Source organism: Delphinapterus leucas, chromosome 16 (genome assembly GCF_059928025.1).
Source record: "Delphinapterus leucas isolate spDelLeu-1000000601 "Yukka" chromosome 16, BTC_Dleu_Yukka2, whole genome shotgun sequence".
NCBI classification, from domain to species: domain Eukaryota; kingdom Metazoa; phylum Chordata; class Mammalia; order Artiodactyla; family Monodontidae; genus Delphinapterus; species Delphinapterus leucas.
This window is the reverse complement of record NC_143144.1, coordinates 39,476,963-39,543,120: the sequence shown is the minus strand read 5'-3', so window position 1 is coordinate 39,543,120 and position 66,158 is coordinate 39,476,963. Positions and strand designations below refer to the sequence as shown.

Below are 66,158 nucleotides of genomic sequence, written 5' to 3'. Positions count from 1 at the left end.
TGTAAGGCCAGAAACTATCAAACTCTTAGAGGAAAACATAGGCAGAACACTCTGTAACATAAGTCACAGCAAGATCCTTTTTGACCCACCTCCTAGAGAAATGGAAATAAAAACAAAAATAAACAAATGGGACCTAATGAAACTTCAAAGCTTTTGCACAGCAAAGGAAACCATAAACAAGACAAAAAGACAATCCTCAGAATGGAAGAAAATATTTGCAAATGAAGCAACTGACAAAAGATTAATCTCCAAAATTTACAAGTAGCTCATTCAGCTTAGTATCAAAAAAAAAAAAAACAACTCAATCCAAAAATGGGCAGAAGAGCTACACAGACATTTCTCCAAAGAAGATATACAGATCACCAGCAAACAAACACATGAAAAGATGCTCAACATCACTAATCATTAGAGAAATGCAAATCAAAACCACAATGAGGTACACACCTGTCAGAATGGCCATCATCAAAAAATCTACAAACAGGGACTTCCCTGGTGGCACAGTGGTTAAGAACCCGCCTGCCAATGCAGGGGACATGGGTTCGAGCCCTGATTAGGGAAGATCCCACATGCCACAGAGCCACTAAGTCCATGTGCCACAACTACTGAGCCTGTGCTCTAGAGCCCATGAGCCACAACTACTGAGCCTGCATGCCACAACTACTGCAGCCCACATGCCTAGAGGCTGTGCTCCGCAACAAAGAGAAGTCACCACAATGAGAAGCCCGCACACCACAACAAAGAGTAGCCACCACTCACTGCAACTAGAGAAAGCCCACGCACAGCAATGAAGACCGAATGCGGCCAAATAATTATTTATTTATTTATTTATTTATTTTCAAAGTCTACAAATAATAAATGCTGGAGAGGGTGTGGAGAAAAGGGAACCCTCTTGCACTGTTGGTGGGAATGTAAATTGATACAGCTACTATGTAGAATAGTATGGAGGTTCCTTAAAAAACTAAAAATAGAACTACCATACAACCCAGCAACCTCACTACTGGGCATATGAGAAAACCATAATTCAAAAAGAGTCATGTACCACAATGTTCACTGCAGCACTATTTACAATAGCCAAGACATGGAAGCAACCTAAGTGTCCATCGACAGATGAATGGATACAGAAGATGTGGCACATATATACAATGGAATATTACTCAGCCATAAAAAGAAATGCAATTGAGCTATTTGTAGTGAGGTGGATGGACCTAGAGACTGTCATACAGATTGAAGTAAATCAGAAAGAGAAAAACAAATACCATATGCTAACACATATATATGGAACCTAAAAAAAAAAAAAGGTTCTGATGTAGCTAGGGGCAGGACAGAAATAAAGATGCAGATGTAGAGAATGCACTTGAGGACCCAGGGAGGGGAAAGGGTAGGCTAGGACAAAGTGAGAGAGTGGCATGGACATATAAACACTACCAAATGTAAAATAGATAGCTAGTGGGAAGCAGCCGCATAGCACAGGGAGATCAGCTCGGTGCTTTGTGACCACCTGGAGGGGTGGGATAGAGAGGGTGGGAGGCAGACGCAAGAGGGAGGGGATACGGGGATATATGTATACATATAGCTGATTCACTTTGTTATACAGCAGAAACTAACACATAATTGTAAAGCAATTATACGCCTATAAAGATGTTAAAAAAAAAAAAAACGGTTAGAAAATGGGCAGAAGACCTAAATAGACATTTTTCCATAGAAGACAGCCAACAGGCACATAAAAAGATGCTCAACTTCACTAATCCTGCAAATCAAAAGCACAGTGAGATATCACATCACACCTGTCAAACTATTATCAAATGTTGGCCAGGATGTGGAGAAAAGGGAACCCTAGTACACTCTTGGTGAAAATGTAAATTGGTGCAGCCACTAGGGAAAACAGTGTGAAGATTCCTCAAAAATGTAAAAATGGAATTACCATATGATGCAGCAACTTCACTATTGGATACATAACTGAAGAAAATAAAAACGGTGATCTGAAAAGATACACGTACCCCAATGTTCACAGCAGCATTATTTATAGTAGACAAGATATGGAAGCAACCTGTGTCCATCAACAGATGAATAGATAAAAAAGATGTGGTATGTATCTATATATACAAGGAAATATTACTCAATCATAAAGAAAATGAAATCCTACAATTTGCAACAAGGATGGACCTGGAGGATATTATGCTAAGTGAAATAAGTCAGACAAAGAAAGAAAAATACTGTGCATTATCGCTTACACGTGGAATCTGAAGAATAAAACAAATGATTGAATATAACAAAACAGAAACAGACTCACAGATGTAGAGAGCAAACCAGTATTTGCCAGCGGTAAGAGGGAAGCAGGGAGGAGCAAGATCCAGGGGTAGGAGATTGAGAGGTGCAAATTGCTATGTATAAAATAAATAAGCTACAGGTTATATGGCACAGCACAAGGAATAGAGCCAATATTTTGTAATAACTTCAAGTGCAGTACAATCTATTAAAAATTTTGAATCACTATATTATACCCCTGGAACTAGTATAATATTGTAAAAATAAACTATACTTCAATAACAACAACAAAAAAGCTCCTCTGCAGCCAACCATGCCTTTCTTGGCCCTCAGTATACGAGGTGCCTGCATCACCTCACTCTCCCTGCTCTGTGAACACTACGGAGATTACACCACACTTCTTCGTGATTTTTTCACACTAATCCCGATCACCCTAACCCTCAGGCACAAATCCTTCCCCCTAAACATAACTGGTGATTAGTTTCTATAACAGCACCAATGAAGGGGAGCACAGTTCAGAAGTTCACAGCTAATCTGAAAATGAGTTATAGCCAAAAGCTGGTCACCTGGAAGGGGACCATCTGTGCGCAACAGGCCTGACCTGTGGCCACTGTCAGGGTGTGAAAAGATTTAGGGCTCAGGAGAGGAGAAGGTTCCACAGCTACTAGTTATAGACTGAGCCTCCAGAGTGCCACCTCCCAGCTCCCATAAAGTTACAGAACAAGCACGAACACAGAAGCCCTGTTCCCCTCAGGCTTCCCTGTGTCCATAAATGTCACCACCACCCACCCAGGCGCTCTGCTCACTAACTAGCACATCGTCCTTGACTCCTCTTTGCTCTCATCCCACATCCAGTCCACCTGCAGGCCCTGCTACCTCTGTGTCCAAACTTACCCGAACCTGGCCAGCCACGCAACAGGCTCACTGCACTTAGAATAAAGCCCAAACCCCTTCTCAGGGCCCACGAGGCCCCGCCCCCTCTCCTCACTCACCTCTTTCCCACAACAAGCTCAGCTAGTTATGCCTCAGGCCTCGGAACAGGTGCCTACAGCCCGGACCCTCTTCCCCAGACCTTTCCCTGCCTTTCCCCTCGTCTGGTTTCACTCCGGCGCTTATTTTGTTCATTGCTTGTTACTTTATTGTCTGTCTCCCTCTCCAGTCCCACAGATGTCAGGTCCTTGAGAGCAGGGCCTCTGCCTGCCTTGTTCCCACTAGACGCCAGAGCCCTGACAGTGCCTGGTGCACAGTAGGTGTCAGAAGAAGGCAGAGAAGAGAAGCTGCATCTGCCAAAGTGGTAGCTCTGCTTCCAAGGGCAGGCAGAAGGGGAGGGGCGGATGGGTGGACAAGTCCACTGACATTCTTCTCATGTGATTGTCTTTCAGCTAAACCACCTGACTCAGTGACTGGAGAAAAAATAATACGCCCAGGACATATTTTTCTTAAGGCTGGACAGTAAGTGTTTAGGTTAGGGGGCCATTTGGGCAGGTGTCGCTACCATGAGTACAGAATGTGGACTGCCCCCTTTACTGGGGCAGCACATGTCTGTCTCTGGGAGGGCTCAGGGCATTCTCCGCACCTGCCCTGGTTGACAATCCCCCGAGGAGCTCAGGGATCCGCGGTGGCCCAGGCTCTGCTGAGGAGGGCAGGATGTGGGAGATGGTGTGCCCCAGGGCTGGTACCTTTGCTCCAGGCAGCTTTTCCGAGTGAAGCCAACATACCGTGTACATACAGAGGAATCGGGATGGTGCCACCATACAGCCACCCCTGGTCACTTCGCTCCTGGTCTTGAGGGCATCTGACCCCATATAGGGCTCCTCACTGCCTGGTCAGCCCTCATTGCAGAGGTCAATCTCATGGTGCCTGGGGATGGGCTCCCCTTACTCCTGCTGCCTGCATTTGAGGAGCCCCAAATGCCTAAAGTGCAAAGCCATTACCGTGAGGAGAGCTAGGGCTACAGATTGAGCCAAGTGCAGGAACTGTGTCTATCCTGTCTCTTGGGTCACCAAGAGATTACAGTTATCCCAGATAAGGAGACCACAGAGCCTGAGGAGCTCTCAGAGGAGGAGACCACAGTGCCCACGGTTGTCATCCAGAGCCCGGTTCCCAGTAATCCTCTCTGGTTCCCTGTGCTTATCTCTCTGGTGCCCTGTGCTTATCTCGGCCCTGTTCCTGTTCCTGTTCCTGTTGCTGCCTGTCTGCATCTGCTGCTACAAGAGGGTGAGTGTCCAGCACAGCCTGCACAGCCTGGTCCAGCCCTCACCAACCCCGAGTGACTGGGCACACACCTGCCCCCCATGATCCTGCCTGTGGTCAGGTTCCATCAGCTCCAAGGACCTCTCACCAGCAAACAAGGCACAGACTCTGTCCTCCCATCCTGAGCAAAGACACAGCCTGGGCTTCTAGGGGGCCGCCTGCTTCATGCTTTCACCTTCACAGGGAGGTGGCCTATGGGCTGTCCTAGCCCCTGGGGAAAAGGGACCCCAGACCTCCTGAGACCAGAGCTGCCTCACAGCAGTCAGGCTTCCAAAGGACTCAGGTGGACCAAGGCCCCAGGAGTCTCCTCTGTTGGGGGACGAAGAGGGGTCTGCAAGGGCATTGATGGTCCAAAGGGAGAAGGATGCTGGCTGGGAGGATGCTAACCTCGGGAGCAGCTGTGCCTTTGAAAACAGCATAGATCCCTGCCCATCTCTGGTGCCTTCCGTCATTCCTTCATCAGTCATCACTAAGTCACCAGGATGTGCAGGGCCCCGTGCTGGGCACAGAGGGGCAGAAATGAAGCAGCCACCGCCCTTGCCCACAGGAGCTCACCATCTGATGTCTGGTCTGGTATTGGTTCCTGGGGAGCATTAAGGGTAAATGTCACCTTCAGAGGGTGTGGCAGGTGTCCTTATAATGAAAAGGACAGAAGCTGGCCCTGGGTGGGAGGGGAGGAGGGGTGTGGGGAGTGTTCTCTTATCTTCATATGATGTCAGGGCTGCTGCTGAAAACTCCCAGGTGGGACCTCTACCAGGGACCAGGGGCCTTAGTCTGCCTGTCTCCCTGTTGACCCTACATTGAGGTATCGATTACCCTTTGAAAACTGAGGAACCCTGAGGCCCAGAGAGGTGGAACTTGTTGCCCACAGACCACCAGGTTTCAGGGACCTGGTCGCCCTCCCCGGGCTCTGATGTATACTGGGCTCCATTTCCTTGGTCTTCATCCCTGGCTCATGTCAGGATGAGGGTCGTGACAGGGTTGGCCTTTAGGGACTGGGGAGCTGAGGAGGGAGGAGGGACTCTTACCGGGCATTGAGCTTTGAGGGAGGCACAGCTCAGGTGAGCACAGGGACCAAGGGTCAGGTAAGGAGGCTGGCGCTGACCCGGGGTAGGGGCCCAACCCAGGGCCCATAAGAAGTAGTTAGAGTAGGGATGCCACGTCGAGGCAGGAGGACCTGGGTCTGAGATCTGGTGGGAAACAGGGTCACTGCCCAGGCTGACGTCTACACTGGCTGCAGTGTGGCCTGGGGAGGCTGGATCTGCCAGAGTCGGGTGAATACAGCCCTGTCACCTGCTAATGCCCGCACCCCTGCCAGCCTCCGTCACATGGCACAGCCTCACGCCCAGCTTATCCTGCAAGGGTGGCTGCCAGGAACCAAGGGGACAGGATAGAGTTTGCTGATGTTTGGAGAAGAGCCATCTTTGTAAACCAATAGGAGTTGGTGTGTTTTTCACATGGAGGCCACTCTCTTATGTGCCGGGTGCTGCTCATTTGTCCTTGATTCTCCAACAAACATTTGCTGAGAGGCCAGTACTTGACAGGAGCCCAGGCAACAGATGTCATTTGTCTGCACCCAGGAGCTGCCAGACAAGGACTCAGACAATTATTTTCTCTCTAGAAGCCATGCCCCGTGCAGGGATATACCGCAGTGATTATCCCTTTCTGTGGGTGCCAAGAAGACAGGATAAGACTGCTGAAGGTGAGAAGTGCCCTTAGGAAGGGAGACAGAATGCCCTTCAAGCCGCGGGGTGGGAGGAAGCCTGCAGGCCTCCTGCAGCAGAGGCCTGGACCTCAAAGTCCTGGCTGGGTGGAGATGAATTTATGGGTGCTAGACTTTGACCATGTGGGTCCCAGCACCAGGGTCTCCCCCTTGGAACAGACCCAAGATTCTTGATATTGGGGGCTGGCTCACAGCCGGCCAGTCGCTAGCTCTCACAGAGGTTGTCATCAGCTTCAGCAGTGGCCTGGATTTCACTGGCCAGTGACTGGATGAGTGAAAACAAACCAAATTACAAATAACCTCATGCAGGTCAGTAACAAATATTTCTGAGCCAAGATCTTACCAGCATTAAACTACCCGGGAGTGCCTATGGCTCCTGTCTGCTCAGTGAGGGAGGGAGAGAGCTCACTGCATTGTCCTTGAGGCCTCTGAGATGGGGTGACAAGGGCCACATGGAGGAGGGGGAGTCACTTCCCTCCCCCAGGTGACTGAGAGCCCAGCTGGCAGGGGGCTGAGAGATGACAGGGACAAACAGGGTCCCAGGTGGCGGGTCTGAGGAAGGAAGACCCCACCATCGCTGGGTTCAGCTTTGCCCTCCTCCCCCTGGTCCTGCCTCTGTCACTGTGGGATCCATTGGTCCTCCTGGGAGCTTCAAATGGCAGCCGGAGGGCGGGCCCCGCATCTCCCCTGAGAGTCAGTGTGAGGGCACGGACAAGCCAGAGCTCACCTTCCAGAGAGGGAGGAAGCACCTGCCAGGGGCTCGTTCCTGCCTCAGGCCCGGCCCCACCTTCCGCCCACACCACATCCATGTTTTCACCGGTTCTTTGGTTTCCTCATCTCTCTCTTTCCCCCAATTCAGGACCCTTCCCCCTGAGCAGGGACTGGGACTCTTCCCTGCCTTCTCCCTCTGAGCCCTCCAAAAGCAGGCCCTCTTCCCTCTTCTTCAAGCTCCTGCCCAGTCTCCGTGCCCCCCTCACCTTTCTCCTTGAGGACCTCTCCTTGGCTACTGCATGTCTCCTCCAAACTTTGACACTTTTTTCAAAAGTAGCCCCGACTTCTCCTCCTACCCCAAAAGTACCTATTTGTTCCAGAACCCAAAACAATCTGTGACCCACAGTGACGAGCTCCCAAGAAACGCAGAAGGCTTTTAAGCCCCCTGCCCCAGGTGATGGCTGCAGTGCTGTCTCAGCCAGTTTGTGGGGACACAGCCCTGGGAAGCCATGGGAGACAGAGGGGACACCACCCATCTGGACGCAGCGTCTGTGCCTGTAGCTTCCTCACAACCACATCTGCTTTTCAGGGAAAACTGGATACTTTTTATGACTTTGTCCAGCACTGCAGCCAGCTGCCATTGATGTGGTGTCCGCCCAGGGACATGGTAAGTAGGGCACAGGGATGCGCCCCGTGGGCTGGGGTCTTGCTTTTGCCCTTGACAGTTGCCTCCGGGACTGTGGGTCAGAGAGCCCTGTCCGGGCATCTGCCGAGAGGAACGTCCAAGGCGTGGAGACCTGGAGCTCATGAGCCTCCAGACGATTCTCAACATGGTGCCTGTGCATCTCCCCTGCATCCTTGTCTCAAGGATGTCAGGACCTTTCTTCTCCAGAGCAATGCCCAGCAATTCCAATCTTAAGCGAAAAGGGCTGGAGAGACCTGTTGGACTCCTGTCCATCGTCCCTCCCCACTGCCTACCTGACCCTGTGGGACTGCTGGCTGCACCCCATCCATGAGACCCTCCTGGGCTGCTCACTCAGCTGTAGGAGTGGCAGAGGACATGGTGACACCCCCTCCCCAATGTTGTCTGGTCAACACTGACTGGTTTTACCAGGTAGTAAAGATGCCCTCCTTGTGTCAGTGCCTGTGACAGTGGGGAGAAGCCCAATTTCTCCACTTGTCATCCTTGTTATTTAATAATAATAATGATAGATAATTTTATTGTGTCCTTTCTGTGCGTCAGTTGCTAGACTAAGACCTTTACATGTTTTCACTGTTTTAATCCTCCCAGTAACTGTATTTTTAGGTGCTCTTATTATCCCATCTTTACCAAGGGGGGTCTGACCCACACAAACGCTGAGTGACTTGTCCCAGGTCACAAAGGCCAGGAGGGGCAGAGCGGGACTTGAATTCTGAGCCTGGCTCCACCCTTCTCACTGCTCTGCCCCCCTTTCATTTCAGCACTCATGGTCTCATGATGGTTACCCCGAAACCACCAGAGTTGGCCCTACTCAGGCCCCAAGCCCATAGAGAATGGTGCTCCTGATTTCCCTTATAACCATCTGCCTGGGCATCATATTCCTGGGTGTCCCCATGCTCAGACATTTTGTACAGACTGGGCCAGGGACTTAGAGGATGTTGTGGTCTCAGGGTCTGTAGTGAGGGCTGCATTGACCACATTCCCTGAATCAGGAAAACACTGGCTCTTGGTGGCTGGGCAGGTGGGCGTTTGGAAACTCTAGACAGGCCTGAAAGCCGCTGGACACTGCTGGTGACACACCTGAGGCATGCTCACACCCAGCAGAGACACTGTGTGGTGACAGTGGTGTCGGGGCTCCTTTGGCAGCTGGGCTCCCAGTTCTGGGTCTGAATCGAGCTCTGAGTCCCAGCCTTGATTGCACAGAAGCCCCATTTTCCACCTGATTCTCCTGGAGCCTCTCCCAGAACCAGCCCCTTTATAGTCATAAGAGCCCCACCCCAGCCTTATGCCCTGAACAGTGGAGATACCCACCCAGAGATGCTCACTCGGGATCAGGAGGGACAGAGCAAGACAGAGGGCTGGAGCAGAGGGAGGCAAGAGACAAGAGGGTGGACAAAGGGAAGATGCCAGGTATGGCCTTCCTGCCCAGCGAGGTAAGGGCAGGGGCGCTGAGCACCTCTCTGAAATGGTCCCATTCCCAGGGCCACTCTTCGAAGCTCAGGTTGGGGAAGTGGCAGAGTGATGGATTAGGGGGCCTTATAGCTGCCCAGGGCTCTGCCAGGCCCCTGCAATGCCAGCTCTCGAGTCCACCCAGCCGTCTGTGGCTCACAGTGACCTGTGTGCTCGCTGGAGGCAAAGCTGAGGCCTGACACATCAGGGGAGTTGCCAGGACCACCCAGAGAGTAAGTGGCAGCAGCCAGAGCTGCCTGCAATCAACCCTGCTCATGCTGAGAGGGGCTGGGAGCCCGTAACTGAGCCTGGTGGATGTGACCCCTCCCACTCCTCTGCCCCCGTCCCATTTGACCTTGTCCCTCCCAACCTTAGTCCTGGAGACCTAGTGCTGTAGGATTTCTGTGGATACCCCAGGATTCCAGTAGGTGCAGGAGTGAGTCCTGATTCCTTTCTTGAAGGCCTCAGTGCTCTGGTCCCAGGCTTAAAGTTAATCTTGGTCTAAGTGACGGGGTGTCAGCTGGGACCTACAGTCTCTGCAGACCACAGTCGGCCCCCAACCCCAGCCCTGAATGTGCAGCAGGAGATACCCAGACAGGCTATGGGGACACAGTACCCAGGACTGTCCTTATGACAGTCCACGCACTATGGCAGTCCGTCTTGTTTACTGTTACCTTCTGTGAAATGACAGTGTCTCTCTGCTCCACCACCTTCTAATCCCCAGAGGAATTTTTCTAATATTGGCCCTTCCAGAACACACTCCTTCCTGAGGTTCCAGGAGAGAATCCTTTTCCTGTCTTTTCAGCTTCTAGAGCTATATTCCCTGTGTTCCTTGGCTCCTGGCCCTTCTCCATCTACAAGGCAGCAGGGCAGCACCTAAATCTGCTCTGCTTGCACAGTCACATTGCCTTGTTTTTTGGGCAAATCTCCCTCTGCTTCCCTGTCACAGGACCCTTTGATCAAGTGTAGGAGCCCCCCCAGGTAACCTAGAATAGTCTCCCCATCTCAAGATCCTTAATCACACCTGCAAAGGCCCTTTTGCAATATGACCTACAACATCCACAGGTGACAAGGATTAGGACCAGGACATATTCGGGGCCATTATTCAACCGACCATAGCAAACCACTGAACTAGAAGCTTCCTTGAGAGCAGGGACTGTTCTATTGGGCACCTTGCAAACTATGCTTCATGTAAAGAACAGAGGGACACAAAGGCGCGAAGGTGTGAGTGTACATGGTGTGGGGATGCACAGATCAGGCTAAGAAGGGTCCACACTCAGGGGCCATGGCTCAAACTGTGCTCCTACGTTCTGACTGCCTTGGTTGCCAACCCTGTGGTCCTTGAGGACCTGCCCACTGGAAGTGAGCTGGGAGTCTGGGAAAGACCAAGGTGTTCTCCCTCTTCTCCCTTATGCTGCCTCAGAGCATGGAGACCCTTTCTTACTCACTGTCTGCATCTCTTGGAGCTGAGTGCTCAGAGTTGTTGCCAGCTGCCAGAGTGCTTAGGGCACCCTGTCTGGCAATCTGGGCTCTTCAGCTGGGAGTCCTCAGCTGAGCAGGAGCTGGGGACAAGGAGGAAATGACAGAAAAGCCAGGGCCAGTTTTTGTTACAGACGGATTACACTGTCCCAAAGGATGTGCATCAATCTTTACCCAAACCTAGGGGACCATGTGCCTCCACAGCCCATCACCCATCTGAGGGTGCCCCCACCTGCCCTTGCCGTGTGGGCCCAGAGCCCAGCCTGAGGGTTGTGGTGGGGACTCATCCCTTCGGCACACACTCACCAAGAGAGCCTGGGCAATGCTGGGGCTACAGTGGCAATCAGCCCTTGTCTTTGCTCCATAGGCTCCCAGTCCAGAAGGAAGCAGGCAAGTTCAACACCAGAGCAAAGGCAGGCCAGAGTCAGAACAACAGGGTTCCCTGGGGAAGGGAAGGGAAGGCAGATGTCCAATGCCTGAATTGAGTCTAGAAATAGGAGCACAGGCTGGAGGCCAGCACCCAGGGAGAGGAAGGGCATCAACAAGGGCTCACCCTGGGGATCCTAACAGGTCCTGAGCCTGCTCCCCTTGAACCAAGGAAACCACAGCCTTCTGCTCCCAATTCTGGTGGCTTCTCAGTGACTTCTTTTCCTTACAGGGGAGGTGTGTCAACTTCGTCTTAATTTATCTCCACTATGCACAAATGCTCTGCAGACCAAAGATCTGCCTTTGACCCAGCCAGGAGTGCCTCCCCCTCGATAGCTGTTGCTCGCATTGTCAACACACACACACACACACACACACACACACACACACACACACACAATGGAATACTACTCAGCCCTAAAAAAGAATGGAATTGTGCAATTTGCCACAACATGGATGGACCTGGAGAGTACCATGCTCAGTAAAATAAGTCAGAGAAAGACAAATACTGTATGTTATCACTTATATGTGGAATCTAGAAAATGAAACAAACTAGTGAATATAACAAAAAAGAAACAGATTCACAGATATAGAGAACAAACTAGTGGTTACCAGCGAGGAGATGGAAGCGGGGAGGGGCAAGATGAGGGTAGGGAATTAAGAGGTACAAACTACTATGTATGAAATAAATAAGCTACAAGGAAATATTCTGCAGCACAGGCAATATAACAAATATTTTATAATAACTATAAATGGAGTATAATCTCTAAAACTTTTGTACATCTAAAACTAACATAATATTGTAAATAAAGTATATCTCACTAAAATTTTTTTGAATTAAAAAGTTGTGGTGTATATATATATGTGTATATATATATATATATATATATATATATATATATACACAATGGAATTTTATTTGGCCATAAAAAGAAAGGAAATCCTGCCATTGTGACAACATGGATAGAACTTGATAGCATTTTGCTAAGTGAAATAAGTCAGAGAAAGATAAATACTGTGTGATCTCACTTATATGTGGAACCTTAAAAAAAAAATAAAACCTCATAGAAAAAGAGATCATATTTGTGATTACCAGAGGTAGGGAGTTGGGGGAGAAGAAATTGAATGAAGCTGTTCAAAAGGTGCAAACAGTACTTGGGATGTAATTTACAACATGATAACTACAGTTAACACTGCTATGTGATATATTTGAAATTTGTTAAGACAATAGATCTTAAGAAATCTCTTCATAGGAAAAAACTCTTTTTCTTTTTTTTGTATCTAGATGAGATGATATAAGTTAACTAACCTTACTGTGGTAACCATTTCACAGTATATGTAAGTCAAATTATTATGCTGCATACATTAAACTTATATAATGCTATGTTAATTATATCTCAATCAAAAGGGGGAAAAAAGAACCTCAGCTAATAAATACAGAAGAAATAATAAAATTAGAAGTCACCATTTTACCTGCTGTATAGCACAGGGAACTCTACTCAATACTCTGTAATGGCCTATATGGGAAAAGAGTCCAAAAAAAATTTTAAAAAGAGTGGCTATATGTATAGCTCATTCACTTCGCTGTACACCTGAAACTAACACAACACTGTGAATCAACTATACTCCAATAAAAAAAGTTTTTGAAGTCACCATTTTGCAACGCTTAATGAAATAATATAGACATTTATCATTAATAGATGCTTAAGCCATTAGTTGGAATGTTGCTGGGGGATTTAACCATGAGTCAAAACATTGCTGGAGAAATTTAATGGTGGGAACAGACTGACAAACTTGATCCCATTTACCAATCTTATCATCAGTAAAAATACAACTACCAAGTATCATGTGTCTCCTGATATAATACAAGAAGAATAAAATCAACAACAACAACAAAAACAATTAACCTTGAATCTTATCAAGTTTCTAGCTCTAACCACTAGCTTATAAGAAATTTATGATACAAAAAAAATTGTTTAATGTAACATCACAGAGAAACTATATATCTCTTTATGACTGTGCTTCCTACTTTAAAAGATTCTTAACTAATTTTCAACCTCTTGGAGGCAATACCCTCCTTGTTGTGAATCCATAAAATAAGAAAAGAGTCTTACAAGTAATAATAGGAATTAAAAAGAAGATAGAGTAGAAATATAAAAATCAAACATATTCTGAACAACTTTATACCAATATAGGGGAAAAGATGTTCAAATTCCTAGAAAAATATTTCTGAAATGACTGATAAAAGAATAGAAGCACTAAACAATTCAGTGTGGTAGCCTGCTCAGGCTGCCTTAACAAAGTACCACAGGCTGGGTGGCTTAAAAACAGAAATTTATTTTCTCACCGTCTGGAGGCAGGAAGTCCAAGATCAAAGTGCCAACAGGGTTGGTTTCTGATGTGGTTTCTCTTCCTGGATTTCAAATGACCACCTTCTCGCTGTGTCCTCACATGGCCTTTCCTCTGTGCCTGTGTAGGAAGAGAGTTCTGGTGTCTCTTTCTCTTCTTATGAGGATATCTGTCTTCTGGGATTAGGACTCCACTTTATAACCTCAATTAACTTCAGTCACCTCCCTAAAGGCCCTAATGTCCAAATACAGTCACATTAGAGGTTAGGGTTCAAAATCTAAATTGGTGGGTGCACAATTCAGTCCATAACATTCAGTAAATATTGAGTAAATTTTATCAGTAGTTTAAAAAGTTCCCACAAGGAAAACACCAGGCATAGATTATATCATATCAAATATTCAAAGAGGAGATTCTTGTGATCATGTTCAAAGTCTTTCCAAAAGAAGGTGAAAACATTCCCAAGCACATTTTATGAGGCTAGTATACCTAATATCAAAACCAGATAAGAATAGCACAAAAACAGGAATTAAAGGGCAGCCTCTCTCATGATCACAAGTTAAAAAATTCTAAACTAATGGTAAACGCAATCCAGCAGTGTTTTAAAAAATTATCATGATCAATTTGGGTTTAGTTATAAAATATTAAAATTAGTTTTACATGCACCAATGTAATTAATCACACTAACAGATTATTGGTGAAATGCACATATTCTTCAAAAGAATATACAGAAAGAGAATTTAGATAAAATTCAACACTCCTTCATGATTTGTATCAAACCGATAATAACAAGGAAACTCCCTAATCTGACAAAAGATATCCAACAGAAGCCTTCAATAAATACCATTCTTAAACGTGATATGTTAGAATTATTCTCTTTAAAATCAAGAATGCCTCCATCACAACTTCGAGTCAACATTTCATTGGAGAACTAGTCAGCATAATGTTTTTGGGTTTTGTTCATTTTTTATAGAAACACAAACAATTCTACAGATAAATTTTTATAATAACAGAATTTAGCAAGTTGGGTGAGTGTATCAATAAATACATAAATTTCTTCAGGATAGCAATCATTTAAAAACTCTGTATTAAAAATGCCATTCCAATAGCATCAAAAATACAGAGTATATAGGGAAGGCACTTGACAAAAGAAGTCAAGATATTCATAGGGAAATTTATAGGAAAGGCATTGAAAACAACTCAAATAAATGAAGACATTGCCGTGTTCACTGATAGGAGGAGTCCAGATCACAGATTCAAATCCCTCCAAATATTTACAGTTATTGTAGTCGAATATTAGAAGGTTTGGATGGGGAGAGGAGTGAAAACAGTGTGCTACGTCTAAAATTTACATGAAAGAGCGAATGGATTTGTTACCCAAACGCAAGTCCTTGTGCCCGACGCACTGTGAGGCCAAATACCAGAACGTCTGAATTTGGAGCAGAGAAAGGTTTATTTCAGGGCCACGCAAGGAGACAATGGCTCATGCCTTAAAAACCCCAAACTCCCGAAAGCTTTCAGCAAAACCCTTTTATAGGAAAGGTGAGGGAGGGGCGTGATTAGTTGTTGCAGACATCTTGGTGTCTGATCCTTCATTCTTGAGGTCAGGTCACAGTCAGGTCACGATGTTATTAACATTTGTTAATAACAAATGTTATTCTCTGTTCTGACAAGAAAGGGAAGGGGAGGCATTTAATTGTCTCCATGCCTCCTTTCGACTTTCAACACTTAACCAATCCCATAAGCAAAGAGACATCATTACCCCTCATTTTACTTGTTCAAGGTCCCAAGGCCGGACTTTTGTCCTACGAGGTCCAGGCGCCGGCTAAGCGAGGGGGTGTCTGCGCAGGCCGATCACTCTGCCCGGGAGCGTTCGTCCAGCACCCAGTCTGGGTCCTCCCGCCAGTGCCCAGGTCCAGCTGAAGAGGCAGAGCTCAGCTAGCGGCGCCCTCAGGGCCAGGTCTCCAGACCCTGACCAGCCTGAGGGAGCCAGGCGCCCAGGACCAGCCCTCAGGCTCCTCAAGCCGCCTAAATGGGGGCCGGGTCCCACGGACTGTGACCCATGGAGACCGCCGCCGCCATTAGGTCCCGGAGGCGGGTTTTGGGGAAAGGTTCGGCCACTGCTTCAAGGCCTGGGCCCAGTCCGTGGGCGGCCATGGCCAGGGCTCCACAGCCCTCAGCCTGTCCCCGGACCCCCAGCTCACCTGGCAGCCTGAGACCGGAAGGCCTGGAGGGCCCCGGGCAGAAGGCCGCAATCCACCCCTCACCGCACTCCCTGCCGCGAGGACCGCTGGGAGGATGACTAAGGGTCACGTTCTAACGGTCTCGAGTTAATGGTCGCAAGTTAACAGCTGCGAGCCCACCACGCCCCGCCCCCCCCATTAAGTTTTTGCATGTTTTTCCATGGAGCAGAGACAAACCGTCATCACTCAGCCCTCTCTGAATTTCTGGTCCACAGACCCTGTGAGCATAACGAAATAGTTTTTGTTTTGTCACTCAGCTTGTGATGGCTTTTACAAAAAGTAGATAACTGGCATGCCCTTCATTCACAAGGGACTTTGACATCCTTGCAGGACCTTCTTCCCCTTCTAGATCCTTCCATCCACTGGGTCACATGAATGACCACTGCAACACTCTACACTCCCAGTTCCTGGACCTCCTCCCCCACAGTGATGTCCTCATCTAAGCCACCTCAGCTGCCCTGTTTCAGCTGACAAAAAGGCAGGATTTCTCCAGGATTTTAATGGCCACCTGAGAGGGTCTGGGATGAGGAACAAACGGAGGCCTCATCTTACTGCCCCTCCAAAGAGCCCCTGACTCCCCCCTGGGATTGTCAACAGGCAGGACACTGAGCAGATCTGCATGTCACAAAGTCACCATGCCAACCTTCCTGTCCATCATAAGGGACATCACAGGGAATTCTGCCTCCTTGGGGCTGGGGGCAGGCCGAGCAGGTAGTGGGCCATCCCCCAAGGCCAGCCATCTTTGCCTCTTCCGCCCTCAGGGCAGGTACCGGGGGAGGCTCACAGCTTTGGGGAAAGGGCTAGAGGGGCCGAGGACCCTGGGAACGCGCAGACACAGCAGAGGCCGGCGCCTCAGGTGGCCTGAGTGGCCGGCGTCCAGGGGGGCCGCAGGGGCAGCCAAAAAAAATGGGAAGCAGCGGGTCTGGCGTGCCGGGGCCCACGCTGTTCCTGCTGCTGGTGCTGCCGCCGCCGCTGCTGAGCGCGGGGAGCTTGCAGCACGACGGTCCAGGCTGGAAGGACCTCCACCACCTCAGTCTGGACTGGGGGAACCTCTACCGCCACCTCATCCAGGACGCGGGAACCTTCCACCACCTCCGCGGCCCCAGCACCTGGACCCGGAAGAGACGGGCAAAAGACGAGAACTCCTGCCAGAGCTCTTTTGACCTCTACTTCATCTTGGATATGTGAGTGGCCCCCCTGCCCCTGACGGCGCCATTGGTAGTAGTAGTGCTGTCTCTGATGTCAGTGTGGGCAAGACTTGGCTTAAACAGACGCCAGCTTCTGTGAGGGGAGAGGGTGGAGTAGTCTTGGTCAGACCTCTGTGGCCTCCCTCCTTGCCCTGAGGCAGAGGGAGTGACCCGGTCATTCGTTTCCTGGGACTTTTTCTTTGGGAAAGGAAAAAAGGCCACCATAGGTTTCTGGATGGCTCTCAGCTTGACTAGGACCTGTGGCCTGCATGCCCCTTAAACAGCTGGAGGGGCAGGTGGTTGCTAGGCGCTATCTTCTCAGCCCTTGGGAGAAGCTCACTTTGGGTTTGGGGTTGTGTTTTTTGTTTTGTTTTTAACCGAATGACCTCCATTTTTCCTGGGCCCCAGAGAGATTGCCGTGTCATCTGTTAGGCATTCTCCTAGTGTCACTGCTTAGAAAGTCCTTTGCTTTGCTGGTTCTAAATGTTTTGCTTCTTTCTTTGACTACTTAGAGATCCACATTACAGTTTGTGTGCACTTTCTGGACACTTTGGTCTTTCTGCATGTGGCTTTGGGAAACCTGGGCTGTACATTAGGTACCTTCTGGCCCTCAAGGAAGGAAAGGGATGGGCTGGTCTTCAGACTGGAGAGATTGCCTTGGTTCCATTTTCAACTCCTCTGTGGGACTGAGGATAAATTTTACTTATTCGGTAATAACAGTGGTTTGACTCCCAATATCACTGAAGCACTTTATGGTCCCCAAAGCCCGTTACTGCACATCTGCCATCCTCAAAACAATACTGGGATATAAAGCAGGGAAAGTATTTGCATATGCAATCTCCTGGAAAGGGGAGCAGGCTCCCAGAGTTTGGGTGAAGTAGCCCAGAGGCTGGTGAGGGTGACAGAACCCAGGCTTCCTGTGTTTCCCTAATTCCAGCATCCCAATTTGTACTTCCTCTGATTCCTCTTATTCTCTGTGGAGACTGATGACTGGGGGGGATGTGTGCCCCAGCCCACTAGCTTCTAAGCAGAGGCAGTAGAGGTGGGAGCGCCCTGCTTGCTAGAAGAGAAATCCCCTCCTCACGGTTCAGTGGCAGGAATTCTGAGATGCCCTGGGCACATCTTGTTGCCCAGGGTGGTAGTGATTCCCCTCTTGGGCATTGGGGTTGGGGATGTATGGGCATTGTAGGGGGTGACAGCCTCTTTGGGTCACAGCCTTTCCAGAGAGTGGCAGCGAGTCCAAAGGGTCCTGTCAGCTGCCACCCTGTTACAGTGCCACTGCCCACACCCCTGCTGTCTGCAGTCAAGCCCAGTGTGGGCGCAGCACAGCCCCAGGATGGATGGGGAAGGGCTCTGGGGACAGGTGGGTCACTTATTATGTTTCAGGGATGTGCTGAACACTAAGAACAACCAAGAGCTTGAGGAAGTAGTTCTATATCCCTACTTTAAGGTGATGAAACTGAGGCTGGGCGTACTAAATCATTTGCTCAATGTCAATCAAAGTTAGTTTGCTGCAAAACATTAAATAGTGGAAGGATGCTCCCCTTTCCTCTCCTCCAAGAAGGGTGTGAGGTAGGGGGACTCGAAAGGCACCAGAGAAATGGCTTCCTGAGCCAGGTTGTCCCCACTTCCCACCCCTCTCACCCACCCCCCTCCCCCACCTCCTGCCTCCTTTGGCTTCTTAAGTGCTGGGAGGCAGCACTGATCCCTCTGACATAGCTGGTGTAGCTGTAGTTCAACGTAAAGGGTGTGGGTCTTCCCATGAAGGCTGGGAGGGCAGGAGAGAAAGGGGAGCAACTCAAGCTCAGTCCTAGTCAGGCTCCAGGACTGAAGCTGCTCCACAGACCCCGCCCCTTACTGTCAGTAAGACACTTGCCTTTCAGGCTGGCCAGGTCTGAATCCTGCTGGATTCTGCAAATGAGAAGGGGAGCTGGGGATGTCCAAAAGAAGGCCCTGCACACCCATTTCTCAGCCCCAGGCCATCAGGGAGGAGTAGGCCTGCAGCTTGGCCACAGTGGGCCAGGCCAGGCTTGCCTGAGAGCACAGTACACACTCCTCAGCCCCAGGGAAGGAACAGCACTCCCTAGGACTATGCTCTTTTAGTCTAGCTGAAGAAAACCAGCTTGACAAGATTTTCCCAGAATGTGAGGACAGCCTTCCTCCTGATGTCCCCTGCTACTCTTGCGGAGAGGGGAATAATGACCACTGAGGAGGCAGCCCCAGCTTTGCAGTCAGGCAGTCTCCACTCATCAGTCATGCGGCCTAGGGCAAGTCGCCTCACCTCTGTCTGCCTCAGTGTCCCCATCTGTACAATGGGGACTTCATACCCACCTCACCAGGTTGTGATGAGGATGAAGGGGAGTTTATATGCTGGTTTGCCCAGCATGTGTCAGATGCAGTCGTGGAGGATGAGCATAAAATAAACTTCCAGGGAAGGCAGAGTCACACACCCTGGGAACTCCCCGGCACTGCAGGGGCCCCTGATCCTGCCCTGACTCCGTGGCTCACTCTCTCTGCATGTGCCCTTTGTGGGGAGGTGGGGTATGGGTCAGACATCTCTGCTGGTGGCACTCCCAAGGTTCTCTGGATCTTTCATCCATTAGCGAACAGTCTTATTCATTCTCTCATTCCCTTGTTCATCTACTCACTGAAATAATTACTGGAAAACTGCCATACTCCAGTCACTGTTTTGGGCAGTGGGAATAAGGCAGCAAACAAAACTTGAAAAAGTCCTCATCCTCTTAGAGCTTTCATATTAGGAGACAAGAAATAAATGAATCAGAGAGGAAATATTGTGTTAGATGGGGATAAACACCAGGGGGAAAATCAGGACAGGAGGATGGGAAGTGCTGAGGGAGGGGCTCTTCTAAAGATGTGCTCAAGAAAGGCTATGCTGACAGACTGGAAGGTGAGGAGGTGGGAGAGGGTAGGTGCCGTTTGAGCAGAGGAGCTGTGTGATTGCACTGTTTCTAAAAGGGTCACAGTTAAAGGACACAAGGGCAGAGCCTGGCAGGAGACCAACGAGGGGCCTCGTGCAGGGATCCAGGGAGGAGATGATGGTGGTGTGGACCAGTAGGTACGGGTGGCGATGATGGAGCTCTTTTGAAGGTAGAGGCCACAGAATTCCAGACAGAATGGATGGATGGAGACCAGGTGTGTCCCTAGACTCAGGGTAAGGGTAGAGTAGGAAATCAGCCTTATCACTGCGTCTTCTTAACAACTATGTGTAAATGTTATTACCACTATTTTACAGATGAGGAAAGGAAGCTGCTCAGGGCCTGGGAATAACCACCAAAATCCTCAGATAGGAAAACGTGGAGCTGGAATTAAAACCCTAGAGTATCTGATTCCAAAAGCCATTCCAAAGCCATTCCAAAGACTCCAAGACTGGGTGGGCCCCTGAGAACCCCTCCAGTGGTTAGAAGCAAAACCAGTGTCTCACCTGCAGGAAGGTCTTGAGTGGTTCACTCTCAGCTCCTTCATTAGATTCCTTATTCATTGGTTCCTTCGTTAGGCTGAATTGGATGAAAATGACAGACCCTCCCATGTGCCCACAGTACTGGCCAGTGGCCTATGAAGGCCAGGGAGCTGCAGGCTAAGGGAGTGGCCTGTGCAAAGGCCTGAGGAATGAGGCCCTCAGGTGATCCCAGAGGATCCAGGTGTGTAGAAGTTGGGCGTGGGGGAGAAGGAGAAAGGAGGGGCACAGGCCAATGATGTGGCCCTGGGCCCATGTAGGTGGTGTGTTCTTCACATTTTATCAGAGGAGAAATGGATCAGATCTGCATTTTCAGAAGAACCCCTTGGCTGCCCTGGGGAGGATGGGTAGGAAAAGGAAAGACTGGAAGCAGCAGCTGGAGTAAAAAAGAGAAGGGTCCAAGGGGGTCCCAGGCAGCTGGAGAAAGGCAGGTAGGAGCCCAGGGTGGATGTGCCCAATGAGAGGAGAATGAGGAGACAGAACCCAGAGGAGCACCCACATGTGGGGCAGAGTGGAAGAAGAGGGGCTGGCCAAAGAGGAGAGAAGCAGAGCACCAGGGACAGAGCGAGGCAGGATGTTCAGTAGGAAGTGCCTTGGCATCAACACCTGTGTGAGGGGACTGACAGAAGGAGGATTAAGTGGTGCTTTAGTGCAGGCCTGACAGGCTCGGCTGAACTGGGAGGAGCTTTGGAGCTGAAAGGCACCCTCAAGGTTGTCCCAAGTTGGGCCAAATGATTAGGCCATCAGTCACTGCAGGTGGCTACCTGAGGAAGGGAGTGACCTTGGGCAAGGAAACTCTGCACATGAGGGGTTCCTAGAGCTGATGACAGCTGAAGGGACATCCTCAGAGTAATATCCAGACTCAGCATATCTGTGACCTTCACAGCTCCTCCCACAGCATGGATGAATGGAAGAATAGGGCTATGCAGGCCAGACCACTGATCTGTGTTCTCCTGTTTGTGGGTCATCTCATGTCTTGCTTTCTCCTTCTTAGGACCCCTCACAGTCCCTCATGGAGCTAGACATGGCTTATGTGCTTTGGTCAGCAGAGGACATTGAAACCTGTACCTATTAAACAATAACTCCCATTCATCTCTCCCCAACCTGTGGTAACCTCTACCCTATTTTCCGTATCTGTGAATTTGCCTATTCTAGGCACCTCATACAAGTAGAGTCATACGCTAGTTGGCCTTTTGTGTCTGACCTATTTCACTTGACAGAATGTTTTCAAGGTCCATCCATGTTGTAGCATGTATCAAATTTTCGTTCTTTTTATGGCTGAATGATATTCCATTTAATGTATATACCATTTCCTTTATCCTTTTATCTGTTGATAAGCACTTCGATTGCTTCCTCATTGGAGCTATTGTGAATAGCGCTGCTGCAAACACTGGTGTACATGTAACTATTTGAGTCCCTGCTTTCACTCCTTTTGGGCATATGCCTAGGAATGGAACTGCTGGATCATTCTGTGCTTTTAATTCTGTGTTTAACTATGCTAACTATGCCATACTGTTTTCCACAGTGGCTGCACTATTTTACAGTCACACAAGCAGTGTCCAAGGGTTTCAGTTTCTCCACATTCTCTCTGACACTTATTATTTTCCAAGTTTTGTTTTGTTTTATTTTATTTTGTTTTGTTTTTGATAATAACCATCATGAAGTGGTATCTCATTGTGGTTTTGGTTTACATTTCCCTAATGACTAGTGATGTTGAGCATCTTTTTATGTGCTTAATGGCCATTTGTATATCTTCTTTGTAGAGATGTCTATTTAAGTCCTTTGCCCATTTTTGAATTGGGTTGTTTGGTTTTGGTTGTTGAGTTGTAGGAGTTCTTATGTATTCTGGATATCAATTTCTTATCAGATATATGATTTGCAATTGTTCTTTCATTCTGTAGGTTATCTTTTCTTTTTTTAATATTTATTTATTTATTTGGCTGCATCCGGTCTTAGTTGCAGCATGCGGGCTCTTCGTTGAGGTGTGCAGGCTTCTCTAGTTGCAGCACACAGGCTTCTCTCTAGTTATGGCTCATGGGCTCCAGAGTGTGCAGGCTCAGTAGTTGTGACACATGGGCTCTCTAGTTGTGGCACGCGGGCTCTAGAGTGCGCGGGCTCAGTAGTTGTGGCTCACGGTCTTAGCTGCCCCACAGCATGTGGGATCTTAGTTCCCCAACCAGGGATCAAACCCGTGTCCCCTGCTTTGGAAGGCAGATTCTTAACCATTGGACCACCAGGGAAGCCCCTCTCTTTTCATTTTTTTTCATGGTATCCGTTGTACAAAAGTTTTTACTTTTGATGAAGTTTGGTTTATCTCTTTTTTCTTTATTGTTTGTGCTTTTGGTGTCATATCTAAAAACCATTACAAAATCCAATGTGATAAAGCTTTTCCCCTATGTTTTCTTATAAGTTTATTAGTTTTAGCTTTTACATTTAGGTCTTTGATCCATTTTGAGTTAATTTTTGTATATACTATGTAGGTGTAAGATAAGAATCTAACTGCATTCTTTTGTGTGTAGACATCCGATTTTCCTAGAATCATTTGTTGAAAATACTGTCATTTCCCACATTGGATAGTCTTGGTGGTACCCTTGTCAAATACCAATTGAATACATATATGAGGGTTTATTTCTGGGCTCTCTATTTTATTCCGTTGTTCTATAGGTCTGTCCTTATGCCAGTACCACACTGTTTTGGTCAAGCTATTAATACAATAGCTTTGTATTAAATTTTGAAACCAGAAAATATGAATCTGCCAACTTTGTTCTTATTCAAGATTTTGCTTATAGCTATTTGAATCCCCTGAGATTCCATATGAATTTTAGGGTGCCTTGAGGAGGTCTGGTTAATGCATAATGCAGAAGCACAATGAATATTTGGTAGAGGTCCATCACAAATGGGGGCATGTCATGCATGTTTCAATTCTGACTTAGTCTGATTGTCTTGCCATAGAAAACTTTATGATTTTCCTTATGTTTTAACAATGATTTACATATTTTAAAATTTCTTTCAGCAATGTATTCTAGTTTTCAATGTACTGGTCCTTTGCCTCATTGATTAAATTAATTCTTGAGTATTTTATTCTGTTTGATGATATTGTAAATGGAATTGTTTTCTTAATTTCCTTCTTGGAATGTTCATTATTAGTATATAGAAATATAACTGATTTTTATACATTGATTTTGTATCCTATAACTTTGCTGAGTTTCCTTATTAACTCAAACATTTTTTGTGAAATCTTTGGGGGTTTTTACATGTAAGATTATATTATCCAAGAACAGAGGTGTTGACATCTTTTTTCCTTATTTTTCAATTTGGATGCCTTTATTTCTCTTTCTTGCCTAGTTGCTCTAGCTATAACTTCCAATGCTATGTTGAACAGAAGTGATGAAAGCGGGCATCCTTGTACTACTCTTCATCTTTGGGGAAAAGCTTTTAGTCTTCACCATTGGTATGTTAGCTGTTTAGCCTTTATCATGTTTTTCATAGAATTTTTCTCTATTCCCAATATGAGTGTTTTTATGAAGAAGGAATTTTAGATTTTATCAAGTGATTCTACATCAGTTGAAATGATCACATAGTTTGGTTTCTCTGATATATTAATTTTATTAATTACATTGTTTGATTTTTACATGTTGAACCATCTTTGTATTGTGGAAATAAATCCTACCTTTTCAGATGCTGCTAGATTTTTTTGTTGAGGATTTTTGAATTTATATCCATATGAAATATTAGTCTGTACTCTTCTTGAAGTGTTTGTCTGGCTTTGGTGTCAGGGTAATGCTGGCCTCATAAAATACGTTTGAAAGTGTTCCCTCCACTTCAATTTTTTGGAAGATTTGGAGAAGGATTAGTGTTAATTCCTCTTTAAATGATTAGTAGAATTAATCTGTGAAGCCATCTGGTCCTGGACTTTTCTCTGTTGGGAGATTATTGATTACTGATTCAATCTCTTTACTAGTTATAGGTCTATTCAGCTTTTGTTTCTTCATGATTCAGTTTGGGCAGGTAAGTGTGTTTCTTGGAATTTGCTAATTTCATCTAGGTTATCTATTTTGCCGGCTTACAAATTCCAGTGTTCTCTTATAATCCTTTTTATTTGTATAAAATCAGTAGTAGTGTCCCACTTCATTTTCTTTTTTTTTTTTTTTGCGGTACGTGGGCCTCTCACTGTTGTGGCCTCTCCCGTTGCGGAGCACAGGCTCTGGACGCGCAGGCTCAGTGGCCATGGCTCACGGGCCCAGCTGCTCCACGGCATGTGGGATCTTCCCAGACCAGGGCACGAACCCGTGTCGCCTGCATCGGCAGGCGGACTCTCAACCACTGCGCCACCAGGGAAGCCCCCACTTCATTTTCTGATTTCATTAATTTGAGTCATCTCTCTTTTGTTTAAATCAATGGATATAAAGGTTTGTCAATTTTGTTGATCTTTTCAACATACCAATTTTTAATTTCACTGGTATTTCTCTATCTATTCTATATTTTATTTATCTCTGTTATAATCTTTATTATTTCTTCCCTTCTGCTACTTTGGGTTAGTTTTCATTTCTTTTTCCAGTTCCATAAGCTGTAAAGTTAGTGTACACATTTGAGACTTTTCTTCCTTTTTAATGTATTTGTCTACAGCTACAAATTTCCCTCTCAATTCTACTTTCACTGTATGTTTTGGTATGTTGTGTTTTCATTTTCAGTTGTCTCCTGGTATTTTCTAATTTCTCTGTGATTTCCTCTTTGACCAATTTGCTGATTAAAAGGGTATTGTTTAATTTCCACATATTTGTGAATTTCCAGATTATTTTCTGCTATTGACTTACAGGTTTACTTCATTGCGGTTGGAAATGATTTTAAGTTTTGGGGTGATTTCCATCATTTAAAAATTTGAAAGAAATGCTTTGTGGTCTAACAGGTACTCTATCCTGGAGAACATTTCACATGCACTTGAGAAAAATGTGTATTCTACTGTTTGGGAGAAGAGTGTTCTGTACATATCTGTTAGGTACAGTTGGCTTATGATGATGTTCACATCCTCTATTCCCTTATTTCTCTATTTTCTTATATTCTGTCTGATTGTTCTATTACTGAAAGTGGGATTTTGAAGTTTCTAACTATTACTGTAGAACTGTCTGTTTCTCCCTTAAGTCTGTCAATGTTTGCTTCCTAAATTTTGCTTCTCTGATATTTGGTTCTTATCTGTTTATAATTGTTTTGTCTTCTCAGTGAAATGACCCTCCTGTAATTATATAATGTCTTTCCTTGTCTTTTATAACAGTTTTATATGTAAAGTCTAGTTTGTTAATTATAGTCATCCCAGCTCTCTTTAGGTTTCTCTTTACTTGGAATATCTCTTTTCATCCTTTCATTTTCAACCTCCTGGTGTCTTAACATTGAAAGTGAGTCTCTTGTAGACATCATATGGTTGCATCTTTTTTGATCCATTCTGGCAATCTGTACCTTTTGATTGGAGAGTTTAATCCATGTACATTTAAAGTAATTACTGATAGGGAAGGACTTACATCGGACACTTTGCTATTTGTTTTCTACATGTCTTCCAGCTTTTTTCTCCCTAATTTTCTCCATTTCTACCTTCCTTTGAGTTTAGTTGATTTTTTTTTTTTTGGTAGCGACAGGTTTTGGTTACCTTTTCACTTCCTTTGTGTGAAGCTATTTTCAATATCTATTATAGATATTTTCTTTACAGTTACCTGGGTATTCATGGTTACAAGTTAATATTCTCATGTATGATATATATATTATATATATATATATGTAATTTTCCTGATTTTCTTTTTCTTTCTTTTTAAAAATCATTATTTGTATTCAAATATATTTGACATATGTCAAATAAATTTAGATAGCACCTCTATCACATCACATAACTATTATTTCTTTTTTTGTGGTTGGAATAATTAAGATCTAGTCTCTTAGAAAATTTGATGATTAAAATAAAATATTGTTGTCTGTGTTCACTAAACTGTGCATTAGATATCCAAGATTTATTTGTCAACTATTTGCAAGTTTGTACCCTGAAACAACACTTCTTATTCCCCCAAGCCCCTGGTAACCACCATTTTACTCTGTTGTGACGAGTTGGGTTTTTTAGATTCACATATAAGTGATATCATAGAGTATTTGTCTTTCTCTGTCTGACTTATCTTACTTAGTGAAAAGTCCATCAATGTTGCCACAAATGGCAGGATGGCCTTTCTTATGGCTGAATTATATTCCATTGTATATACATACAACATCTTCTTTATCTACTCATCTGTTATTGAGCACTTAGGTTGTGTCTATATCTTGGCTATTGTGAATAATGCTGCAATAAACACGGAAGTGCATATATCTCTTCAATATCCTGTTTTCATTCCCTTTAGATATATACCCAGAAGTGGGATTGCTGGGTCATGTGGAAATTTTATATTTAATTTTCTCAGGAACCTCCATACTGTTTTCCATAGTGGCTAAAGCAATTTACATTCCCATCAACAGTGTAAAAGTTTCCTTTTTCTGTATGTCCTCACCAATGCTTGTTATCTCTTGTCTTCTTAATTATAGCCATTCTAACAGGTGTGAGATGTATCTCATTGTGTTGTTGTTTTTTTCACATCTTTATTGGAGTACAAATGCTTTACAATGTTTTGTTAGTTTCTACTGTACAACAAAGTGAATCAGCTATATGTATACATATATCCCCATATCCCCTCCCTCCTGAGCTTCCCTCCCACCCTCCCTACCCCATCCCTCTAGGTCGTCACAAAACACCGAGCTGATCTCCCTGTGCTATGCAGAAGCTTCCCACTAGCCATCCATTTTACATTTAGTAGTGTATATATGTCAATGCTACTCTCTCACTTCATCCCTGCTTCCCCTTCCCACCCCTGTGCCCTCAAGTCCGTTCTCTACGTCTGCATCTTTATTCCTGTCCAGTACATTTATTAAATGTACTGATGTCCATTAGGTTCATCAGTACCGCTTTTTTAAATCCCATATATATGCGTTAGCATACGGTATTTGTTTTTCTCTTTCTCACTTACTTCACTCTGTACGACAGATTCTAGGTCCATCTGCCTCACCACAAACAACTCAATTTCGTTCCTTTTTATGGCTGAGTAATACTCCATTGTATATATGTGCCACATCTTCTTTATCCATTCATCTGTTGATGGACATTTAGGTTGCTTCCGTGTCCTGGCTATTGTAAATAGTGCTGCAATGAACATTGTGGTACATGTATCTTTTTGAATTATTGTTTTCTCAGGGTATGTGCCCAGTAGTGGGATTGCTGGGTCATATAGTAGTTCTATTTTTAGTTTTTTAAGGAACCTCCATACTGTATCAATTTACATTCCCACCAGTGCAAGAGGGTTCCCTTTCCTCCACACCTTCTCCAGCATTTATTGTTTGTAGATTTTTTGATGGTGGCCATTCTGACCCGTGTGAGGTGATACCTCACTGTGGTTTTGATTCGCATTTCCCTATTGATTAGCGATGTTGAGCATCTTTTCATGTATCTGTTAGCCATCTGTATGTCTTCTTTGGAGAAATGTCTATTTAGGTGTTCTGCCCATTTTTGGATTGGGTTGTTTGTTTTTGTGATATTGAGCTGCGATGGCAAATGAGATTGTTTCTTTAATTTCTCTTTCTGATCTTTTGTTGTTAGTGTACAGGAATGCAAGAGATTTCTGTGCATTAATTTTGTATCCTGCAACCTTAACAAATTCATTGATTAGTTCTAGTGGTTTTGTGGTGGCATCTTTAGGATTTTCTATGTATAGTATCATGTCGTCTGCAGTGACAGTTTTATTTCTTTTCCAGTTTGTATCCCTTTTATTTCTTTTTATTCTCTGATTGCCATGGCTAGGACTTTCAATACTATGTTGAATAGTAGTGGCGAGAGTGGACATCCTTGTCTTGTTCCTGATCTTAGAGGAAACGGTTTCAGTTTTTCACCATTGAGAGTGATGTTTGCTGTGGATTTGTTGTATATGGCTTTCATTATGTTGAAGTAGGTTCCCTCTATGCCCACTTTCTGGAGAGTTTTTATCATAAATGGGTGTTGGATATTGTCAGATGCTTTTTCTGCATCTGTTGAGATGATCATATGGTTTTTATTCCTTAATTTGTTAATATGGTGTATCACATTGATTGTTTTGCATATATTGAAGAATCCTTGCATCCCTGGGATAAATCCTACTTGATCATGGTTTATGACCCTTTAAGTGTGTTGCTGGATTCTGTTTGCTAGTATTTTGTTAAGGATTTTTCCATCTATGTTCATCAGTGATATTGGTCTATAATTTTCTTTTTTTGTGATGTCTTTGTCTGGTTTTGGTATCAGGGTGATGGTGGCCTCATAGAATGAGTTTGGGAGTGTTCCTGCCTCTGCAATTTTTTGGAAGAGTTTGAGGATAGGTGTTAACTCTTCTCTAAATGTTTGATAGAATTCACCTGTGAAGCCATCTGGTCCTGGACTTTGGTTTGTTGGAAGATTTTTAATTACAGTTTCAACTTCGTTACCTGTGATTGGTCTGTATTTTCTAATTCTTCCTGGTTCAGTCTTGGAAGGTTGTACTTTTCCAAGAATTTGTCCATTTCTTTCAGGTTGTCCATTTTATTCGCATATATTTGTTTGTAGTAGTCTCTTATGATCTCTTGTATTTCTGCGGTGTCAGTTGTAATCTCTCCTTTTTCATTTCTAATTTTATTGATTTGAGTCCTCTCCCTTTTTCTCTTGCTGAGTCTGGCTAAAGGTTTATCAATTTTATCTTCTCAAACAACCAGCCTTGAGTTTTATTGATCTTTGCTATTGTTTTCTTTGTTTCTATTTCGTTTATTTCTGCCCTGATCTTTATGATTTCTTTCCTTCTACTAACTTTGGGTTTTCTTTGTTCTTCTTTTTCTAGTTGCTTTAGATGTAAGGTTAGATTGTTTATTTGAGATTTTTCTTGTTTCTTGAGGTGAGCTTGAATTGCTATGAACTTCCCTCTTAGAACTGCTTTTGCTTCGTCCCATAGGTTTAGATCATCATGTTTTGTTTTGTTTTGTTTTGTTTTGTTGCGGTACGCGGGCCTCTCACCGCTGCGGCCTCTCCCGTCGCGGAGCACAGGCTCCGGACGCGCAGGCTCAGCGGCCATGGCTCACAGGCCCAGCCGCTCCGCGGCACGCGGGATCCTCCCAGACCGGGGCACGAACCCGTGTCCCCCGCATCGGCAGGCGGACTCCCAACCACTGCGCCACCAGGGAAGCCCTGGATCATCATGTTTTCATTGTCATTTGTTTCTAGGTATTTTTTGATTTGCTCTTTGATTTCTTCAGTGATCTCCTGATTATTTAGCAGTGCACTGTTTAGTCTCCAAGTATTTGTGTTTTTTGCTGTTTTTTTTTCCTGTAATTGATCTCTAATCTCATAGTGTTGTGGTCAGAAAAGATGCTTGATACAATTGCAGTTTTCTTAAATTTTCCAAGGCTGATTTGTGACCCAAGATGTGATCTATTCTGAAGAACATTCTGTGAGCACTTGAGAAGAAAGTGTATTCTTCTGCTTTCGGGTGGAATGTCCTAAAAATATCAATTAAGTCTATCTGGTCTATTGTGTCATTTAAAGCTTATGTTTCCTTATTTACTTTCTGTCTGGATAATCTGTCTATTAATGAAAGTGGGGAGTTAAAGTCTCCACTATTAATGTGTTACTGTCGATTTCTCCTTTTATGGCTGTTAGCATTTGCCTTATGTATTAAGGTGCTCCTATGTTGGGTGCATAAATACTTATAATTGTTATGTTTTCTTCTTGGACTGATTCCTTGATCATTATGTAGTGTCCTTCCTTAACTCTTGTAACTGTCTTTATTTTAAAGTCTATTTTATCTGACATGAGTATTGCTACTCCAGCTTTCTTTTGATTTCCATTTGCATGGAATATCTTTTTCCGTCCCCTCACTTTCAGTCGGTATGTGTCCCTAGGTCTGAAGTGGGTTTCTTGTAGACAGCATATATAATGGTCTTGTTTTTGTATCCATTCAGCCAGTCTGTGTCTTTTGGTTGGAGCATTTAATCCATTTACATTACATTATTGATATGTATGTTCCTATTCCCATTTTCTTAATTGATTTGGGTTTGTTTTTGTGGGTCTTTTTCTTCTCTTGTGTTTCCCACTTAGAGAAGTTCCCTTAGCATTTGTTGTAAAGCTGGTTTGGTGGTGCTGAATTCTTGCTTTTGCTTGTCTGTAAAGCTTTTGATTTCTCCATCAAATCTGAATGAGATCCTTGCCGGGTAGAGTAATCTTGGTTGTAGGTTTTTCCCTTGCATCATTTTAAATATGTCCTGCCACTCCCTTCTGGCTTGCAGAGTTTCTGCTGAAAGATCAGCTCTTAACCTTATGGGGATTCCCTTGTATGTTATTTATTGCTTTTCCCTTGCTGCTTTTAATATTTTTTCTTTGCATTTAATTTTTGATAGTTTGATTAATATGTGTCTTGGCATGTTTCTCCTTGGATTTATCCTGTCTGGGACTCTCTGCACTTCCTGGACTTGATTGACTATTTCCTTTCCCATGTTAGGCAAATTTTTGACTATAATTTCTTCAAATATTTTCTCAGACCCTTTCTTTTTCTCTTCTTCTTCTGGGACCCCCATAATTCGAATGTTGGTACATTGTTGGTACATAATTTAATGTTGTCCCAGAGGTCTCTGAGACTGTCCTTGATTCTTTTCATTCTTTTTTCTTTTTCTGCTCCCTGGCAGTTTTTTCCACCATTTTATCTTCCAGCTCTCTTATCCGTTCTTCTGCCTCAGTTATTCTGCTATTGATTCCTTCTAGAGTATTTTTAATTTCAGTTATTGTGTTGTTCATCACTGTTTGTTTGCTCTTTAGTTCTTCTAGATCCTTGTTAAATGTTTCTTATATTTTCTCCACTCTGTTTCTGAGATTCTGGATCATCTTTACTATCATTACTCTGAATTCTTTTTCAGGTAGACTGCCTACTTCCTCTTCATTTATTTGGTCTTGTAGGTTTTTACCTTGCTCCTTCATCTGTAACATATTTTTTTGTCGTTTCATTTTTTTTTTGATGGGTGGGGCTGTGGACAGGAGTCTTACTGGTTGTTTGGCTTGAGGCGTCCAGCACTGGAGTTTGCAGACAGCTGGATAGAGCCTGGTCTTGGTGTGAAGATGAGGACCTCCAGAAGGCCTCACTCTGATCAATATTCCCTGGGGTCTGAGGTTCTCTGCTAGTCCAGTGGTTTGGACTCAGAGCTCTCACCGCAGGAGCTTGGGCCCAACCTCTGTCCTGGGAACCAAGATCCCACAAGCTGTGTGGTGAGGCAAAAAAGCAAAAAAGAAAAGAAAAGAAAAAAAGGAGGAGTACAGTAACAAAGAAGAAAAGACAAAAGAAAATTAGAAAGATAAAAATATGTTAGGAAAAATAAAAATATAATTGAAACAACTGCCACAAGGTAAAACAAAACCACAACAGAAAAAAGAAAAAAAGGGGGGTGGGGGGGAGGGAACAAGCCAAAAGAAGCAAAACAATAACAAAGTATAAAGAATAAAATAAAATTAGAAAAATAAAAGATTTATTAGAAAAAATAAAAATATAAATGAATCAACAACAATGAATCAACAAGAAGGTAAAACAGAACCCCAATCTAAAACTGGAAAAAAGGGATTGGGATTGACATATATACACTAATATGTATTAAATGGATAACTAATAAGAACCTGCTGTATAAAAAAATAAAATTCTAAAAATTCAAATAAATGAATAAAAGCCAAAAAAAGGAAAAACAAAACAAAAAAAGGCTTGGTTATGGGGGAGAGGAGTTTGGGCGGAGTTTAGGCAGAGGTGGAACTTAGGCAGGGGCAGGGTTTAGGGTGGGGTGGGATGTAGGCGGGAGGGGGTGATGTTTGAGCTTGGGGTGGGGCCTAGGCTCAGGACCCACGCAGCCGCAGCCAGAAGAGGCCTTGGGGGCGGGCCCTAGGCAGGGCGCCGTTCAAGCGTGGGGTGGGGCTTCTGCTTAGGACCTGCCCGGTAGTGGAGAGACAGTTCGTCCAAAAGTGGGGGACCTCTGGAGTGTGAAGTTCTGGGGTTTGGAGGTGAGGCCCCGGGTGAGGGTGTGTGGGTGGGGTTTAGGCCCAGCGGGGTTGGAGGGGCTCTCAGAGGAGGTCTCCAAATACAGATGTAGGACCCTGGGTGACGGTGTAGGGGCGGGGCTTGGGCTCTGCGTGGTAGAAGGGAGGCTCCGAGGGCAGAGGATTAGGCCCGGGAGCCCAACAGGTTCCCTGGTGCCTAAGTGGACAGGGAAAGCGCTGGCTGCATTCCCTTCCGTTCCTCCGTGCCCCACACCCCCGATTTCTGTATGTTGATTTTATATCCTACAGCTTTACAGAATTCATTGTTTAGTTCCAACAGGTCTTTGGTTGAGTCTTTGGGATTCTCTATATACAAAATCAGATCAACTGCAAATAATGACAAGCTTACTTCTTCATTTCCAGTTTGAATGCCTTTTGTTTCTTTGTTATGGCAGTTAGCTCTAGCTAGGACTTCCAGTACTATGTTGAATAAGAGTGGTAAGAGTGGGAATCTTTGTCTTGTACCTGATCTTAGAAGCAGAGCTTTCAACTTTCCACCATCGAGTGTAATGGTAACTGTGGGTTTGTTGTATATGGCCTTAATTATGTTGCGGTCTGTTCCTTCTATACCCAATCTGTTTGAAGTTTTTAGCATGAAGTGTTGTTGTAATTTGTCAAATGCTTTTTATGCATCTATTGAGATGATCATCTGGATTGTTATCTTTCATTCTATTAATGTAGTGTGTCCCACTTTTTAATTTGCATGTGTTGAACTATGCTCACATTCCAAGGATAAATCTCATTAGGACATGGTGTATAATTATTTTGATGTGTTCTCTTTTTTTGAGTTGAGTACATAGTTCTATTTTTTAACTGAAGTATAGTTGACTTAAAATATTATATTAGTTTCAGGTGTTACCATTAGTTTAAAAAGTTGTCTTGCACTTTAGCATGGAAGCTTCTGATAGAAAGTTTATATTGTGGGAGTTGTCAGAGTCTAGTGTTTGCTACCCAGCAATTGTTGGACATAACCGTGTCACACACATCTGCCCAGTGCAATGGGTAGAGCATGGGTTTTGAGGCGAGATCTGGATTCAGATCCATGTTAGCTATGGAAATTGTGGAAAATTCCATGACTTGTGAGAGCCTCAACTTTCTTATGAAAATGAAAATAATGCTGATATCATGGGGTTGTTCTGGAATTGGAAATCATGTATGTAAAGTGCCTGGTACATACATCTCAATGAATGATAATCTTGATAATGTTAAAAGAATCTATTCTTAGTTTCATCACTATTTGTTGAGAGATTTAGATGCAGCCTAGAGGATGCAGAATGAATGATAGGACCAACTAAGAGACTTTTGTGGGAATGGTGTGCCAGAGAGCCCTGACCCCTGCCCACCCCCACACCTTTTCAAGGGGCAGGAGAGGAGTAGAGAGCTAGGAGTGGTTTATTGCCAAGGGGAATTGAGGGACCAAAAGAGTCATATCAGAATCACTGGAGGCTTTTCCAACCAATACATTCTACATCATTCCCCGTGGAACAGCTCCACCAAGCCTGCCCAACCATCCTAGTTTGCCACCAGAAGTCCCTCATCCCTAAAAGTTCCTGAGTCCCAAGCACACAGGTCTGGTTGGTCACCCTTCCCACACTCACACTGATGAAGTCATCACGACGGTGACCCACTGAGGCCTCTGAGGGAGTGTGGCAGCCTTCAGCTACATTGGTGGGCGCGGGGGGGCGGGGGGAGTTGCTAAAGGGTCTGCTGGAAGCTGAGGAGACAGAAATTCTGCCCACGCAAGAGACGCACCGCATCTGTCTGACTCAGGTCTTCTTCATTCTCAGGTCAGGCAGTGTGAACAACAACTGGATGGACATTTACACCTTTGTGGACGATTTGGTCAAGAAGTATGACAAGTACGACTTCTCCAAGTTTCAGGGTATTTACCCCTCCCAGGCAGAGTACACAGCTGTTTAGACTCAGTGGCCGTGGGAGCCCCTCGGGTCAGGAGCACAGAGCCCAGGGGGGTGTTCTGAAGCAGAAGAGATAACACTGGTTCCATCAGGTCTCAGCAGCTTTCTTAGCTCCTACCTGGAAGTCGGGCCATCTTGTAGGGGACACAGTCTGCCCTTGAGGACCTCATAGATGAGGAAACAGGCAAACCAGTAACACGATAACTAAACACCAGGTTAAATGGTGCCAAGGGCCAAAAGAAAAGGGCGAAGGACTTATAAGGCAAATTAAAAGGAAAAAGCAAGAATTCTTAGGAAAAAAGTCAAGGATGGTTTCTCAGAGGATGTGTAATTTTGAACTGGGTCTTGAAGAATGGGGAAAGACAGGGTAACGGGAACCATCAAGGAGACTTCTTGTGCAGTGAGTGGCCTGTTCAGCTGGAGAGGGGGGTTAGCTCAGGAGAAGGCTAGGAGGTGAGGCTGGACAGGACAGATTTGGACCAAGGCCATCAGGGCTTATAATGCCAGGCCAAGGGACTTGTATGTCCTGCTGTGAACAATAGGGAGCTATAGATGATTCTTGAGGGGTCTGACATGATCAAGGTTGTGTCCCAGGAAGGAAAGTCTGATATTGTGGGTAAAATGTTTTGTACCAAGAACGAGGAGCAGTAGGGAGCTTATCCATGAACCTATTGTAGCAATTTAGCTAAAAGATAATGAGGGTCAATGGACCAAAAGGCAGTGGCCAGGGAGAAGAAAGGGAGGGATGTATATGAATAGCTGCCAAGAAAGAGAATGATTTTTCTAGATGAGAAGAGATAAGGCAGGGAGGGCTATGAAGGAAGGAAGAGGAGTGAAGGTACAAAGAATTTTATAGAAGAGGAGAAGCCAGTTGGGAGGCCCTCATGCCACGGGCATAGGTGTCTGTCTCCTGGTGTGTGCATGTGCACCTGTGTGCATGTGTGTGTGTGTGTGTTTGAGAGAAAGACACTTCGGGGCGGGGGGCGTGTTGGGAGCATAGGGTTGGAGCAGGATGCCATCCTGGCACTTTCTTCCAAGAAGGCACCGCATCTCCACAGGCCTCCTTCACCAAGATTCCTAAAATCCTTCACTGAAGATATAGGAGCTTCCAGGGTTTGGGAAATGGACCCCAAAGGGGAAGAGTTGGGGTGAGGAACAGAGAAATTGGAATGTACCTTCTTTCTGGCTGCTCATTGGCTTAATTTTGAGCCCGTGTCACGTACACCTTCTCATGAGCACGTGCTTCCTCCCCAGCCCTAACCTGCGAATATCCTTCATCACCTACTCCACACTGGGTCACACCCTCATGAAGCTCACCTCAGACAGGTAAGTACTGCTTTAATCCCCCAGGCAGGCCTGGTGGACGGGGTCCGTTGAGAGCCCAGGGAGCTGACACTTCCCACTGGGAGCAGGCTGGGCCATCCTGGGCTCCCCTCAGTGTGCACTCTGACCCCCAGCCCCGGCTCCATGGCTCCCACTGACCCCTGGCTGCGCTGGCCCTGGCAGACCCTGTGCTGCTAGACCATCTCCGCCCCCTCTAGCCCTGCCCTCCAGCTGTCCTGTGTCCTCTCAGCGCTCTTCCCTGTCCTGAGAACTGGCTCACTGCAAGGACGCCTGGGATCCGGTGGAGCAGATGTGTGGGCCCTTTGTGAACATTGGCCTGTGTCGGGCACCTGCTCTGTGTACCACTCTCTGCTCTGGGCCAGTGGGGGAAGAGGGGAGGCACAGTCAGAACCAGGAGGCGGGGGTGGGCAGTGCTGAAGTGCTGGAGCTTCAGTGGAGGGGAGCTTGGTCCCTTGGTGGGTCTGAGACAAGGGAGCCCACGAGTGTGGGCTGGGGTGCAGGAGGGAAGCATCACACGCCAGCATCCTAGGCGGGCCACTGGGAGGGCCCAGCGATGTGCCCAAAGCCCTGGAGGTGGGAAGCTACGGAGCTCCTGAGTAGCCGGGAGGTTCCGACGCTCATGATGCAAATGATCGGAACCCAGGGAGTGTGTTGGTGCCAGTGCGTGGACACAGCACTCCCCATGCCTGGCTCCCAGGAGAAGCAGGGGCTGTGCTTCCTGTTAGGTGAGCTAGGGGAAGACGTGGTTTTGTGTGTCCCTGTCTTCTGCATTTCAGAGAGAGAGAGACCTGAGTGAGGTTGAGGTAGAAGATAGCAAGTCAGTGGGGGGCTGTCAGGCAGGTGGCAGAAAGAGAGATGGGGGCTGGGCGGGGGCCTCTGGGGGAGGAGCTGCCCGTGGGGGACAGGAGGACCACTGCCTCCTCCAAGGCAGGGGTTCAGAGCCTGAACCAAGGGAGCTGTGGGGAGGCTCTTGAGGGTCTCCGGGGTCCTCTCTGGAAAGTAGAGGTGACGATGCCTTCCTCAAGGGAAGGTGTCAGAAGTGGGAGTGGGCTCAGGGGAGTGTAAAACGGGGTGGAATCTTAAGAAGTGAAGGGCCTGATGAGGGCATAAGCAGCCTAGTGCACAGAGCTGGGAGTAGGGATGGGGCGGGGACAGCCCAAGAAAAAGGCCCGCTCAGGCAGGAGTGAAGCCTGGCCAAGCTCAGTCCCAGGCCAAAGGCTGGGGAGAGATGAGAGCTCCAGCATATTTGGGGGTGCTGTCAACAAAAAGGAAATCTTCCCCAAAGTGTCAGGAAGAGGGGAGGGTGTTTGTGCTGGGGTGAGCAGGGCCTGTTTTGGCCTCCACTGGCCCTGGGTCACAGCCTCCTCAGCTCCTGGGCTGGGTCAGGCAGGGCAGGACCTGGGGCTCTCAGATCGCACCTCGCGGCAGAATCCCTTCGGCGCAAGGCAAGAGCCAGCCTTCAGGGACCATGTTCTCCTTAGACTTGCTGTGACAGCTCAGCCCATCACACTGGATAAGCCTGAACCTAAGCCCCACCCCTGGTGTGTCCCAGTCCCATCCCCTGCTATCTGCTTTAACAGAGGCCGACAGCCCATCCCCATGGCAGCCTGGGGCCACTTCTCTTCCTCCCACATGGACGGGCCTCAGGCCTCTTTCCCAGCTTATGGTCTCTTTCTTCAGGAGCACATGAAGCCCAGGAGCCCTAGACTCTAACGGAGCATCCTGACTGCTTCCTTTAGTACCGATCCAGAGGGGGAAGTGGCTTGGAGGGACCAAGTCCAGCTCACGAGTCTGTGGCAGGGGAGGAGGGGACAGGGCAGGGGTATAAGCAGAGTGACCTTTCCAAACTCAGCCTTGCCTGTTGGAAGGTGATGTGCCCTCACCAGGGACCCCTTAGGTGCCAGCAGTACCGCCAGTCACATTGGGGGTGCTGGATTCACAGGTGCACAGCCATGGGTGCTCCCGCCTCACCACGGACGGTCAAGGCAGCGCCCTTGCTGAGTCCGCCGAGGTCTGCAAGCCTGAGACAGGGATGAGCACATTGAAAGCCAGGCCCTACCCATGGGACCAGCAAAGCAGCATCCTCCACACCCGCTGAATGGGGGACAGAGAAGCGTTGACCAAGGCCTGTCAGTGTCAAAAACACAGGCAGAGAGGTCACCACAGGGCCACTTGTGTCCTCTCTGGTCTAGGCAGGTCTCCACAGGGCAGAATGGCACCAGGACAAGTGGTCTGTTTGTAACAGTCAACCCTCGTTCCTCCTCAACTCCCTTTACTGATTTTTTTCAGAAATGAAATTCGTGATGGTCTTAGCAGACTTCAGAATATAGTACCTAGTGGAGCCACACACATGCAGGAAGGATTTAAAAAGGTACAGATCCTACAGCTCTGAGAATTTATTCTGCTTTACCAAGTTCTTAGAGTATTATTGGGTCATCTCACTGCCCTCCACCAATTTCCTTCATTTTGTTGCAGGCAAATGAACAGATTCAACAAGCTAACTCAGGAGGTAAGCTGCCTGCTGATGTCACTGTGCTCAGGTGGGACAGAGCCAGGTGCGGGCCTCAGCGAGGGCTGGTGCAGACCCACCTTGGCCAATCCTAGCACTGACCCTTGGAGCGAGTCCCTTGTCCTCTCTGTGCTGCAGGTGCCTCCTCTGCGCAGTGAGGATTAAAACCACCCCCAGGGATGCTTCCGAGAACCGCATGGCATCATGCATTTCATTCCTGGTTCTTACTAGGTATCAAGTGCTTGACCTATAGTTGGGCTGCATGAAAAAGAAACGAGAACTTCCAGGGATGGCGAGCAGACGGGGTTCAGTTTAGGGAACAGAGACCTTGGTGTCCCCCTGGCTGCCCACACTTTGTCCACCACAGCTCTGGCTCTGCCTCCTTTTCCCGTGAGCCTCTTCCCTCGGGTTGACTCTCACCCTGTGACCGTGCCTCCGCCAGTGGCAATGGCTGTGCTTGGCCCAGACCACCTGCATCGAGACTGTAGGGTCGCAGCCCTTGTCAGGAAGGATGCATGGGCTGCTGGGGAAAGGCGGGGAGCTGGGCGGGGGCTGCTGCCCAAGCACCTTGACCTCGAGTTCTGAATAGCAGGACCCACAGAGCCAGCAGGAGTGCCTGCTGGCGCCGCCCAGGACAGGGCCCACTGCCCCCTGACCCAGGGGGTGTCTTGTGCAGTCGGTCGGCTGCTCCTCCCTGCGCTCACCTGAGAGGCTTGTCCTCGTCCAGTGAAGTAGCTGCAGTTGCCTTTCAGGGCAAAGGCCGTGCCACCTGCCCATAGTGAAGGTCCACTAGGAAGGGCTCTGATCCGGTCTCAGGCTCCTTGTCTGTCAAGTGGGTCCTGGGCTGAGGCCCCTTCTCCCTCTAGGCTCTCTGGGTGTTGGGTACTCGGGTCAGGGTGGCCTCTCCCCAGGAGGAGGAGGTGTGGGAGCAGCTGTGGGCCTGGCAGCCTGAGGCAGGTCACTCCAGGTGCCTTGCTGACCAGGCCACTCCCTGCTTCTTCTGCAGAAAGCAAGGTTCCCTCTTTGATTATCTCCTTGACCGACGGAACCCTGGAGGAAGCGCCATTTGAAATGACTAAGGAAGAAGTAAGTCCAGACCATTCTTACCAGCTTCGTGCTCCACCTGTTTTGTGAATTGCACTCAACACTTTTCCCTCTTAGGCTGACAAGGCTCGGGAAATGGGAGCCACAGTATACTGTGTGGGTGTAAAAGACTTTGAGGAAGACCAGGTAATTCAGAACAGGTAACCAGGTGCCACTCTTGAGCCCAGTTGGGGAAATCTTTCAAAGGCAGCTGTCCCGGGGTCTCCAAGAGGTTGGCGCTCTACCCGCCCCAAGTGTCTGGACAACAGGTAGTCACAGCAGATAGGTAGCCAGTGCTGTGTAAAGCTGCACACCAGAGGTGCGGGTGGAGGAGCTTTCCCCTCGCTAAGGGTGGGCTGCTAGCAGATGCCGGCGTGTGGCCTTGGAAACCAGCATGGCAGGAGGCAAGAGCCTGTCTCCTGGGATGGGGCCTGCTGCGTCCTCAACCCCTGACTGTGTGCCCACCACCTCCTCTCTGCTGTAGTTATTGGAAATTGCAGACAGCCCGCATCACGTCTTTGCAGTGGACCAAGGATTCAAGGCTCTTAAATACATCATTGAGCCAGTGAGTGAGGGCTGGACGTGAGAAGTGGGAAGGGGTAGCTTCTCGCCAAGCCCCCGTGTTCAAGCCCCTGCCCCTCATCTCCCTATTCTAGCTCGGAACTAAGTCCTGTATTGAAATTACAGCTGTGGAGCCCTCCAGTGTCTGTGCAGGAGGTAAGAGCTGGAGTGCTGTTTTAAACACAGGCGTGTGTGTTTGTGTGAGTTGTGAATGTGCCCAGTGTGCGTTGTGGGTGTGCTGTGAGCACATGGTTTCACTATGTGTGGGGTGTGCGTATAGTGTGTGTGGTGTGTGTGAGTGTGGTGTCTGAGTGTGTGGGATGATTGTATGGAAATTGTGGGCATAGGACTACATTGGGCATATAAGGGAATGTTTATGTGAGGTGTGTATGCGAGCGTTGGGGGGGGTGTATTTGTGTAATTACTTCTTTCTTCCAGTGTTACTGATGTGTAACTGACATACAGCTCTGTTTAAGTTTGATGTATGCCACAAAATGACTTGACACAAAGATACTGCAAAATGATGAGTGTACATATTTTTTAAACTCAAAACCCAAAGTTTAAGAAATAAGAAAAACCTTATTTTAAAAACCCTCAACAAAACACTAGCAAATAGAATCCAACAATATAAAAAAAGCACAATACATCAAGAATAATTAGGGCTCACCTCTGAAATGCAAGCCTGATTCAGTATGTGAAATATCAATGTGATTTTCCTCATCAGAAAAATGGGGAAGAGAAATATGATTATTTCAGTGGATGAAGAAAAGAATTGGACGTAGTTCACGGTCAGCGTCATACTAGCAACACAGACTGACAAAGGCATCCAACAAATACTCACAGCTACCACTACACCCAGTGGTTCAATGGGCTCGACCTCTCCCTGAGACCTGGAACTTGACAAGATTGCCTTCTCTCCTCTGGGAGGGTCCCTGCATCGGTGTGGGGAGGATCCTGTGCAGTTGCTTTTCTGGAAGAAGCCCTCTCTCTCAGTGAGCTCTGTGTGTGCTGGCGTGTGAGTCCACATCACTGGGATTTGTGGAGCTGAGGTGGGTGGATAAGCACACGCTCCCACTGGTAACAGCACACAGCTGGATGCAGCTGGACGCAGACCCAGGAAGCTGGGCCTGGCCGCGGTGCTCTGAACTGCAAGGCTACAGCACAGTAGGCCATGGGGTCAGACACAACAATGTTCATATCTGAGCTCTGCTGCCCCCAGACACGAAACCAGGGCTTCTCTGGTGTCATGTGCCAGCCGTGCAGTAGCCTGACAGCTTCAATTCTCTGATTATGTCCCTGGGACATACACAGGCCTGTCAAACCGTAGAGGAAGATGCCCATTGTCATTCACACCCTGTGGTGGCCCAGCTGAGGTGACAGGTGCCCACCGCACAACTTCTGCAGGCATGGCCCAGCACTGCTGCTCTGACCTTTACAGCTGCTGTCATCTTGTCAAAAGCTGCCACACAGCATGACTGTCACTTGGAGGGAAAGCTCAAGGCAGGAACCTGGCCCCCAAATAAAGTAGAAGAAGCTGTTCATCAGGCTGTCGTTCTGAATAAGTCAGTGGGCCAGGTGTGGGGAAGCCGGGAGTGGGGAGCATGAGGCACGTGGCCTCTTCAGCCTCTCGGCCTCCCTCCAGGACTAGGCAGAGGCCTCTGCTGGCCTCCCTGCCTCCAGGCCTGTGCTCCAGCCATCCTCTGCACAGGGCCTGAGGGGCAGAGAAGGCCACTTCCCTACCCCAGCCTGACCATGGAAGCTGAGGCCCCTGAGCCAGACAACCAGACCCTCCAAGGTCCAACCTCTGCTCTAAGCCCACCTGCTGCAGAGGCTGGGGGCTGAGGGGACTGGGCTCCCTGCAAAACCTTCCTCAGCTTTACAGGGTCCAGCCCACCATCCTTTTGGGCCTTATTCTCAGGGCATCTCAATCCCAAAGCCTTTCCTAGTCAGCTGGTCCCTCTGGCTTCTCACAGCCCTTGCTCTATTCCTGCCTCTTGTCAGGCACTTGTCACCCAGTATGAGCCATGACTTCTGCTTGGCTGTGTCCACAGCTTTGTTTTTTTATTTTTATCATTCAATTCATTGTTTTTTTGTTTTGTTTTTTGCGGTATGTGGGCCTCTCACTGTTGTGGCCTCTCCCGTTGCGGAGCACAGGCTCTGGACGTGCAGGCTCAGCGGCCATGGCTCACGGGCCCAGCCGCTCCGTGGCATGTGGGATCTTCCCGGACCGGGGCACGAACCCGTGTCCCCTGCATCGGCAGGCAGACTCTCAACCACTGCGCCACCAGAGAAGCCCTAATTCATTGTTTTTATTCCAGCTTTTTATTACGGAAGATTTCAAACCTATGGCAAAGTGGAAATGAACGTACAATGGATACCCCTCTCTCCACTACCTGGATCTGCAGTTAATACCTGACCATATTTCCTTTACCATTTATTTATCTAACTCCTCTCTCTTTCTTGACTCTCTGTTTTCATCAGTTCATCTTATTTCTTTTTTTTTTTTTCTTTGGCTGCATTGGGTCCCCATTGCTGCGGGCTTCCTCTAGTTATGGCGAGCAGGGGCCACTCCTCGTTGCGGTGCGCGGGCTTCTCATTGCCATGGCTTCTCTCGTTGCGGAGCACGGGCTTTAGGCTCACAAGCTCAGTAGTTGTGGCACGTGGGCTCAGTAGTTGTGGCTCGCGGGCTCTAGAGCTCAGGCTTAGTGTTGTGGTGCACGGGCTTAGTTGCTCCACGGCATGTGGGATCTTCCCGGACTAGGGCTCGAACCCTTGTCTCCTGCATTGGCAGGCGGATTCCTAACCACTGCACCATCAGGGAAGCCCCCATCTTATATCTTGATGCATTTCAAAATAGCTTACAGTCATCAGGCTACTGCACCACATTTCTTTACCTGGGAAACAATTTTTGTTAAGATTTCTCTTTTTGAAATGCAACAAGCAAGTGTATCATTTGACGAGTTCTGACAAATGCACACACCTGTGTAATCCCCAGCCCTATGAAGACTCAGAACATTACATTTGCCCCCGGAAAGTCCCCTCAGCTCCCTTCCCAGGCAATCCCTGCCCCACCCCCTGGAGGCAGCTACTCCCTGATTTCTTCCTCCTCAGGCTAGTTTGCTGCTTTAGAACCTCTCCTCAGGGACTCACAGGGGATGAGCGCGGGGCCTGGCCTGGGGCACTCGGCACCGTGGTTTGGGGATTCATCCCTCCTGTGTGTTGCTGGGTTGGCCCGGGGCTTGGACCCCAGAGGCAGGCTGGAGGCGGCACCTGGTCACTCCTTTTCCTGTATGTGACTGGGCCAGAGTGAGTGTCTGCAGGAAGCCCAGCAGGTGGGGCCCAGCAGTGTGGCCATAGGAGGACACAGTGCAGAGCAGGGCTTCCCTCTGAGGTCTGGCATCCAGCTCTGCGTCATGGCCAGAGACCTTCTGGGGGCGTGGGGGGTGGAGGGGGTGGGGGTGGACAGGCTGTGCGGGGCAGGAGGACCTGCGGGATGAAGGCAGGACACACTGCGCAGATGGGGAGACTCCTGCAACCATCCTGGGTCCAGGCTGTCCCCCACCGTGATAAGGTCCCCCCTTGTCCCATCCTACTCTCTCCAGAGATAACAACCACAAAGAGTTCAGCTTTTATATGTAAAGACCTACCTAAGTATACTTTACAAGGGTATTTTTACGTTAATGGGATCATGCAGTACATAGTATTTTCCAGCCGTCTACATAGTATTCCATTGCATGGATGGAACAATCTATTTCATGGGCCTCCCTTGATCAATAGTCAGATTGTTTCTAATAAGTCGATACTAGAAGTCATACTGTAGGACCATCCTGATGCTTACCTCTGCAAGCCTGGGAAAGGAATTCCCTGGAGTCAAGACCAGACGTAGGCCTGCTGCCTTAAGGGGACACCCAGATCACAGCTGGTCAGTGTCCAGTTTCTCTCAAAGTGACTGTCCCAAGCAGCATGTGGTGCTCCCAGACCCGCCCCAGGGCAGGTCACGTCCACCTGTGCACCTGTGTCAGTCTCAGGCAGGCTAGATGCCCTTTTCATGCTCAGCTCCACCAGCCTTCTCAGGGAGACGCCTGCCTTCCCAGCTCCTCTCTCTGGAGCCCCCAGCTGGCCTGGTGTACAACTTTTCTTCCAGAGAGAAAGCTCTCTGTTCCAGAAAGGATCCATCTCCCTTACCCAGACTGTTCGTCCTTCTGCTGCCTGAGAGCTGGTGGGCAGTGGACTGTACGTGGGACACGCAGCCCTGCAAGCCGATTTTAGACCTTCCTGTGACTTCATTTTCTTCCTGTGGTTGATACTGTTGGAGGAATTGGGGTGCAGGGGGAGGGGTTTGGGAAGCAAAAGGAGCAGCTTTCTGGACAAAGCAAAAATCCTTTACCTGCAAGTCTCTTTTGATGAAATATTGAAACCATCACCCTGTCTTCCACTTTGGAGACTTGCCGGAGTTCAGAAGCCCCCCTTAGGGAGCGGCAGTGCCTGGGGCACAGGGGGCTCTGCTGCAGAGGTGAAGCAGCACCCGAGCGGGGCTGAGGGCAGCAGGAGACACAAGGAGGAAGGAGGGTGTCCAGGCGGAGGGCAGCGTGCGCTGCTCCTGAGGATGTGGCACGGGCTGTGCGCTGGGCTATCAGACGGCCCTGCCCTCAGCTGCCGCCCTCCCTCCTGTCAGCTACGTGGAAGAGGAGGCTGGGTCCAACCTTCACCATGAGGCTGGGACTGCCAGGTCCTCTGTGGGGGCTTTCTGCTTCCAAAAGCCTATCAAAACATGTTAGCAGGCCAGCTTCAGCCCACAGCCCAAGAATCTGTTTACTTCAAAAGAGAATGTGTAAACTCCACCTTGATCTGAGGTGACCACAGGAAGATCTGAAGCAGGACGAATCAGCACTGCCAGGTCCAAGGCTGTGCTGGCATTTCTGAGGCATGTCCCTCAGAGTTAACTGACCTCAAGTATTTAATCGACCTTGACCGAGAGACAGAGTTGGAGGCTAATGACCTCAGGCTAGCAGCAGGAAGACCTGCATTTATCCTGGCCAGCTCCCCAGAAGTCAGGCACTCTAGCTGCCTTCTCTGGATCCCCTAGTATTTGTTTCAGTTGTCAGGAAGCACCAGTGGGGACCCAGCAGCCTGCAGAGGGGCTATGGCCCAGAACTGCATCTTAGCAAATCAGTGTCTCCCACCCTGACAGAAGGAGGTGCTTGGTGAATCTCTGTGGTGGGCGTGGGGGGTTGTGTGAGGCACATGAAGGGGCAGGAAGAGGGAGGGGCAGAGCACTCATTGCCGACTTCAGAACCACAGCTGAGACAGGACTTCACCTTCCATGGGGGATTCTCCTGTGCAGGGTCCTCGCCTCCTTCTTGCCTCACCCAGGTCCTGGCCTTGCTCCTGGGGTCTCCAGCCTGCCATAGGCAGAGAGAGAGACACGGAGGAGGAGCAGACTACCAAGTGTCAAAAAGCCCCACAGACACCCAGGCTTGTGTGCTCAGCTCAGACAAGGGTCAGGACTGTCTTCAGCCTGTGTTGTCTGGGTTCCTGTCATTTGTGTAAGAGAGGGCCTGGTGGAGAGCACTGCCTGCGCCTTTTAGGGAATACCTTGGCTTCAGAGTGAGAAACCTAAGGCTGGGTTTGCCCCTGTGGAGGGTATGAGACTGGATGCCTTTAATGAGTTGGATGGGTCCCGGGCAGTGGTGAGAAGCCCCTGAGTGCTCAAGGCCCAGCCATCTCAGTCGTACCCTTTGTGATACCAGGTGAGGCCCAGTGTGCACACAGATACTGGTTCAGACACATATGCTTCCTCATCAGAGTCCCTGGTAATTCATTTATGGAGTGGCCTGTCGTAACTGCAAGATCAGAGGGAAGACAGCACTCAGCCCCTCCTAATACAGACCTTTGGGTGTTGCCCTTGCAGATGAAAATGAATTGATGATTTCTGGAAAAGGATTTAATAATGCAAAGAAGAAGGATGAAGTTATTTGTAGATTTAAGTTCAGTGACAAGCAGTTGTTTGGTAAGTAACCCCCTTGGTGCTGCCAAGTGACACACTTCCCACACCACACTGCGTTCCCTGAGCCAGCTAGGCCGTCGAAACCCTTGCTGACCACTCACTGTGGACACTGTGAGTATAGAGGCAGCATGGACAATGGAAGGAGGGACCTGGCTGGGAAGCCTGGACACTGCTTCCTTCATCTCAGGCCAGGAAGTGATCAATCCCCAGCACATCAAGAGCTTCTCGGGTCAGGGCGTATACCTTTCAAGGCTGGGTTGGGGGTGCTGGGTCTATCCTCACTGCTACACTCCCCCCACACTTTCCTCGGCCCTCACTTCCCTTGAGAGACAAGGACTTGAATCTCACGAGTCTGCTGGTGGGAAGTGGAGGCGGCCCCAGGGCCCTGAGTCTGGACCAGGTGCACTGAGCTCTCCCAGGACCGTGTGGTCACCTGGGATTGAGAGAGGATGCCAACTGCCAGGCCTGGGCCCCGGAATCCTGGCTCTGGCCCACATTACATGTGTGATCTTGACCTAATGAGTGTTCTGCTCTCAGCCTCTATTATCTGTACTGTGAAATGGGGCCAGTATGGTAGGTGCACTAACTAAGCCCTATCACATATGTAAAGCTACTGTTTGGAAATACTCAGGCACCAGGTGTCCCTCCAGGATGGGTGAGAGGCCTGAGGAAGCACACAGTTGGGGAAGCAGATGTGTCCTCAGTGCTGAGGTGGGCCTGATCTCCCCCACAGAGCGCCTGGGGACAGTTGAACTTCCTCTTCCTTCTCAACCCTCCCCTGATGCATTGATTTAATATGATTATATTATGTTCAGTGACGCTCCTTATTCCAGGGCCATCTGGTAAACCCAGAGCGAGTCCTCTGCCCCATCACAGTTCTGGGCCATCTCTCCTTCTTCCACAGGTGCATAGAATGCACAGGGCTCTGCCATTGCCACACTCTCACACCACATAGTGTGTAGATGGCCTCAGGGAGCTAGATTTCCCTTGGACTGTAATTTCTCAGGAGTGATTAGAACTCAGTAACACATTTATGTGGAGAGCTAATGTTTATTGAGCACCTACTACATCTGCTAATGTGCTAAGTGCCTTACATGCACTATCCCAGTTAATTCTCAAAAGAAACCTATTGTTATTCCTTTGTGTAGATCTGAAACCAGAGTCAGAGTCAATTCAAGAGCTTGCCCAAGGTCGCAAGCTGGTTCAGGAAGAGCTGGAAAGTAGGCATAGGTGATGTGATTGCCCAGTCTGGGCCTTTGACCTCACTGAGATGACAGTTCTTGAGGAAGGTGGGACTCAACCTATCCTCCAGGAAATGTGTTCAGATGTTCCCCTGTGGTCCATGGCTATATTGCTTTCCCACTCTAGATATCACCAGTGTTTCTCTCTGAGTTGGACCAGCACCAGGATCTCACACAGGAGGGCCCATCCCACAGTCCTGGGCTCCTCTGCTGACCACCTCACTGCACGTAGTCAAGGCTGACCAGACGTGGCCGTACAGGGCTGTTTATCGCCAGGAGCCCTGATGCACTGATGAGGATTGATTTGGTTCTTTTTAATTACATTTTCCTCTGATTAAAACATATGGCAAAACAGTTTAGAAAATATAGAGAAGCATAAAGAAGAAACATTTTAATCAAGGTTTCTATATGTTTTGTCTGTTGCTAGTATGTAAAGTTTTCATATTTTAAGACAAAGCTTTTTAAATGTGGCAAGTGAAATATTTAGTTAATCCGTTAATATTGGAAACTGCTTTCCAGTCAGCCATGCTTTTCTGGGCCCTTAGTATGTGGGGTGCCTGCCGTCACCTCCCTCTCCCTGTTCTGGATTGTGAACAGCCTATGGAAAGTAAGTTGCTCCCCTTTGGAATTTTTTTCACACTAATCCCAGCCATCCTACCCTTCAGATGCAGATCCTTTCCCCTAACCATACTCGGCGATTAGTTTTCATTTTCAGTCCTAACAAAGGACTAACACAGTTCACAGCTAATCTGACAGTTGAGTTAGACCCAAAAACATTTCCACATGGAAATGAACGATTCTGTAGGGAATAGCCCTGACCTGCGGCAAAAAAGAAAAACAATACAAATTATTAGAGATTGTTAATTATAACAATGCTACACAGTAGAAAGCAGGAAGTACAAAAAAGTAAAGAATAAAACGTTACCCCTGATTCCAAATCCACAGATAAGTGCCGGTAACATCTCAAATACAGCTGGTAAACCCCAGTTTTCCTGAATGATAAAAGAAAAACTGAAGTGGAATTGAGGAAATTATTGAGCGTCACGCAGAGCCTTCTTCATGAGACATATTAGTTCCCAAAAACATGCCCCTAAGTTAAAAGGAGGCTCTAGAAACACTAACAGACCAGGAATGTAAGAGGAAAATCTTTAGTTTGATTATGGTCTGTGTACTTTTGAAGTTTAAGTGTCCAGGTAGTGACACCTAGACTCCAGTCTTTTAAAAATTAGAGAATATTTCTGAACAGACGACAAGCCTATTTTTGAATAAATTTAAAAGAAGAACATTTAAAACTATCTCCACTTTTAGGGAGATACTCTGGAATGTGTCCCTAGAGGCGTGGCCCTGGGCATGGCCCCTCCTGTAGAACTTCATCCCTAACCTCTGATCACAGCCCTGTGGGTGCAAGTCTAGGAGAGAACCTGCTTTCATCCCACACAGCAAAAATGTGCAGGCCAGCATCTGTCCACACAGGGCAGCAGGTGCAGAGCTGTGGTTCCAGACCCCAGGAAGTGGTGACCTAGCTCCTAGGGCCTTGGGAAGCCTGTGTCATGAAAAAGGCCAGTGAAAGGACTCTTCTCCCGAATCACCGATGTCGGAACCGCTGCAGCCCTCTGGGACCATTGATTCTAACTTTCAGAGGGGAAGTCTGGGACCTGGGGAAGTTTGAGCAGGGTGGGGAGAAAGCTGGTAGGAAAGCCAGCAGTCAAAGCAGCTGGGCCTTCCCATCTTTCTTTACATCTTTTTTTACAAGGATGTAAAGAGTTAGGGCTCAGGAGAGGAGAAGGTTCCACAGCTACTAGCTACAGACTGTCTGAGCCTCTGGCGTGCCACCTCCCAGCTCCCACAAAGTTACAGAACAAGCACGAACACAGAAGCTCTGTTCCCCTCAGGCTTCCCTGTGTCCATAAATGTCACCACCACCCACCCAGGCGCTCTGCTCACTAACCAGCACATCGTCCTTGACTCCTCTTTGCGCTCATCCCACATCCAGTCCACCTGCAGGCCCTGCTACCTCTGTGTCCAAACTTACCCGAACCTGGCCAGCCACGCGACAGGCTCACTGCACTTAGAATAAAGCCCAAACCCCTTCTCAGGGCCCACGAGGCCCCGCCCCCGCTCCTCACTCACCTCTTTCCCACAACAAGCTCAGCTAGTTATGCCTCAGGCCTCAGAACAGGTGCCTACAGCCCGGACCCTCTTCCCCAGACCTTTCCCTGCCTTTCCCCTCGTCTGGTTTCACTCCGGCGCTTATTTTGTTCATTGCTTGTTACTTTATTGTCTGTCTCCCTCTCCAGTCCCACAAATGTCAGGTCCTTGAGAGCAGGGCCTCTGCCTGCCTTGTTCCCACTAGACGCCAGAGCCCTGACAGTGCCTGGTGCACAGTAGGTGTCAGAAGAAGGCAGAGAAGAGAAGCTGCATCTGCCAAAGTGGTAGCTCTGCTTCCAAGGGCAGGCAGAAGGGGAGGGGCGGATGGGTGGACAAGTCCACTGACATTCTTCTCATGTGATTGTGTTTCAGATATAAAAGCCGAGTCTGTGAAAGATACCAGTATAACATGCCCAGGAGTAAAGATAGAGAAGCCAGATCAGTAAGTGCCCAGCTCAGGGGCCAAGTGGGCAGTTTTTGCCACCATGAAGTGTAAAAAATTTAGGAAGCCACCTCTACTGGGGCAGCACATGTCTGTCTCCAGGAGGACTGAGGACATCCTTCACACCTGCCCTGGTTGGTGGTCCCCGGAGGTGCTCAGCGAGCTGCTGTGGCCCAGGCTCTGCTGAGGAGCGTAGGATGCAGGAGATGGTGTGCCCCAGGGATGGTACCTTTGCTCCAGGCAGCCTTTTGGAGCTAAATTCACATACTCTGTACATACAGAGGAGTCGGGATGGTGACATCATACCGCCATCCCTAGTCACTTCACTCATGGCCACGAGGACATCTGACCCCATGCAGGGCTCCTCACTGCCTGGTCAGCCTTCACTGCAGAAGCTGACCTCGTAGTACTTTGGGATGAGCTCCCCTTACCCCTGCTGTCTGCTCTCTGGTAGCCCTGAGTGCCTGATGCTCAAAGTCATTACAGTGAGGAGCTATTATAAGCTACAATTTGAGTCAAGTGTAAGAACTATGCCTGTCTGGCCTGGTAGTCACTGTCTGCCCCTTTTATGCTTTAGGGAGGTCTTTGTTGAAGTTAGCCTGAACAATGGCGTCAGCTTCATCAACAACAATGTTAGCATCACCAGCAAGAACTGTGCGAGTACCAGGGTAAGGCTCTAGCATCTAAGGCTGTCCTGACACCCTGAACCCTGGGGAGGCAAGTGAAGGGAACAACACCCCAGGCAGGCCCAGCAGGTAGCCTGTGCAGACAGGCCCCTGAGCAGCATCTCACAGGTAGCTCGGAGCCCTTAGCCCTACCTCCAGGAGCTGAACCCCCATGAGGCTTGGGTAGTGCCTTGAGAGTGCTACTAAAAAGAGCACCTGGGGGACACTTTACTGTCCAGGTCTTGCAAACCTTTGCTCTCTCTGTGAACCAGGTGCCACTGAAGGCACATGGAAGAGACCAATTAGAGCCCTAAGCAGAGTCCAGAAACAGTTCTGAGGCTCTGCCCACCCTGGACCCACCTTGCCATCTCCCCTGGCCCTGGCCTTGTGGTGGGGAGCTCAAGGCTCCATCCTGGATTCCAGCCGGGGTGAGCGGGAGAGGCTGGGGCACTGTGTGCTAGGAGACAGGGTCCAGAGCCTCTAGGACACCTGGGCCCTCCAAGTCGGGGTCCCCGGCATAGGGGTCAGGAGGGTGGGAGCAGCTGTGACCGTGCTTAGTCAGCTTGGCCCAAGGTTGCAGAGCGGGGAAATAGGGGAGGGAGGCTACGGGGAGGTGAGCAGGGTGTCCTGCCTCTGCTCTTGCATCCACACCTCTCTGGGGCCCTGAAGCCCCTCCCTCACCCATCTGTGTGTCGTAGCATTTTGTGGTCCTCATAAAACCCCTGTATGTCATACTAGGCAGGCAGTGAGGGCTGGGTTGTCACTGCATGGAGGACTGGGCTTCCTTGACAGGGCTCTGGGGAGAGCCTCTGAGCAGGGCCAGCGGTGGGGTCTGTGGCCCAGGGCTCCACAGTGGGTCTCTGGGTACCAGCCCCGACCTCCTAGAATCTGTGTCCTCAGGTGGGGCAACCAAGTAGAAGGGGGACTGGGAGGACAGGGTGGGCTGGTATGGGATCCAAGTAGCAGGCGCCTGGTCCATGCCAGGACTCTGCTCTATGTTTTTTCTGTAGGAAGGGAGACTAGATGACAGGAATGCCCCACCAGCTGCCCAGCAGCCTCCCGAGGAGCCTCCCTCATCACCACCCCCACAGTTCACCCCCTATGTCAACCCTCTCTACTTCTGTGCCCTCATCCCAGCCCTGCTCCTGTTCCTCCTGATGCTCTGGTGCATCTGGTGGCTGTGCCGCAGGAAGGTGAGTGACCCCTGCCCGCACAGCTTGCGTCCAGCCCTCGCCAACCCCTAAGGGACCACGCCCATACCTGCCCCACGATCCTGCCTGTGGGCGGGTTCCCATCAGCTCCGGGGCCAACACACAAGCAAACAAGGCACAGACTCTGTCCTCCCATCGCAGGCATAGACACAGCCTGGGCTTCTAAGGGGCCACCTGCTTCGTGCTTTCAGCTCCACAGGGAGGTGGCCTATGGACTGTCCCAGCCCCTGGGGAAAAGGGACCCCAGGCCTCCTGAGACCAGGGCTGCCCCACAGCATCCAGGCTTCTGAAGGACTCACGTAGACCAAGACCGCAGGAGTCTCTGCTGTTGGGGGACGAAGAGGGGTCTGCAAGGGCACTGATGGCCCAAAGGGAGAAGGATGCTGGCCAGGAGGATGCTAACCCTGGGGGCAGCTGCGCCTTTGAAAACAGCATGGATCCCTGTCCATCTCTGGTGCCTTCCGTCATTCCTTCATCAGTCATCACTAAGCCACCAGGATGTGCAGGGCCCCGTGCTGGGCACAGAGGGGCAGAAATGAAGCAGCCACTACCCTTGCCCACAGGAGCTCACCGTGTCTGGTCTGGTATTGGTAGCTGGGGGGCATTGAGGGTAAATGTCACCTTCAGAGGGTGTGGCAGGTGCCCTGATAATGATAAAGGACAGAGACTGGCCCTGGGTGGGAGGGAAGGCAGAGGCGCTGGCCGGCTGGGTTTGCAAGGACACAGGCCAGAGGTGGGTGAAGAAGAGGAACAAGCAGAGCTGAGAAAGGACAAGCAAGGCAGCATAGAAGCCAGCAGGTCAGATTTCTGCAAAGGGCAAGAAGTGAGGAGAAAAAGCCGGGTGGGGGAGAGGGAGGTGGACTGTCATCCCTGAGGGCTGGGAGGCAGGGCGGGCTGCAGGGGGAGGGAGGGAAGGGGAGAGGAGGAGGGGTGTGGGGAGTGTTCTCTTGTCTTCATATGATGTCAGGGCTGCGGCTGAAAACTCTACCAGGGACCAGGGTCCTTAGTCTGCCTGTCTCCCCCTTGACCCTCCACGGAGGTACCGATTCCCCTTTGATGACTGAGGAGCCTGAGGCTCAGGGAGGTGGAGCCTGTTGGTTGCAGACCCACAGACAGTGGGCCCCAAGGTTGACACCCCAAAAGGCCATGGTCTGTCCCCCTACTGCTGCTCAGCACGGTCCCCTCCTGTCTGTGTGGCTGAGCTGGAGCCCTCCACATGCCTTCTTTTCTAACCTGTGATTATCACCATGCCCCACAGGGATCGTCCCTTGTTGTGGGTACCAAGTAAGAAGGAAAAGATGGAAGGAGGTGAAGAAAGCCATTAGGGAGGGAGCTGTGACCCCCAGGCTAGGGTGTGAGAGTTGAGGGAAGCCAATTCATGCTGCAAAGACCTGGTAGCAGAAGGCATCCCTTCAGTAGAGATGAGTTTTATGGGCACTAAACTTTGACCACTTCAGTTTTGACCATTTCCATTCTAGACCATCAAGGAGCCACCACCAGTGCAGAAACCAGAAAGGGTAAGAGGTGTGTTTGGTCCTGATGTTGTCAGCATGCCTGATGTGCACACTCACCTGAACAGAGAGGCCCCCTGCTGTGTATGGGGATATGACTTCCCCCGCCCCTCCAGCTCCCACCTACCTGGGCAGAAAAGCTGGCAGAAAGAAGAGAGTGACAGAGGGCAGGAAGGGATGCAGATGAAGAAGCGGGCTCAGAAAATGTCACCCAGACAATATCATTCCTGAACTCCTAGCATGGCCTGATCCAGGACCTTTATCACAGCTATGATCCCTCCTGATATAAATGGGCTTTTTGTCAATTCCCAAAGGACTGTTAGTAGGATGGTCGTTCCCAGGACTCAGGTGAGTTTTTGAGAAAGGATCCTCAGGTTTCAGGGACCTGGTCCCCCTCCCCAGCCTCTGATGTATGTTGGGCTCCATTTCCTTGGTCTTTATCCTTGTCTCATGTCAGGGTGAGGGTCTTGGCAGTGTTGGCCTTTAGGGATTGGGGAGCTGAGGAGGGTGGAGGGACTCTTACAGGGCCTTGAGCTTTGAAGGAACCACAGCCCAGGTGAGCACAGGGACCAAGGGTCAGGTGAGGAGGCTGGGGCTGACCCGGGGTAGGGGCCCAACCCAGGGCCCATAAGAAGTAGTTAGAGCAGGGGTGCCGTGTCCCCAGGCAGGGGGACCTGGGCCTGAGATCTGGTGGGAAACAGGGTCACTGCCCGGGCTGACGTCTACACTGGCTGCAGTGTGGCCTGGGGAGGCTGGATCTGCCAGAGTCGGGTGAATACAGCCCTGTCACCTGCTAATGCCCACACCCCTGCCAGCCTCCGTCACATGGCACAGCCTCACTCCCAGCTTCTCCTGCAAGGGTGGCTGCCAGGAACCAAGGGGACAGGATAGAGTTTGTTGATATTTGGAGAAGAGCCATCTTTGTAAACCGAAAGGAGTTGGTGTGTTTTTCACATGGAGGCCACTCTCTTACGTGCCGGGCGCTGCTCATTTGTCCTTGATTCTCCAACAAACATTTGCTGAGAGGCCAGTACTTGACAGGAGCCCAGGCAACAGATGTCATTTGTCTGCACCCAGGAGCTGCCAGACAAGGATGCAGACGGTGTTTTCTCTTCCTCGGAGCCAGAGGAGACATGTCAAATGTCATGCCCCACAGTGATTGTCCCTTGTGGGTGCCAAGGAGGCAGGATGAAACGAATGGAGGTGAGAAAGGCCCTTGGGTAGGAGTGATGACCCCAAGGCTGGGGAGCAGGAGGTGAGGGTAGCCAGTTCGTGCACAGGTCTGGACCCATAAGGCATGGAAATGAGCTATGGGTACTGGACTACAGTCACTTGGTGCCAGAGAAAAGCCAAAGCCCTCCCGACCCTAGTGGCCCAGGGGAGGCCAAAAAGTATGAGGGCTCATGTTCCCATCACCACCAGGGTATCCCCCTTGGGATGGGCCCAAGTTTCTGGATGTTGGTGGGTGGCCCCAAAGGGTGGCTGTAGTGCTGTCTCAGGGAATTGGTGGGGACAGAGCTCTGACAGGCCATCTCAAGTCAGAGGGGACACCACCCCTCTAGAGGCAGCATCTATGCCTGTAGCTTCCTCACAACCACATCTGCTTTTCAGGGAAAACTGGATACCTTGTGTGACTTTGTCCAGCGCTGCAACCAGATGTCATTGATGTGGTATCCACCCAGGGACATGGTAAGCAGGGCACAGGGATGCTCCCTGTGGGCTGGGGTCTTGCTTTTGCCCTTGACAGTTGCCTCCGGGACTGTGGGTCAGAGAGCCCTGTCCGGGCATCTGCCGAGAGGAACACCCAATGTGTGGAGACCTGGAGCTCATGAGCCTCCAGACGATTCTCAACATGGTGCCCGTGCATTTCCCCTGCGTCCTCGTCTCAAGGACGTCAGGACCTTTCTTCTCCAGAGCAATGCCCAGCAATTCCATTCTTAAGTGAAAAGGGCTGGAGAGCCCTATTGGACTCCCATCCATCGTCCCTCCCCACTGCCTACCTGACCCTGTGGGACTGCTGGCTGCACCCCATCCATGAGACCCTCCTGGGCTGCTCACTCAGCTGCAGGAGTGGCGGAGGACATGGTGACACCCCCCTTCCCAATGTTGTCTGGTCAACACTGACTGGTTTTACCAGGTAGTAAAGATGCCCTCCTTGTGTCAGTGCCTGTGACAGTGGGGAGAAGCCCAGTTTCTCCACTTGTCATCCTTGTTATTTAATAATAATAATGACAGATAATTTTACTGCGTCCTTTCTGTGGGTCAGTTGCTCAAGAACTTTACATGTTTTCACTGCTTTAATCCTCCTAGTAACTGTACAGGTAGATACGACTATTATCCCAGCTTTACCAAGGGGGTACTGACCCACAGAGAGGCTGAGTGACTTGTCCCAGGTCACAACAGCTGGGAGGGGCAGAGCTAGACTTGAGTTCTGAGTCTGGGCCCACCTTTCTCACTGCTCCGCCCTGCTTTTGGGTCAGCACTCATGGTCTCATGATGGTCACCCCCAAACTACGGGGCGCTGCCCTGCTCAGGCCCCGGGGCCCAAGGAGGGCAGTGGTTTGCCTGAAAATCATCTGCGTGGCCGTTCCAAACTCAGACCCGTGCGTAGCCCGGCAGCCCTACAGCGAGGGCTGCGCCCACCACCTTCACTGAATCAGACAAACCCTGGCTCTTGGTGGCCGGGCAGGTGGGCGTTTGGAAACTCTAGACAGGCCTGAAAGCCGCTGGACACTGCTGGTGACACACCTGAGGCATGCTCACACCCAGCAGAGACACTGTGTGGTGACAGTGGTGTCGGGGCTCCTTTGGCAGCTGGGCTCCCAGTTCTGGGTCTGAATCGAGCTCTGAGTCCCAGCCTTGATTGCACAGAAGCCCCATTCTCCACCTGATTCTCCTGGAGCCTCTCCCAGAACCAGCCCCTTTATAGTCATGAGAGCCCCACCCCAGCCTTATGCCCTGAACAGTGGAGACACCCACCCAGAGATGCTCACTCGGGATCAGGAGGGACAGAGCAAGACAGAGGGCTGAAGCAGAGGGAGGCAAGAGACAAGAGGGTGGACAAAGGGAAGATGCCAGGTATGGCCTTCCTGCCCAGCGAGGTAAGGGCAGGGGCGCTGAGCACCTCTCTGAAATGGTCCCATTCCCAGGGCCACTCTTCGAAGCTCAGGTTGGGGAAGTGGCAGAGTGATGGATTAGGGGGCCTTATAGCTGCCCAGGGCTCTGCCAGGCCCCTGCAATGCCAGCTCTCGAGTCCACCCAGCCGTCTGTGGCTCACAGTGACCTGTGTGCTCACTGGAGGCAAAGCTGAGGCCTGACACATCAGGGGAGTTGCCAGGACCACCCAGAGAGTAAGTGGCAGCAGCCAGAGCTGCCTGCAATCAACCCTGCTCATGCTGAGAGGGGCTGGGAGCCCGTAACTGAGCCTGGTGGATGTGACCCCTCCCACTCCTCTGCCCCCGTCCCATTTGACCTTGTCCCTCCCAACCTTAGTCCTGGAGACCTAGTGCTGTAGGATTTCTGTGGATACCCCAGGATTCCAGTAGGTGCAGGAGTGAGTCCTGATTCCTTTCTTGAAGGCCTCAGTGCTCTGGTCCCAGGCTTAAAGTTAATCTTGGTCTAAGTGACGGGGTGTCAGCTGGGACCTACAGTCTCTGCAGACCACAGGCGGCCCCCAACCCCAGCCCTGAACGTGCAGACGTAAGTCTTTCATCTGCTCCATGCAGACCACCCCGTGTTCTGCTCAGACAGAATCTTGCCCAGACCCTCTTCACCAGGCTGTGCTGGAAAACAGAAGCCGCAGGAGAGGAGGTTCCCAGCAGCACAGGTGCACAGCCTCTCTCTCCTCCTTCCAGTTCCCGATCCACAGGGAGGTTGTTTCCAAACTCCCCAGCCTGGACTGGAATTGCAGTCAGGCCTGTGGATGTGAACGTGCTCAGAATGTGGAACTGTGGAGTCTGGGGTTGAACTTGTAGGAGATACTGCCTTCTAAAACCTCAGTCAGCTGCTCGTTTCAGTGAATCCAGATGTTTCTGCACTTCAGCACAATACCATGCAGAAAATTCTCAAAGGCTCAGTTTACCAAAAATCTCAGAGTTTTTGTAGCAGAAGCAGTCATTCTTGTTTACTGTAACCTTCTGTGAAATGACTGTGTCTCTCTGCCCCACTGCCTTCTCATATCCAGAGGAAGTTTTCTAATAAGGGTCCCTTCCAGACCATCTCTCCCTACACACATATACAAAATGACACAGCAAGACTCAGTTTAGTTTCTTAGTCTTGGGCCAAACCCTGCCCCCAATCCAGGGTCCTGATTCTCTTCCTTCCCTGCCTTTTCCAGGGCAGCCCATTCAGTTCATGGAAATCAGTTCTCCTAGATCCGTCAGAAAAATCGGGTAAAAATGGGAAACCTTCCACGTCTCACTGATGTGATGCTGACAGTGATACAACTGTCTCCAAGAGAGTGTGACCTGGGTGCCACCACCATGCAAGGCCCTTTACACAAGGATCTCATTCATTCTCCCAACAGCGGCCGTTTATACAGAGTAGGGGTCGCCAGACACTGAGTACTTTACACAGGCTCACTCTTTTCATCCTCCCAGCACTCTGTGAGGGAGGAAGCTGACCCCTGAGCAGTTGAGTCACCTGCCCAGCCGCATAGCATGGAGCAGTAAGGCCAGTACCAACAGTCCAGGGCCCAGACCTCACCCCGTGCTTGGCTGCCTCTCTGTCCTGCCAGATGATCACTCCTCTGCATTTTGAAGCTGAAGAAACCGAGGTTCTGATGTTTCATGACGGGCTCAATGTGACAGAGTTCTGGAGGGGTACAGCAGGGCTGTGAACAGAGCCCAGGGAGGCTCACTTCCAAGTCCAGGCTACGGCTCCTGTAACCTGCTATCACGGTGATAGGGAAACAACTGGAAAGTAATTCCTTCCTCTGTGCAGTGTGTTAGATGTGCAAACAATTATGAATGTTAATTTCTTATTTTCACACTGTGTTGCTTGCAGACCTCCTCTAAATATGAACACATAAATATTTATTGGAAACAATTGTCCTGGGTAACGATCAGAGCTGCAGAGAGGCCATATGATGCATTCATGGCCAAGGAGCTCCTGAGTTCCTATCTTTTGACCCCATCCACAGAGGGAGCACCAAGCCGTGTGTGATAAAGCTGGGGCAGGACTTGAGCCCTCCAGGAAGTGCTAGGTTGACAGATGTCCTTCAAGACAGTGACCTTTGTGAAAGTCCCAGATCATAACTTTGGGACAGTGATGGCAGCCTGCTCCTCCATGCTCGACAACCCTCACCCCCTACTCCTCACACACACACAGACTCTCTCACACACATTCACACATACAAACACGCTCACATGTACACGTGCGCACACACTTCCCTCTGTAATAAGCAGGAAAGCCAGAAATGGAACCAAAGCTCCAAAGCACTGGAGATTAAGGTTCAATCAACCATTTGCCAATCTCTTAAACATCCCTTCACTGTGGAGTCGCTGAGTTGATGTAAGAAGTAATTGGTCACTGGCTTAGATCTCTTCATTAATAGAAAACCAGAGGGGAGGGAGACCCTTCTCAGCCCCTAGTCACCTCCCTCACCCGCTTATGATCACACAACAGACTCAGGGGCTCTGCCACTACCCAGGGGCCTCCACCATCACCTGGAGCCACTTGCTACTCTCCCTCAGCCCACGTACACGTCCCCCTGCAGCTCCCAGTGACGGGCTGCAGCTGAGGGAGAGGAGCCAGGCCTCAGCACAGGTGCCCTGCAGTCGTGCTTTGAGGAAATCAAAGGGGTCCTACAGCAGATGGTAGACACTAGGTCTAGAACGTTCTGTTCACCGTCTGGATAAATAAGCAGAAATAAAGGAGCTTAGAAATAAAAATAGAAGATCCCAGTCTATTCACAGTAGCAATGAAAGAACTTACCCACGCGCAGGTGTGACAACGTGTGCTGACCTGTAATAAAAAGAAACCACAAAACTTTACTCTTCGCTATAAAAGAAGACTTGAAAATATAAAAACCTAGACCACAATGTCAGCTTTTCCCAAAAGAATTCATGGGCTTAATGCTGCTTTAGTGAAAATTACAATGAATATTTTTAAGGAATTTGATCAAAATGATCCTAAAATTCACCTAAGTAAATGAACTGTTAAGAGTAGTTAAGGAATTTGGGGTGCAGTCCTAGGGCAGGAAGGGTGAAGGTCCTGCCAGTGAGGGAGACCCTGCTGGTGGGCTTGAGAGAAGAGGGAACCAGCTCCAGTGCCCTGGGGGCTGTGTGGCCCAGGCGCTCCCAGACTGACTTGCGGGAGGGCAGAGGCGGCCTCAGAGGATAGGTAGTCTGGATATGGGAAATGGAGAGGCAGGGAGGACAACCCTGGAGCAGAGGAGCACAGAGGGTGCAGCTGAGACACAGGGACACTTTGGGTGTGTGCGGGCAGTGTTGGCAGTGGGCCAGGAGCTGGCGGTTGGGTGGCCTGGTGGGCCAGGCTGGGCACTGGGGCTGGATTCCCAGACAGTGAGGAAGCACAGCTGAAGGTGTGAGTTGAGGAAGAGGAAGCCAGAGGAAGTTGATTCCATGAGGCCTGGATTGGGGGGGGAGGGGAGGAAGGGAAGGGCCAGGTGACCAGGGGAGAGGAGACACTTGAGTCGGCCTAGGAAGGGAGCTGAGGGCCTGGACAGGCAGTGGGTGCAGAGCACGGATGGGCAGCTGGAGACACTCGTGGCTCAGGACAGGGTTTGGGCAGAGTGGGCCCCGAGGCTGGGCCTGGGGACCTAGAGGCTGAAGAGGCCTGCAGAGTAGGAGGCAGGGGATGTGAACTTGGATGACACAGGACCCGCAGGAAGGTGGCAGGAGAGGGCAAGCCTGAGCCGTGCGTCTGGAAGGGAGAACGGCCAGCTGGGGGTGGAGATCAGAAAAGGGGAATTGCTGATAAATGATCAAAGAAGTTGCTGTCTGCCGAGAGTTCAGGATCCCCTTCATAGTGGTTATTGTGGGTGGTTGGAAAAGAAGCATGTATTTCCTCGTGAATATTTTCCTGTGTTGCTTAGGTTCCCTATAATGGGCAGGTACTACTTTTATAATCAGGAAAAGTAAAAATGTTTATCTGTAAAAGAGAAAATATTAACTTATTGAAGTCTAAGGTGATTTTACATAGAAAGTGACATTTACCAAACTATCTCAGGCTTGTCATGCTGGGGAAAGTCAGAGTGAGAAATCCCTTCCCATCTCTGGGTCTGGTTCTGCCAAGAGGTGCGGGTCCCAAAGCAGGGTGTATTTCCTGAAAGTTTCATCAGATCAGACATCCCTGTGGGTATGGAAGAGGACAAGGTCAGGCTCAAGGTGTCGAAGATTTGTTAAGAACATTCTTTCAAATTCAAGGGGGGTTAGGTGTTCTCTTTTCCTAATGTGGCTGCATTACCAGGGAAAACCACGATCATTCTAAAGGGTCACTAAGGATTTTAAAACCTAGGTGATGAAAATGACAGCCTCAGGAGGGGCAGGCAGTGTTCAGTGGCCTTTGTCACTCACAGGCACTCAAGGTAACACTTCACGCGTGAATGGCAGGCTCACGGAAGCCTGAAGTCTGCACACCACGTGGAGCACCTATAGGGACCAACAGGCCAAGACAGACCCAGCAGGGGGATCAGGGAACTCTGGGCAGCAGGAGAAGGGTGGGCTTGAGACAGGGAAGGAGCTCGGCGGGCCCCAGAGGCCAGGGAAACCGCAACCTTCTGCTCCCAATTCCAGAGGTTCCTAGTGACCTTCTGTCTCTTCTGTCCCCTGCAGGGGAAGTGCCTCAGCTTCGCCCTAATGAAGCCCCACTGTGGGCAATTGCACTGCAGCCCTAAGGTCTGCCTTCAGCCCAGCCAGGAGTGCTTCTCTGTCAACAGCTGCTGCTCACGGAGCCAACACCCCCCGCCCGTGTGCTCCAGGCTTCCCTCCAGGATGCAGCCGCTCATCTCTCCCCCTGCCCGGCCACGCTGCGGAGCCACGTTGTCACTCCAGCCCCCGTAGCCCAACCTCTAAAGCACCGAGAACCCAAGATTGTTAAGAGCCCTTTGTTTGCTGAATTAGACATGTATACTGAGACTTGGTTTACAGTCGAAAGGCGTTGGAATTTGTTGCTGATCAGAGTTTGTTACCTGGTGAGACGTATCTATACTGCTCCTGCCAGGACAAAGCACCCCGGCATCCTGTGGATGTAGACATGATGAGTCCCACTTCCCAAAGCCTGGGTCTTCATCTGTCACCATGCTGGGACGCATGGAGTTTTAGTCAAATTCTGCTCTTTGAACAAAGCCCAAAACGTCTTTGAAACATGAATAGTATCCTGTGTCTCCTTCCCTAATCTGACGCAGAGAGAAGTACTTGAATTTCTCACCTCCATCACTCCGTGCTCCTGGTTTCCATTTTTTGGCTACCTCCGTTGCAAACGTGTCTCAGAAAGAGACGAGGCTCTCTACAGTTCACCAGCCGGAAGTGCATCTTCCAGAAATGCATCTTCTCTTTCCAGGTAAACCAACCCGGTCCCTAGGCACAGGGGAATTTTAGAGGAGTCTCTCCATTTCCATAAAGTTCCACCTCCCCTATTTGCCATCTGCCACCATAGAAGAAACCGTGCTTCCGACAGAGATGTTTTAGCATGCCGTGTCCTCCCTCCCCACCACCCAGGGGGTCTGTATGACACTCCAGCGCCATGCATACAGCCCACGGGAGCACTCAAGGAGGGGTCCCCCGGGGTTGGGGGCCTGGGGGCAATAACCAGTTGCCCCTAATCCGCATTAATAGTGCGTTGGACTACTCTCCACCCTCGCTCCCATCTCCTTGAATGTTGTATTTATGCCTTTCAGTTGAATTGCTATAAGACAACTAGAGGTAAAAATATGTCAGGTTTGGGTTTTTCATCTGTACTGATTGAAGTGGATGGATAGTGATGACCATAACTTTCCCTACGTTCAAAAAAAGAAAATGTGCTCACGATACCAAGGAAAGTGTGTGAAACTTTTTCTTTTAGGCAGAAAGGGGGGTTAAATAAAGTGAAATCCTATAGAGAGATTTTATCTCTCCCTTAGAAGTGGAGTATTTTAGATTGTTTGTAACTGGTGAGAGCATTGTCCAGGCCTGAGAGTGTCAGGGACACTTTTCTGAAACTGGTTCTGTGCTCCTACCTTATATCTATGTGTCTGTGTGTACCTGTAAAATAGTACATGCCCATCTCTGAGACTCTGTGACCCTAAATGGAGAAATGTGTCTGTGGTTATAATAACGAGCCTAATGTGACCCTGGCTGAAATCCACATGTCTGTTTACTAATGGATGTTGAGAGCCTTCTCATGTTTAGCCCATCACTCCTTCCTGACCTCTGAACTGAGGAGGGAGGCAGTCATCACTTTCATCAGGCGAGGGGAGATCTGGGAGGGACACAAGCCCGCAGCTCGGCACCCACACCCACTGACCCCGGCCTCCCTTTCTGCGGTGGACTGTAACAGGAGACAGCAGGAAAAGGGAGTTTCCTTGGCAGTCTCCCCCTGGGCCCCTCTGTCCCCCTGCCTTCCTTCCTTCTAGCTCATCCAATCCCTCTGGTTTGGCATTAACCAGGGGCTCCTCACCCTAGTAAAGAGGAAAGGGGGCACAGCCCTCAGCTGATACCTGACTTGTAGGGCGGCCTTTTGTCCCAGATCCCCCTTCTGTCTGAATCCTGACATGGAGCAGGATAGCTTTAGGTAACAGGTCTCACATCTGAGCTGCCCCAAGCTGAGACCTGTACACAGAGGAATATACTGGGCAGTGCTTCTTCCTTATTTTAGACTAGGGCAACAAAAACGTACATTTTCTGCGTGCCTCTTGGTGTCGTGTAAAGCAGCCTCTGTAGACTCAGATGGACCTCCAAGCCTGGGCCAAAGCTTGAGCTTCTGGAAGCCAGGAACCTCCCTCAAACCCCCGCAGGGTCAGCCACAGGCCTCCTCCACAAGCACACAAGTAGAAGCCATGCACACGCACCCCCGCGAGGGAACTTGGGTACCTGGCAAAGCTGTGGCCTTAACAGCAGCCCTCCCACCCTCTTGTCTGTGCATCAGGACCCGGCGTGTGCCCAGGATGCAGAGGAGGTCGGGGTGGCAGAAGGGAACTCCGTTTCTCAAGCACTGCCCAGGGCTCCCAGTTGCGCTGTGCTGGGCAATCTGCACACGTGTCCACTCTGTGTCATGCTCTCATTCTGCTTTCCTTTCCACATTCCTAGCAGGGAGCCGGGCCCTTGGCATTGCCTGACTGTTTGCAGTGGGAAACGAGTGCCCCGAAGTCAACCTCTTTTCCATCTTGTGTCAAGACTGAAGCTCCTGAGGGCAATGCTTTGTGTCTCTGAGTGAGGGAGTAGAGTGGAGAGGGCAGGAGACAGAGGTCTGGGGTCAGACGGGCGCTGCCCATCACCGGACTCCAGAGAGGTGGCTGGGTGGTGAGCAGGACTGGGGACCCAGCCTCACCAGAGCCACCAGGACTGCAGGGCCCATGCAGGCCGGGCCCTGGGTGACTCAGGGGCAGCCACAAGGACTACTGATCGGGGGCCTTCTGCATGCAGGACTCTTGCCCAGCCCGGAGAAGGAGGAGCTCTCGGAGCATACAGAAACTATGTTCGTAAATATGAACGAGCCCACTTTTTTTTTTTTTTTTTTTTTTTTTTTGCGGTACGTGGGCCTCTCACTGTTGTGGCCTCTCCTGTTGCGGAGCACAGGCTCCGGACACTCAGCGGCCATGGCTCACGGGCCCAGCCGCTCCGCGGCATGTGGGATCTTCCCGGACCGGGACACCAACCCATGTCCCCCGCATCGGCAGGCAGACTCTCAACCACTGCACCACCAGGGAAGCCCTGAACGAGCCCGTTTTTAAACCATGACTCTTTCAGGGGAACCATGCAATTTGCACACATTTCCTAGACCATGTCAAAATGTGGCCCAGTTGACTCATGTTCTCCGTCTACCGGGGATTTTCATGGAAAAGTTTAAGAAATCCTGCCCTTTGAAGTCTCCACACAGGAGAGCCCAGCCTGACCTGCTTCCAAGCTGGGCAGAGGCAGGGTCCACATCCGATGCCAGAAGGACAGGGCTGGAGTGGCTGTGGGTCCTGACCCACGCGTGGGTGGATAGGCAGCCAGGCCCTGGTGGGGCCAGATGTTGCCAACTCCGTGGGGTCCATGCTTGGCCTTCTCTTGCAGGACTTCTCCTGCTCTCTGCACCGTGTCGTCACTGGCCTCTGTCCCTCCCCCTCTCTGTGTGTCTGCTCTTTCTCCCCCATCTCTGCCTTCCTGTGCACAGTTCCTGGTTGCAGGTCCCCCGCTCAGGTTGTCTGGCTGCTCCCCAGTGCCCCAGCGCTGGGGGAGAGATGTCCATGCCTGGTCCAGCCACCAGGGTCATGTACAAACACGGCTGCTGTCAGGCCCAGCACGGGGCCTGGGGGCGGTTTTGAGAGTCTTGACAGTGGGCTGAGCAGGCACCTCCAGCGTATTTTCAGCATGTTAAGGAGCCTGACCCATCTGTCTCTCCGTGAGTTGCCCTTGTCACCCTACATCCTTCATCCCTACTCATTTCTCCCACCTACTTTGTCCTCCTGACACCCTAGGAAGCTGGGCCATGTAGGCAAGCAGAGCCCCTCATGTCTGCTCTTCCCTGCCCCCAACCCCTGCCCCTTCTATGAAGGTCCCACACCTGCCTGCTGCCTCCAGTCTACAGACTGGGCTTGTGATGACTGGGAGAACAGGGCTTGGCTTGGCAGTGGAGGTAGAGAGGGGAGACCCTTAGGTACAGGAAACAGGGTGGTGCAGTGTGGGTTCAGTTAACAGCAAAGCCACTGTATTCATTTGCTTGGGCTGTACCCAACTAAGTACCACGGACTGAGTGGCTTAAACAACAGAAATCTATTACAGGTCTAGAGGTTAGAAGTCTGAGATCAAGGTGCCTGCAGGGCTCTTCTGAGTCCTCTCTCCTTGGCCTGTAGACGGTTGTCTTCTCCCTGTCTTCACATGGTCTTTCTTCTGTCTGTGTCTGCGTCTTAATCTCCTCTTCTGATAAGGACGCTAGTCATGTTGGATTAGGCCCACCCATATGACCTCACTTAACTACCTCTGTAAAGACCATATCTCCAGTCACATTCTGAGGTCCTGGGGGTTAGGGCTTCAACAGGTGAATTTGGGGAGGGCACAACTCGGCCCATAATAGCCATTTATCAGGAGCACCTCTTTTCAAGTAGTGGGTTCTAGGGAAGAGGGGGGTCCTGGGAAAAGACTCCTACAAGCTTTGGAGACAAAAAGGCCACAGGTCCTGCTCAACTCCATTGTGATGGACACGTTGGATGACCCCAGGCAGGTCACCCTCACCTCCGTAGTGCCCCCAGCTGTGTGAAGACAGAACATGACTGTGTACATAGCTCCCTGCACTCACGTACACAGTGGGGGCCCCTCAGAGACAGCTCCTGCACCATGAGTTCCTGGCAGTTTGAGGCAATGCTGGGTCAGGACCCACTTGCTGCAAGATCAGGAAGGGCCTTGGCCACTCATCCTCACCTTTGACAGGTGAGGAGCTGAGGAAGTATGTGTTGCAGCCCCACGCTTATGATCCTTGTGGAGATTCTGGGGCTCCAGGGGACATCGGGATGCCCAGCAGTGCAGCTCATGAGCCCAAAGATGACAAGGGGTTTTCAACCCAAAGATACAATTCCTTGTAACTGGAAATCCGGAATTTTCATTCCTTATTTCTCTGCTACCCATGGGTGGTAGGCATCCCAAGGAAGTAAACTCTGGCTCAGAGAGCAGATGGCCACCAGCCATAGGAGGTGCTCACCATGCGAGCAGAAGGACGTAAAGGGGAAGGAGGCCAGGGACGGGGGTCCTGCCCTGTCTCAGAGATGGGCTGGGCCTAAGTCAGCAGCAGTCTAACCCTGGGGGCCCAGGGAGCAGAAGGCACAGGGGGCTAATGGGCGTTGCCTACGGTCCCACCCTCGCCCCCCAGGGGCCTTCCTGTCCTATAGCTTCAGGCACTGGGTGCCCAGGTGCCTTGTTGAGGACAGGATGGCAGGAAGCTGGTGTGATGTGGTAAACTGTTCGTGTTCAGAGCTTATGTTTGCCTACTAGCCCAGTTTAAAA

At 49.3% G+C, this 66,158-nt stretch overlaps 1 protein-coding gene across 1 annotated transcript; it reads left to right on the top strand.

Moving 5' to 3' along the window:
• Positions 1–16,501: 16,501 nt before the first annotated feature.
• ANTXRL (ANTXR like) lies at positions 16,502–61,375 on the top strand. Its single transcript, XM_089897798.1, has 18 exons — positions 16,502–16,779; positions 34,169–34,240; positions 35,552–35,623; positions 37,931–38,012; positions 38,117–38,150; positions 39,157–39,236; positions 39,312–39,380; positions 39,718–39,798; positions 39,890–39,950; positions 45,706–45,804; positions 49,563–49,632; positions 50,210–50,300; positions 50,826–50,841; positions 51,321–51,490; positions 52,987–53,032; positions 54,146–54,222; positions 54,631–54,708; positions 60,816–61,375. Exons 1-18 carry the CDS (start codon positions 16,502–16,504, stop codon positions 61,041–61,043), a joined length of 1,704 nt encoding a protein of 567 aa, XP_089753924.1. The 3' UTR covers positions 61,044–61,375.
• Positions 61,376–66,158: the final 4,783 nt, after the last annotated feature.

Bases quoted from the DNA above. Each gene is read 5' to 3' on its own strand.
- ANTXRL (XM_089897798.1), top strand. From the start codon at position 16,502: ATGGGAAGCAGCGGGTCTGGCGTGCCGGGGCCCACGCTGTTCCTGCTG. The intron at 38,013-38,116 runs GTACAGATCCTA...ATTTTGTTGCAG, and splicing joins TGCAGGAAGGATTTAAAAAG to GCAAATGAACAGATTCAACA. The intron at 51,491-52,986 runs GTGAGTGACCCC...TTTCCATTCTAG, and splicing joins GGTGGCTGTGCCGCAGGAAG to ACCATCAAGGAGCCACCACC.